At 40.0% G+C, this 60,319-nt stretch overlaps 1 protein-coding gene across 2 annotated transcripts; it reads right to left on the minus strand.

The window, feature by feature from the left end:
* Positions 1 to 2,507: 2,507 nt before the first annotated feature.
* Positions 2,508 to 58,741, minus strand: RHOBTB3 (Rho related BTB domain containing 3). Of its 2 annotated transcripts, XM_060009145.1 has the most exons (12): positions 58,321 to 58,741; positions 57,915 to 58,140; positions 49,797 to 49,983; positions 40,675 to 40,829; positions 37,516 to 37,627; positions 34,457 to 34,822; positions 26,667 to 26,779; positions 23,499 to 23,619; positions 18,076 to 18,249; positions 14,965 to 15,131; positions 10,544 to 10,640; positions 2,508 to 5,436 (listed from the first exon to the last, which is right to left on the minus strand). In XM_060009145.1, coding segments are annotated over exons 1-12 (1,836 nt in total). In that variant the 5' UTR covers positions 58,323 to 58,741; the 3' UTR covers positions 2,508 to 5,320. The 2 variants fall into 2 exon arrangements, with proteins under 2 accessions (XP_059865128.1, XP_059865129.1); XM_060009146.1 differs by lacking the exons at positions 2,508 to 5,436; positions 10,544 to 10,640; positions 14,965 to 15,131 and adding an exon at positions 16,372 to 17,977.
* Between the last annotated feature and the right edge of the window lie 1,578 nt (positions 58,742 to 60,319).

Raw genomic sequence — 60,319 nt, forward strand, 5'->3', positions numbered from 1 at the left:
AGTGGAGACTCCCAGGCAGAAGTGTCCCCAAGGATCATTTTGTACGTGTTCTGCATCCCCTCAATGACCTACCACTCTTCCAGTCTATCTGTTCATCAACTCCCCATTCAGCCAACCACCTGGGTCACAAAGATAAATCAAGACATGATACCTGCCCTCAAGTTATTACCATAGAGAGCCCAACAATACGTAAATACCTAAAACGCAATAACTGCCGTAAGAAAGGTATGAATAAAGAGCTAAGGAAAGACACAAGCAGAAGCAACTAATTCTTCCTGGGAGAGTCACGGAAAGCAAAAGAGATACGATAATATAAGTGTCACTCTACAGCATATGCTGGAGTTTGCAAAGTAGACAGGAAACGGCAACACAACCCAAGCCATGGGAAGAGCATGAAGTGTGCACGTACACAGACATCTGGATGGACAGTTCTACCTGTCAAGGCAGAAAAGATGGGGCTAGGTTAGGAAAGGCCTTGCTGGCAGTGAGGACTGTGGAGGTTCTCTAATAAGCAATGGGAGTTTTCTAGAAGGGTACGTTCCCAGGTCATATTTGTGTTAGGAACAGAATTCCAATGGAACTGTGGAGGCCTTTATGGGTTTAGGAGACTTAACTGACAATTCAGGAAACTTCTAGGGAGGAGTTGTTGTATTATATAGCACACATTCCATCCTCACGTTATGGCTGCCTGATCTCTCTCCCCCTCCTACCTGGGCTCCTCCACCCTGGAAAGGTCTAATTTTTTAAAATTGAGATATAATTGACATATAACATTATATTAGTTTCACGTGTACAACATAATGATATTTGCATATACTGCAAAATGATCACCACAAAAAGTCTAGTTAACATCCATTGCCGGACTTGAGGACACGGGGAGGGGGAAGGGTAAGCTGGGACAAAGTGGGAGAGAGGCATGGACATATATACACTACCAAATGTAAAAGAGATAGCTAGTGGGAAGCAGCCGCATAGCACAGGGAGATCAGCTCGGTGCTTTGTGACCACCTAGAGGGATGGGATAGGGAAGGTGGGAGGGAGATGCAAGAGGGAGGAGATATGGGGATATATGTATATGTATAGCTGATTCACTTTGTTATAAAGCAGAAACTAACACACCACTGTAAAGCAATTATACTCCAATAAAGATGTTAAAAAAAAAATCCATTGCCATACATAGTTACAATTTATTTTCCTTGTGATGAGAACTTTTAAACTCTATTCTCTTAGCTTCCAAATATACAGTATAGTAATATTAACTATAGTCACCATGCTGTACATTATATCCTCAGGACCAATTTTGTAAGTGGAAATTTGCATCTTTTGATCCCCTTCATCCATTTCACACTCCCCCCATCCCTTGCCTTAGAGAACCAATATGTTCTCTAAATCTATGAGCTTAGTTTTTTGGGGGGTTTTAGTTTGTTTAAGATTCCATATATATGTGAGATCATATGGTATGTGTCTTTTAGCAAGATTTTATACTTTATGGCCAAATAATATTCCGTTGTGTGTGTGTGTATATATATATATATATATACATATATATATATATATATATACACATATATATAGCATATTTTCTTTATCCGTTCATCCATTGATGGATACTTAGGTTGTTCCCGTATCTTGGCTATTGTAAATAATGCTGCAATGAACACAGGAGTACAGATATCTTTTTGAGTTAGTATTTTCATCTTCTTCAGATAAACACCCAGAAGTGGAAATGCTGGATCATATGGTAGTTCTATTTTTAAGTTTTTGAGAAACCTCCATAGTGGCTGCACCAATTTACCTTTCCACCTACAGTGCACAATGGTTCCCTTTTCTCCACATCCTCGCTAACACCTGTTATTTCTTGTCTTTTTGATGACAGCCATTCTGACAGGTGGGAAGTGATACCTCATTGTGATTTTGATTTTCATTTCTCTGAAAATTTATGGTCTTGAGAATCTCTTCATGTACCTCTTGGCCATCTGTATGTCTTCTTTGGAAAAATGTCTATTCAGAACCTCTGCATACTTTTATTTGGATTATTTGGGTTTTTTGCTATTGAGTTGTATGAGTTCTTTACATATTTTGGATCTAACACTTTACCAGACATATGACTTGGAAATACTTTCCCATTCAATAGGTTGCCTTTTCATTTTGTTGGAAAGATCCAAATTCTCAACCCTCTATTATGTGAAGTTGCTTCTCCATTTCTCAGAAGTCTTGCCCCCAGCCAACACTAAAGCCTATAAGGGCTCATTTCTAGGCTACATAATTATCAAAGTATTTTTCTAAATAATTGCAGTTATTTTTGTTAAGAGAAATTCTGCTATCAGCTGTTAAAGGTAATATAAATTTCTTTATCTCATCACACACATCTAGCATATCAACAACATTCTAAATATTTTACGCATAGTGGTTTTCATGAAGCACAATTACGCTTGAGAAATACAAGGCAGAATTCCCAAAGTTACTTCAGCAATTCAACAAGGTGAAAATAACTACATGACACTGTGTTGAACTTGTTTTAAAAAAAGGTTTATTTGTTACAAAAATGTTAAATACTAAAACTAAAAACATATAAATTCAGGTCAGGCTATATTAAAATACACACATACCCTTCTTTGCAAAATTATTAAAGATTGAATTAAACAGATGCCTTAAATTAAATAAAATACTCTTGAGGATGTTTTTGTCTAATTAGCTATATCAGTGTAGTGTAGTTTTTAAAACTACAGTTGAAAAGTTCAGCTGTCTTGGAAGTCAAATTTATCCAATTCTTCAGTTTTCTGCTTCTGCCCAATATGAAGCCACCATGCTGGCTTAGAAAGGGTGAATTTCAGCTATGTTACTGAACCTTCTATATTATAAGCCTACTCTCTACAATATGAACACAGAGTAGTCAGAATTATACAAGGGTTATATAAGGTGAAAACCTGGCCCAGAAAGAAAAAGCCTTAGTTCTACCATACAGTATCTTCTCTAATTAAAATGATTGGTAAATATATTGAAGCACAGATCAGCACAAAGCATACATTCATCTAGAAATAATCTTTCAATTAGAAAAACTCAAAAAGAGCACTCATTTCTCCAAGACAGTCTGTAAGGTTTTTTCTAAAAAAAAAATTCTTGTTATTTTAAATTGAGTTAATTCAAAGGTACTGAAGAGTCTAGTCTAATTTGACTACTGTTCTGACTAGCCCAGGAGAGCTGTGACATCGGGGTGTTTGAGTTACTCACAGGTGGCAAAGAACTTTCATAATAAAAACTACATGCACAGCACCAGCAGAGCACCAGCTCCCAAACCCAACTTCCACTTTTGTCCAACAACCTAGAAACTATCTATGGTCTACTGAAATGCTAAATAGTATTTTCAAGAAAATATTTTGCTTTAGAACTTATATTTTTTAATTTCCTAGATTAAAAGTTAAGATTGACTTAGAATTTTAAGTGTTGTAATTAATGCACGGGTAAGAAAATGCTTATGAAAAGCAAAAGGCTATCACTGTATTTTAAAAGGCCTTAAATGTGAATGAATTTCTAAAAATCTACTACAGTATCTACTCTTTCCAATGCTAATCTTTGTCAAGTGGAATTTGTCAATAGTTGATTAGCTCAAGTGAGTTAAATACAAAAAATAAATGCATTCCAGTAATATTTATCAACACAATCCAATTAAAATCAGGTTTCTTGTAAGATATTTGTAGGGGACTTTTACTGTTTTACTCTGACGGTGTTGGTATACATCCAAGGACTAACTGTATAGTATTGTGTCTATACTATGGTATAAAACTGTTTAATCAAACCTTTGAACAGCTGGAAAAACGATGTGTATTCTAAAGTCACTGGCAATTAAAAGAAAAATATATTCCAATACTGAATTACAGATGACAATGATGCTAACAACAAACAGTAATCTGGTTTTCCATCTCTCAGCTTGTGAGCTTCTGATGTAACTGTTTCTGTTGACATGTGATACAAGAGAAACTATAATTTTGTCCTGTGTCTTAGTACCATTTTCTCTACATGTAACAAGTCTTGATTTATATCCTTTCTCTGAACTTATTAGATAATCTTGAAGGACAAGGTTCATGCTATTCCTCATCAAATACCCTTTCAGTCCTCAGAAAGAATTCACAAAATTCAAGCCACTGACATCCTAATCTTAGTAAATACACTGAAAGAAGAAAAACTCTTGAGCCTTTGATTGCAAATTCTCTAGAAAGCGTCTTTTCCTATGAGCATTTTTAGAAGTGCATATTAAAGTCACACTGGTCAGTCACTTTTACCAACATCCTGGTCTTAAGAGAATGATCAAGAAAGTATTCCTCTGTGTAGTGCCAGAATTGTGAGTGTTACAAGGTGAAACCAACATGATGCATTTCTCACTTGCCAGCGGAGGTGGCAGAGGAGGGAGGCCATGGGTGGTACAGACTTTCCCATGGGGGGAACCCCATATGATCTCTTCCCTCAGCAAGCTTCCTTCTCTTTCCTTGATGTCAGTGCCTCTTTTCTGCTTTCAGAGATAATAACGTTTGAGCAAGAAAACATACCCTGCTAGGAGATATGCATAATCTGGGGGGCCCAGTACACAGTGAAAATGCAGGGCCCTTCTTCAAATTTTAAGATGGCGATCGCAGGGCACTGAACTGAGCATGGGGCCCTTCTAAGCAGGAGGCCTTGTGTAAGCACACGGGTTACATGGCCACAAAGCCAGTCCTCTATAGATTTCTTGCCTAATCAGAATACCAGGCGAGAGACAAGGTAGCTCATTGTTCAGATAAAAACCAGATTTTTTTTTCCATTATGGTTCAAACACTGTCATTGATTTGGAATGAAGTGGCAGTTCACTTTCAAAATCCTAGGCAAATTTCTATTCCTAAGACCTCAGCCTCATCAGTCTTCTAGATTTCTCACTATAGAAACAGTCATATTGGGTCTTTAAAAGGCCCTTATTTTAATAGAGCAATTAATCAGACATGATGAAATTTCTGTATTAATCCTACATAATTTTTAAAAAATTTAAACATTTCTTAAATGGAAGGGGTATTAATATCACTAAACCAATAGGGCATCTTAAAGGGAAAAATAGCTGTACACAGCCTTATATACTCGGGTGAAGTCTTAATTTTAGCCTATGGTATATTTTGTTCCCTTTTAAGATCATAATAGTAGTTTTTTTCAATAAGAACTAATAAGCATATTAAGCTGTGTGGTGATTTTTTTTTTTAACTCCCATACCGGTTGCAGTCACAAGAATTTTCCTAGAACCCAGAAGTACCCCATTCTTCATAACAAGAAAAAGTGTGTGTATATAAAAACTCCAGGGTTACATTACTAAGCAACGACATTTCCGCGAGTGAATATACTTCCTGTATTCCGCAAGCTGCTTCAAGTACATATTTGATGGCCATCTGTGCTTTTCAACAAAACTGCGTTCTTCCACTAAAAGTTTCAGAAAAAGAATATTAATTGAATATATTTTATTTGGGATCAAGTTTCGATATTAACTATTGGTTTCCTATGTAATAGGTGAGATCCAAGCTCTGCTGTATACTTCCTCCCCTCCCCTCAATCAGTCATCAGTATTTATGTTATTCTGTGATTCACAATTATATACTGTTTTAGTTTTTTTCCTTTAATTAGTTTTCTTTGTAGCTAACTCAACCTTCCAAACTCTTTGAAGTCCTCTCAATTCTGTTTTCCACGGGGCCACAGTTATCAGAGGATCTAGCCATTCCTATGGGGGTGGTGGCGGTGTTCCCCTGGAGACCCCTCTCTTCACAGCCCTGTACCCTCTTGCCTTCTATGCCTGCTTCATGCTTTTGCATTGGATCCCTCCACTCCTGGACTCCAGATTCTTCACTCTGTTTTCTCTAGTTTTGGTGAAGCACAACTTTTATTAGCTTCCTGAAGCAGAGTATGCATAAGAAGTATTTTTGAGACCTTGCTTGTGACGAAACGTCTTTAATCTGTCCTTACACCCAATAGATCATTTGGTTTGGTATGGAATTCTAGGTTGAAAATTTTCCCTCAGTATGTTGAAGACAGTACTCCACTGCTTTCTAGTTTCCAAGGCTGTTAAGAACTCTACTACCATTCAGATTCATGGTCGCTGATAAGTGATCTGTGGGTTTTTTTATTCTGTAAACGTTTAGATTTTTCTATTTATAGTCGGTGTTCCTGCACGTCCCAGTGATAGACCTTGTTATTCATTAAGCTGAGCACTTAGCAGAGCCTTTTAATCTGTTGACTCAGTTCCTCAGTACTGGGATAACTTCTTGTATTATTTCTTTGATAATTTCCTCCTCAGCATTGTTTTTCTTTTTTCTTCCTGTATTAACTTCTATTACTGAGATACTTCACCTCCTGCATTGAGCCTCCAACTTTTTAAAAAAACCTTTTTCTGTCTCTTCATCCTTTTTGTCCTACTTTCTAGATTTCCTTACCTTTATCTTTCTACTCTTTTATTTATTTAGTTGTTTGTTTTTTTTGTTATGGTTTCATTTTTGCTATCCTAATTTTCAAGAGCAACTTCTTGTTCTTTTATTGTTTTTTTAAAATTATGGTAAAATACACATAATATAAAATTTACCATCTTAACTATTTTTTTTTGTTTTTCCATCTTAACTATGTTTTTTTCCACTTAACTATTTTTTTTTTTTTGCGGTACGCGGGCCTCTCACTGTTGTGGCCTCTCCCGCTGCAGAGCACAGGCTCTGGACGCGCAGGCCCAGCGGTCATGGCTCACGGGCCCAGCCGCTCCGTGGCATGTGGGATCTTCCCGGACCGGGGCACAAACCCGTGTCCCCTGCATCAGCAGGCGGACTCTCAACCACTGCGCCACCAGGGAAGCCCCCATCTTAACTATTTTTAAGTGTATAGTTCAGTAGTGTTAAGTACATTCACACTGTTGTCAACCAATCTCCAGAACTCTTTTCATCCTGCAAAACTAAAACTCTATACCCATCAAACAACTCCGTTTCCCCTTTCCCCAAGTCCCAGCAACCACCATTCTATATACTCTGTCTCTATGAATATTGTTTCTTTTTTATAACATTCTATCCCTGTTTTATGAATGTATATCTCTTATTCTTTGAAGATATTAATTACAGGTTTTTTTAAAAGGTTTTCTTCTACTCTTTGTTCTTGTAAGTTCCTTCTCTTCTGTTTTTATTCATTTTGTTTTGCTTTTGGTATTCATCTTGCACATTGGACACTGCCTCAAATATCTGTTGACCCTCAGTTAGCCTCTTTATATTTAAGAGTGAGACGCTAGAAAGCTGTTTGGAAATCTTTTGGGGCATGGGCAGGACTTGCTGACTGGTGGAATACACTGTAGCACAACTGAACAGATATCCACTGGGTTAACTGAGAGAATTCTCAAATGACTGCACCTACAGTTTTTTATGTGAGGTCAGGGAAGGATGCTTCAATTTCATGCCCAGAGTATGAGTGTCAAAGTGGTAGCTGAGGTGGGAGTCAAATACCTGGCTGCCAGAATTCCGGAACCTGGATATGGGAAGAAGGCTGGAGGGTTACTATATAATGTGACACTTTCACATGATCTCTATGTTTTCAGTCCAGCTCCTTGCCCCAATCTCAGCTATACTCTGAGTTCATGATTCTATAACTTTTTTGGTTTAACTTACCCAGGAATAAACCTCTAAACTCCTGTGATGAGGAGGGAGAAGCACTTGCCTGCCTGGGTGGGATGGAGTGTAGCAAAAGCATTCAACTAATCCTATGGCTTTCAGTCCCAAGCCTCATCCTGCTTTCTGAAGTACCAGGTACCTCAAATTTCTAAGGCTTTACAGTATTCTGCTGGGTGAATCAGTTTGTCTCTCATCGGTATTCCCTTCTGTGGGCACTTAGGTTTGCTTCTGCTAAGTCAGTTTTCACTTCTCCATCTACTGTTTGACTCCGTCTATTATAATTTGTATTAACAAGGTCTTGATCCAGGCTGCAGGGCCTGGATCGGAAGAAACAACCTAGCTGCCCGGGGAAATTAGTTGTAGGTTTCATTAGGGAGCAAAGGTGACATAAGGCTGCTCCCTCAGTTAAGATTAAAAAAACAAAAGCAAAAAAACAGAGAAAACTTGTCAGAGATGAGCTCTGGTAGCCAGCAAAACTCAAAACGAGACAAAAAACTCCATAATAATATATAACATAATACTGAGATAAATGAAACTGTGAGAATAACGAATCCATAAATGCCAAGGGTAACATATTCCTGTGCATTGCTGTTTGTTTTCGTATGAGTCCAGTATATAAAGTATGCCTAGTATTTAATGAACTATTTCACTGAGTTCTGATGTATCGGTGCCAGCACTAACCTGAGAGCTTTTCCAGTCTCACTTTTAAATTTCTAAACACCCTCTAAAGAAGAAAACCCCCCAGTTAAAGGAAAACATGTCACAGAATTCCAATAATAATTTGATGATTTTTGAAGTTGAAAATGAGCAATTCTTTAAGGAAACTGTAAAGAGACTGTGACAAGAACCCTTTTCAATTTCAAGTGACCATGTGAGGTAGGCCAAGAGTCAGGCAACAGGGAGGAGAGGGGACTATGGCACCATGGAGAGGACACGTGCCTTTAAATGAGTAGCCACTGCTCAGTTCCAGGTTGTTGCCATGTGGGAAGATGGGCCCAGAGAAGCCAGATCTTCCAACTTTGTCAAAAGAAGCCAGAAATTTGGATTTTCAAATGTGACATGTTACAATTTTTAATACTGACACTAAAAAAATTATAATACCGTGTGGTCCAAATAAAATCCCTTAGCAAGTTACATTCAACCCATAGACTGACGACGGTTTATGACTGCTGATATAGACTATCAAATTCTCCCTTATCCACAGGGGCTTTCTTTTGCTCTGCCCAAAAGGACACATCACAGCAGGTCCTGGACATGAACAAGGACCGCTAAATCAGAGCACTCAGGATACTGTTTTAATTCCCATCAAAGGAACATAAGACCATCACTGACACAGCCTCATTTTCTTACCCTGCCTTCTCAACTTACACCCTGGAGTCCTGCTTCTCACTGTGCCAGGGGGTGGTCATAACATACTTTATAGGCAATTGTATAAGTATCAGAATAAAATAAAGATGAATAACTCATAGGATTTAGAGAGCATCCTTCCCCCAAGGCTGTAATAGTACTCTACGTATATCACACATCTACACAAAATAGTAAGTAGAAAATCATCTGACTAGTCTTTTACAAATGAAGGTGACCTCAGGTGGCATAATAAAGGGGGTCCTAAAATCACAATGTTCATTTATTTCATTTTTAATTGCCTCCTTAAAGAATAACTGTGGAAGAATGCCCCTACTAACTAACAGCAAGGGGAAGTATGCCTTATGTTTATGAATGAACTTTGTTTCCTGCACAAAGTAAATGGTTAGTAAATATCTATTGTCCTGCTATGATTTATTATGTTACTCTTCCACACTAATAGTTATGTAAACAGCCTCCCAATAGGCATACAATGTTTGTGGACTGGCTGAATACATCTGCCCAAAACTGACTGTCTGTTTCTTGGTTTCCTTAAATATGCAATGTACAGCTGAATGAAACCAGAGATGCTCACCTCTTCTAGCAGCAGATTCTCTTTTACAAGCAAAATTTTACATAGAATTCTAAGATCTCAGCAGGTCAAAGTGAAACCACTCTGGATGAAGGTGGGAGGGAGGAGTCCAAGAACAGCGAGTGCTAGCCTCTCCTCCCCTCTCCCTCTTCTGCGCCACCCACCTCGCTCTCTGCTCCCACCTCACAAGAACTGCGGGCATCATCGTCAAGGAGGTTTCTCCACTTAGAGTTTGAAACTACTTGACTAGGAGATCTTTCATTTCCTTCTCCCCTTACCTTGATTATTCCTTGGGTCTATTCTAGGCAATAACATGAGCAAACCATTGTATCTAAACTGTCTACTTCGATGACTATTCTATTTTCATTTTCTTTCATCTTATGCAGCACTCAGAAGCTCACCCTTTGATTGGTTTTAATCTTTATAATTTACCTTAAAAAATCACATTAAGTATACTCTGTGCTCAGTAAATTTTGCACCACTCTTTGATCAATAAAAAATTGTTATTGTCGAATGATATAATGGACTCCTGTAGAGACAGGAGATACCAGTACAACAGAACTATATACTAGGGATAATTTTTTCTTTTTAAAAAGAAAATTTAAAAAGCTGTACTATTTAAATTTTGCTTCTGACTTAGGTGGTTAAAACCAAATCCCATTTATCACAACCAAATGTCATGTGAGGCCCCCTTCTCTCTCTGCTTCAGAAGAAAAGGCACTTAAAAATGGATGGGAGCTATGAAACAATCATTAGGAAACTTCTTGTGTAACACAGGTCAAGCTTCTTATGAAACACCGGTTACTATAAGTGTCCTCAATTACAACACTGCATACTTAAAAGGAATGTCTTACACTGCCTTTTTATTTTTAAAAACTACTATGCCTACAAATTATGTCTCAAATCTAAGAACAAAGAACGTAAAGGTTTTTCATTCCAAAAACATTAATTAGCAATCTACCTGAAAGATCCTGAAATTCAGGCTTCTGACTGAAGATGAGGTAGTTAGTGGCAATGAAATGAAGCAGCCAGGTTGAGAGGCAATCAGAGTGGTGAAACTGCAAGAAAAATGGAAAGTGAAACAATATTGTACATAATGACCATCAACATGATGATTAGATCGAGAGAATGGTTCAGGAGAACTCACGGAGGGCCCAATTCCACGTTTAATGTGTCTGTATATGATTCAGCCTTCAGTCTACTCAGACAGCAGAAAGGAAAAGGGAGCATTATTAACAAGTAATAATAAAAGCACATCAATGAAGAAACCAAATCAAATGAAGAACAAGCTACGGCTGCTATAGTGGCTAAATGTCTTTAAGCAGATGCATGGTTGCATCTGTGGGTAACAAAGACTACTAGAGGTTCTTGAGGACTTTCATTTAAGCTTTTCATCTAAGGTCATGGCCTTCACTAACTGCACTTATATCTGTGTAGCAGAGAGAAGATTATGGTTAGCAAAGGTATACATCTGGCCATATCTCAACAAATTCACCTGCAGAGAAAACCAAAGAATATTTTGAGGAGGAAATGTCATCAATCTAAGGGTATGGGTTTCCACATGTAATTATTTCTATGAGAAGGTCATGTCTGAATAATTGCTTTTAACTGGGATGTACTGTTACACTGAGCAGGATTTCCAGCACATTTATCATCCATCCTGAATTCCAATAGCTCATGGAAGGGAAACTCAGAAACTGGGCCATGACATCATTACCTTGGTGCCAACCCAGTGACACTCACTAATCCACCTAACCACACAATTCAGATTACAGTAGCATGCTGTCAGGTAACTTAGGAACATGAGTATAGTTCTTTTATTATTACTGTGGTAAAATACACATAACATAAAACTTACCATTTTAACCATCTTTACGTGTACAGTTAAACAATAACTCCCCTTTCCTCCTACTCCCAGGTTCTGGTAACCACTATTCTATTTTCTATAAATCTGGCTATTCCAGGTACCTCGTATAAGTTATACAAGTTATACAAAATTATACAATGTTTGTCCTTTTTCTGACTGGTTTATTTTACTTAGCATAAGGTTCATTCATGCTGCACCATGCATTAAAATTCCATTCCTTTTTAAGGCCAAGTAATATTCCATCGTGTATATATACCACATTTTGTTTATTCATTCATCTGTTGATGGACATTTAGGTTGTTTCCACCTTTAGGCTAAATATAGCTCTTTTAAGGACACTCAAAAATAGTATGTAAGCAATAAGTAATGCTAAATTGAAGACAGATTTGTAATCTCAAATCTTAAGAATGAAACTCAAGCATCACTCTTTTTAAAAGTTATAATGTGTGAATATTTTACATATAAATTCACAGGTCCCTCTGATTTTAATTATATAGACACTCAATTTTTGAATTGTAAGAGACTTCATGGTTCATCTAATACCACATCACATATTAACAATCTTTCTTCACTTAATGTTTTAGCAGGTGAATATGAGTGATCTCAAGGGAATACAGCAAGAATGTGGAGCTATTTTAACAGAAGCCACCAGCACTACTAGATGGTTAACCCAGAGGAGAAAACCTACCAACAGACGTTCAGAACACTGCCTAAGGACTGTGACTTCGAAAGAGAGGGAGACCACAGAAATGAACAGCTGGCTATAAAAACATGGTTCAAATGCAGAATTTTATTTTTGAATAAGACTTAAGATTTCATAATTGTGGGCTCTTGGCAAGAGATGGAATGCATCCCACTGGAAAGACTACATTTTTGGAAGAATATCTGCTGACTTGAGAAGACAGTTTAAACTGAAATAAACAACAGAATTTTAAAAAGAAAATTTAAAATATACCATAAACCAAATGCTACAGCATTTAACAGCCCTGTGAAGAATAATAATGGTGGAAAAAGTACCCCAAAACTCACAAGGAAAAGGTCAGAAACAAAACTGGTGGCCTGAAGAAGCCAAATATTAAATGCACAGATTATAAGCAAGAATTTGAGTTTAAAACTTTAATATGAGAGTAAACAGGACTTCATAGGAATCACCAAAGTTTGCCAAGATAAGGTTTAAAGGGGAGGAGGAATAAGGAAATCTCTACCTCAATCCAAAGGAGCTGATCCGATTAAGGGAAAAAAGCCTCTGTTGCGTGTTAAGATTTCAACGTCATGGAAACATATGAACCTGAAGGTAGAATCATGGTAAAGAACTGAGAGAGGTTAAAGGAGAGTTCCAGCTCATCTGTATCAAAACTGCTTATTTGTATCAAAAGTATGAATGATGCTTTCCTGATACACAATACAAAACTGGCAGAGATGATAGAGGGATTGGAAATTTCAATTATTCAGAGAGCTACTGGAAAGCTAATTCTGCCAAAAGACAATTTCACCTCCTAGAAGTCAGAGAAGCAATGAGGGAAAGGTTAACTGAAGTCTGACCAACAGATGAACTGGTTGGCGAAGTTGAACCTCAACCTAAGAACTTCAAACAGGAAGAAAATTATCCTGTTTCTGTGATTCATAATTGGCAAATTAGGGACCACCAGGAATAGACTAAAGGAAAACCGGTAAAGGTAGGCTTAATCTTAGCAAACAGAAAAGTCTTCAGAAACAAACAGTAAAATTCAAGAAAAGTTGGTATCTTACACTTTTAAAATTCAAAGGGAAAAAGGATAATCACATAGTCAGAAACCACACATTCAGGGAACACGGGTCAGGAAGAATTTCTGACAATACAATCATAAATGATGCTAATGAGGAACTGTGTGTACGTGTGTGTGTGTGTATGTGTCTGTGTGTGTGTGTTTGGGGGGGGCACTTAAAGAAATCAGTGCAACCAAGTAGGAAGTTCTCTTATGCGTGAACTATATAAAAGGATATTACAAGATAAGGAAAAGAAAAGCTTGTGCCCATTTTTTAAAAGTATGACAGACTTGTTAGAACGTACGAAAACGATACATCAAAAATGCAGGAGGGACTTCCCTGGTGGTGCCGTGGTTAAGAAGCCACCTGCCAATGCAGGGGACACAGGTTCAATCCCTGGTCCAGGAAGATTCCACATGCCGTGGAGCAAGCCCGTGCACGACAACTACTGAGCCTGTGCTCTAGAGCCCACAAGCCACAACTACTGAAGCCCGCGTGCTGCAACTACTGAGCCCATGTGCTGCAACTACTGAAGCCCACGCACCTAGAGCCCATGCTCCACAAGAGAAGCCTGCGTACTGCAACAAAGACCCAACGCAGCCAAAAAAAAAAAAAAGGAGGTTGTAAAAATGCGAGAAACAATAAAAAGAATTTTTAAATCTAGAGAATAGCTATTAATCCCAAGCTCAATGTAGTTATATTACAAAGAGAGATGAAGGTTACTCATTTTTTGAAATTTTTTTTCCCTAATATTCAATATGTATGATCTGAAGACTTGATTATGAGAGAAATGAACTCCAAAATAGTTATGGAGATAATAAGAGAAGACCTAGGTGCTTTAAATGAATTCTCTTCCATTCTGAGCAATAGACATATTGATTAATAAATTCATCTCAGCGTGGAGGCAAGCTTTTAGCTGTCACAGAGTCAGTCCTTTGCCCCATTACGTGGCTCTATTTTAGAAACTTGGGTGAAGACAAATTTGTCATATTTTCCTAATTCTGGATGTCAGAGTTCATAGGGACAGTCAATATGTTGTACACCAGGTAATATTTTACAAAGTCCTGATCATCTGTAACAATGGATCAAATATATTCCTATGAAAAAGACTTAGAAGGTTCAGCTTAATGCAAGTTCAGTACCCATCACTGTGCCATGACTGCTGCAACCCTACAACTGTCTTAGGGCAGGCGATGGAATGGTAGGATAACTCCTCGAACAATGAGACATTTCAACAAAAGGTGTTTGAAAGAATTGATGAAGTACACCAATACCTCCTACAAACAACCAGAACTTTAAAACATGCTCGTGGAGTGAATGAATGAACGAATGAATGAACGAACGAACAAATAAATGAGTTCTGCGTAACCATCTCTATCAGTATGTACGGCCCAATCCTGTCATTTTCCATTCAGGAACCCTAAGATGTGATCATTTGAGGGAAATTCAATGTAAATTCTGTTTTCTATAATGCCTATACAAAATAATACAGCACCACACTCAACTGACACTAATAAGGGCCACCATTCAGTTGAAAAAATTCTGTATTGATAAATCCTACCTCCTTAGAAAGGGATTGCTCAAAAACACTATGCTTCAAAATTATCTAGCTGCAGAAATGGTTGTGAGGGCACATTTACTTCATTTAGCCAAATTTCCAAAGTACGACAAGCACTAATATATCTCTTAATGAACAGAAAAAATGAGTGAATAAAATTTTTGTAATATTTTTTAAAAAATCAAACCACCAGATACATAGGGCCAATTACCTTGGCTTTTTTGAGCAGGTCAACTATATCGAGGTTCATAGATGCCAGTTCCCGGCTTGGCATGCTTTGCAGCTGTGTAATGATGAACAGCTCACAGATGTGCTGCAGCCTGGACACTTGGTACATCTCTGCACAGATCAGGAGACACATAGCCTGGAAAATGCCAGCTGATGCAAGAAGGGAAATAAGAGAAAATGGACCATAAAACCATTTCTTTTATGACCTAAAAACAAAACAACAACAAAAAAACAAAAAATGCTGACTGTATCATCCAATGTAGAATAGAATGCCTAAAAAAGCCTTGAAGGGGTAAGTCAGCAATCTAAACTATTACTCCATTTTAAAAGGAATTCATTCAAGCCTTCACACACAGAAGTGAATCTGTTGCTATTGTTTTTAATTCTCCAGAGAAAGAGATTCTACAATTGCCCTTAATAATCAACTCCAGGGCTACCGGGTAATTCTGTCTGCTAGCTATACTAAATCCTTGCAATTTTTCTTCTTCTGGCTTTAGTCCCCAGGTTTGCTTGTTTTGTTTTTATTGTGGTAAAATAAACATAACATAAAATTTACCATTAATCGTTTTCTTGTCTTGTTTTTGTTTTTTAAATTTATTTTTTGGCTGCATCGGGTCTTTGTTGCAGCATGCAGGATCTTTTGCTGTGGTGTGCAGGCTTCTCTCTAGTGGTAGTGTGTGGGTTCTCTCTCTCTAGTTGTGGCGCACAGGCTCCAGGGCACGTGGGCCCTGTAGTTTGTGGCACGCAGGCTCTCTAGTTGAGGTGCGGGTTTAGTTGCCCCGCGGCATGTGGGATCTTAGTTCCCCGACCAGGGATCCAAGCTGCGTCCCCTGCATTGGAAGGTGGATTCTTTACCAGTGGACCACCAGGGAAGTCCCTAGCACTAATCAGTTTTAAGTGTAAAGTTTAGCGGCATTAAGTACATTCATGTTGTTGTATAACCATCACCACTACCTTCTCCAAAACGTTTTCCTTCTTTCCCCACTGAAACTCTGCACTCATTAAGCACTAACTCCCCACTTCCCCTTTCCCTCAACCCCTGGCAGTCACCAAGGTTTTTTTGTTTGTTTTTTTAACACTTCTCTGTAATTCTTTCTTGTCCCTCTTTAAACGCCTTATATTCTTTGTAGCTAGGAACCAAGAAGAGCGTGTATGATAACTAACTATTTATCATAATGAATAGATTATTTTTCTTTCTGCAATTTTCCCAATGCAAATTTTCCAGTATCCAGCTTAATTTTTTGATTATTCATTTTGACTCATTTCCCCACACACACACCTTCACCTTTTACCAATTTTTAAAGTGTTTTGTCTTATAGTTATTATTGCTTTTCTGAGCATTTTTTCTAATTAGTAAGATAAAACTTAAAATCCAAACCTTCAATTATTCTAGTGAGAGGATGATTAAGAAACCAAATTTCCTTATTATTTCAAAACTGGTCAAATTTTTAAATTTAATATATAAATTTGCCCATAGTGAAATAATAAAATACACAATAACACACGATCTGATGAGAATCAATGATGTCTTTTTTTTTTTGGCTGCATTGGGTCTTCGTCGCTGCGCGTGGGCTTTCTCTAGTTGCGGCAAGCGGGGGCTACCCTTCGCTGTGGTGCGCGGTCTTCTCATTGCGGCGGCTTCTCTTGTTGCTGAGCACAGGCTCTAGGCGCGTGGGCTTCAGCAGTTGCAGCATGCGGGCTCAGTAGTTGCGGCACGTGGGCCCTAGAGCACACAGACTTCAGTAGTTGTGGCGCACGGGCTCTAGGGTGCGTTGGCTCAGTAGCTGTGGCTCGCGGGCTCTTAGGCGCAGGCTCAGTAGTTGTGGTGCACAGGCTTAGCTGCTCTGCGGCATGTGGGATCTTCCCGGACCAGGGCTCGAATCTGTGTCCCCTACATTGGCAGGCGGATTCTTAACCACCACGCCACCAGGGGAGTCCAATGGTTTCATTTTTATTAAACAGAAATGATAAGCCAGTCTTTAACACTGATATTGTAACTGGCTCCAAAATACTCTACAGAAAGCTGCAAGACCATAATTAATTCAATTAAAAGAATGTTCTGTTCTGGAACTTCTAAAACTTTTCACTAGAAGGCTCATGACTTGTTTAAAACTTAGGAGATTTCAATAACGAACATTGGAAGTCTTCCAAATCTAAAATTAAAGCAGTAAACCTGAAGAGAGGTATGGTCTGAAATGTGTATTTTCTTGGCCAGGTTCTGTAACCAAGGTCTCAGGCTCCTGGACTAAGCTACCACGGGCTTATTCTAGTTGTGTTTGTGGTGGGAGCCATCTGTTGGCCAAAAGACAAAGACTAGTGAAAATGGGCTTCCATGCCTGCATCCCAGGGCTCCAGGCCTGTTGAAAGGATTCTGCAATTTCTCCAAAGTGCCTCCAGCTACAGGAAACCTGCAAGATCTGTTCCAACCTGAAGCTGCCATAGACAGTTCCTAGTTAATGGTGAGTAGGAAAATAAATCCCACAGTCCACTGGGCATTCTAAACCATTTAGGAAAAGTTTTTGGATAAGTCAGCTTTAGGACAGTCTGACTCTAGGAGAAGTCAGGAAAAGTCAGACTTTTTAGTTTTTAAATAAAAGTCAGAAAAAGGCCATCTTCTGGGCCAGAGAGATGACCAAAGGAGTCTCAGAATATTGAAATTCCTTGAAGTGCCTCAAACAGAAGTCAGAGCCATAACAGCAGCTGCCCAGCCCTTTTCTCCTCATGAAAGGGACAGTGTTCTAAGGAGCCCTTTGCTCCAGTGTGTAGAAGTGAAGTAGCCACTGGGTACCACGAGACACCTCCGTTTCCAGGGTGCCTACAGCGATCAGCATGCTGTTGGTGCTGGCTGGGACATGTGAGCTTATCCCAGGGTCTGAGCGCCCAGAAGAGGTACCCAGTCACTGCTCATCCACGTGAATTGACTGAAAGTTCATTGCTGTCCCCAAATCACCTCCACCTGCTTATTAGCACATTCCATGACGTCAACTCTCATACACCTTAAACAAAAAGAGATTTCATAGAAAGCAATTTCTCAAAATGGGTTATCAGGAAAGAAAGAGTTATGAGATTCTGTCTAACATTTATAATGGCTCACCTGGGCAACAGGAGTCTGTGTATAGGTATTCCAAGAATGACAAGAAAGTCTCTTTGGAAACACCATAAACTGGAATCAGAACACTCTTTGCTTCCATGTAATTCCCATTAAACATGGCCGCCATCACTTCACACCGGGCCACCAGGACGGCCCTGTGGGCTGGCACCGTCGTACCTGTAAGGTTCGACAGGGAAACAAAGCTAAGGGAGATAAACTTGCAGAGTTATTGTCCTAGCAATTTTCCTTCTAATTAGAATGGTATTGCATTAGGCACAGCTAAGCTGATATTCAGAAACCAGATGTGGGTGTGATAACCTGTATTAAACTTGGAGACTTCGTAGTTTTAAAATAAATTGAAAAATTAAGAGTTCAAAAGTTGACTCTGAAACCAACAATTTGCAAGTCAGGCAATTATTTGTTACTTAGTTTTTATTTCCTAAAGATAGAAACACTGAAATGCAATATTTTGCTTCATGTCTTTTTATCATGAAACATCTATTCTTTGCAATTGGCTTGAGACACCACCACCCTCCCCTGCCCATGTGTCTCACAAGAAAACACAACCATTACTCACAGTACAGTCCTGGCTGGGCTTCCCTGTATCAGAAACAGTAAACCATCCTTAGCCTAAGTAGTCCATAGATCACAGCAGGAATGGCAAGGGAATCTCTTCTGGGGCCAAGGGGAGCATTGCAGACTTTATGGGTGATGTGGATGGGGATGACCTAGTCCCCTGCTTCCTCCCTGTCATATTACCTCCACAGGGAAACTCTTTCCTAAATGAACAATGCCTGCCTGCTTGTGGGAGCGCCAGAGCGGCTTTCAATTTTTTTATTTTTATTTTTTGCGGTACGCGGGCCTCTCACTGTTGTGGCCTCTCCCATTGCAGAGCACAGGCTCCGGACGCGCAGGCTCAGCGGCCATGGCTCACGGGCCCAGCCGCTCCGCGGCATGTGGGATCTTCCCAGACGGGGGCACGAACCCGCGTCCCCTGCATCGGCAGGCAGACTCTTAACCACTGCGCCACCAGTGAAGCCCGGCTTTCAATTTTAAAGGCCCCTCAGCGCACACCCCTCACTGAAGCTCATTACACTAAAGTGACTCTCCAGTGAAAGCTTGCTAAGCTCTCCAGCTACTGCGCCACCGCACCAAGGCAATGCCAGATGGGACACATGTGGCCCAGGGCTCACAGGTGGAGAAGCAGTTCTTACCACTCCCACCACCTTAGGAAACCACGAACCCATAGTGAGCCCTCAGTTCAGTCTAGATCAGATCAACAGACCATCACCAAGCACCCACCATGTGCCAATCACCATGTTTGGTACAAAGATGAGAAACATGGAGCTACCCTGCTTTGGAGCAGCCAAGCTTTTAGTTTGGTGGAAGACACCACAGCCAGTGTAAGTGACAAAACTGTGGCTTTCCAGAAAGTAACACCATAAGCCAGACCACTCTGCTCTGCCCAAGGGTCTTCACCCGGCAGCCCCTAAATCTCATACTTCTCAGGGACATATATTCTTCTCCAAAATATTTACAATTACTGTTCTTCATCCTCTTGAAATCCACGCAAAACATCTTCTGGCTCAGAAAAAGAAGAAAAAAGTTCTACGTAAACCCAGTGACCTTCTCCAAAGCCAATAATCCCTCAGGATCCATACGCAATGCCTGACAGTGCCAGTTCTGAGCTCGCTCCTTGGCACTGTCACCCACACAGGCGCACCTCCCCCAGGAGGGCGCAGGGAGAAGCCACAGGAGCTCTCTTCCCAGGTCCTCACACCTATGAGCAGGCAGCCTCCCCTCTCAGCCCCTTCCCCTTCCTCTCTGCCTCTTTGCCTTTAGGTCACCTGCCCTCAAGGTTACAGTGTCCATCTCTGGGGGATAACCAGTTTCCATAACTAAAGCATGCTGGATATATTTGTACACAGTAATTAAAAAGGAATTCAGGGCTTCCCTGGTGGCGCAGTGGTTGAGAGTCCGCCTGCCAAGGCAGGGGACACGGGTTCGTGCCCCGGTCCAGGAGGATCCCACATGCCGCGGAGCGGCTGGGCCCGTGAGCCATGGCCGCTGAGCCTGCGCGTCCGGAGCCTGTGCTTCGCAACAGGAAAGGCCACAACAGTGAGAGGCCCAAGTACCGCAAAAAAAAAAAAAAAAAAAAAGGAATTCAAACAGGCAATGTTAATTGACTTGCAACTTTAGTCTTAAAATCTTAAATAGGGAACCATGAAAAAAAGAAAAAGAAAATTAGAAGTATGGCTTAAACAAACTAGATAACCTATCACTTGGATTAAGCAGAGGGATTTAAGATTGGCAAGAAAATACGTAGTAGATAGTAGCAGATGGGAACGAAGCTTGATGGGTAACCTTAAAATTTTAACAGAAATTTTCCGTTGATAATGTAGTTACAACAGAGTTACAAAACCAGCAACAAAACACTCAGTACCTTAAAGCATTTTCAAAGCCCATTTCAAGCTTCGAATTTAGTTTGAAAAAACATTATAACTCCAAGAAAACATCCATTTCTGCTTCTCACCTTTTCAAACTACTGTTTTGGTGTTATAAATTGTTCTATTTGAAACTGTAATACAATACCTCAGTATAGTCACATTTTTAAACATTGTATATAAACTGTATAAAGGTATAAGCACTGTATAAAACATGCTGAATGAAAATAATGCAATGATTATTTATGCAACAGCAACAGGATAGAGCTGCAGAATTACTGGGGGGAAAAGGACATCAATTTTCAAGCTAAGAGATAAACATGTCCTTTCAAAATGTCAAGGCCTAAAGTAACTTTCCTTTGGAGTACTTAATTGTTGTTATTGTTTTTTAAGAATTTTTTTTAAGGAAAAGAGTTTTAAGAGTGAAACAAAATTTAAAAGCCCAAGTTTCTAGTAACTTTGCACAGATTATCAAAGATCTTTGTTTTTATTATATACTAAAACAAAACACTTCATTTGTCATACCTTCTTCACACTACTTGCCAAGTTTCAAAAATGAAACTTTTAGAATCATTTTTTGTTTTATTCTGAAAACAGGAAACCTGCCTAGCTCAAGAGAGATTTAGAATATGTACTAAGTAAACAAGACAGAATATAACTCTGTAAAAGTATTTTTCACAAGGCACAGATTCAAATGTCAAAAGGAAACACATCTTTCTACATCAGATCCAAAAGTTTACCATGACTAGTTTTAGAGCTGCTTTTTTAAAAAGTATTTAATGGAAAAAGATACAAACTCAAACAATAAATTGTGGGTGGTACTTTTATATATATACATACATGTACACATATATTTGTGTACATATACATATATATATATTTGTATATGTATATATTTGATGACTATTTATTTCAGAGATAGTAAATAGGTTTTATATCCCATGTCAACTCCAGCCAGTTGTCAGTGATGCCTGGAACATTTTTTAAAAAGGATTTGCTGCAGCCCTCGGTTCAGAACACAAAAAAAGCAGTGATCCACCAGTGTTGGATGCCACTGTAGGGGAAGAGTCGTGGAGTCTGCCCATCAGGCCTCTAAACACACCTTTATATGCACCATCTCATCTCCATGACCACTCACCACTCTCCCAGGTAGAAACTAGTATCCCCATTTTATAGGTGAGGAAACAGAGGATCAGCAATGTAAAGTAACACAACAAAACCTATTATATATAGTATTATATATAAATAATTATATATTATATATATATTATATATATATAAACCTATTATATATAGGAAATATGCATCCAAGCAAGACCCTGACCTGGTCTGTTACTATCATCTCATCAAGCTTAACACTAAAAAGGACCTTTTAGACTCTACATGGTTCACTTTCTCCACTACAACTGAGAAGACTCAAGGCCAGACATATTAAGGACTTGCCCAAGGACACACACTGGTTGGAATGCAAAGCCAAGGCTAGAGCTAGGGCTCCAGACCCTCCTCCAGAGCAGACAACACTGCTGCTTCTACACACTGGAAGCTGCCCTCCCCACACTCCTCAGAGCGCAGTTTGCCTCTCCTCCAGCTTCTGGCAGAGAAGCTGTTGCTGGACCCTGCTTCCACCCATTCCTGCTTCACTCTGCTCCTGATTCCCTTGGAGGCCTTGGTTGTTGAGCTGAGGAGGCTACAAAGGGCACTAGAGCAGCTGCCGTTCAGCATCAGCACAGGCATTACAAGGACCCTTGCAGATCCAGCGTCTGCAAAGGTGGGGTGTGAGCAGGTGCCTGCAAAGGGTCGGTAGGTGGAATCATGGAAGAAAAGCAAAAGACTATGAGAAAGGATTCTCCACATCACTGCTGTTTCTTTTCTCTTAATACAACATATATTTTCATGCATTAAATATTCCCCATGAAAATCTTTTCAGTAGGTTACATTAACAATGTTTGGTGTCAGTGCGTCCTATGCAAATTATAAGCAAATTTAGTCCCTTGTTAGCTTTCTTTTTTCCAAATCATTTTTTATATAATTTCAAGGTCACTCACTGTCCCATTCTCAGTGGCCCACGCTAACACTGCAGCTACTAACAGTAGCTTAGCCAAAGGCACCTTGGAAAGTTTCCAATTCACTGTTTGTCTTGGCAAGTGACCAGAGTTACAAGTAAAACGATCTTTCTGGGGAAAATTTTTAAAAAGCAAATTACTGTTAGCTGCCATACATTTCTACCATAAAATTAAATTATATCTTCCTTTTGGTAATAGCCCACCTGAAGTGTTACCTAAGTCATCTGAAACAACTCCTTCTAGCCTTCTTGCATAACTGAAGGTATTTCACAATTCATTTTTAATACTATGCTTTCAATCTACTAAAGTGACCAAAGTATCCAAGCGAATAATCAATAATGGGCATTAACACAGTTCATGTTTATTAAAATTAGGTAGCATTACTTTCCTACAGAGATAAAAAGCAGCTCTCCGTTGCTCTGGTGATAATTCTGAGTGCCACAAGGAGAAAATGTAGCAATATCTAAGGATGCCTGATGTAAGCCAGGCATGACCCTCAACCAGAGTAGTTCCTTTTGCTCAATTAAGAGAGCTGAAAAAATAAACTACAGGTAATATAATGTTAAGGGGGCTGGTTTCAGATGATTCAAAAACTAGGACCTTAAAGAAACACACAAACAACAATATACAAGGGGGTGATATTACAGATCACCCCATCCCTTGCTGGTGCCTAAAAGTTAATGAAACATTGGGTAAGGAAATAAAAAGAAGGAAAAAATATATCCATTTCTTTTCTTATTTTAATAAAATATCTCATTTCCCTAGAAAATTTTTGGAGAAATTCAAGCCGTGTTAATCTACATCCTACAATAGAGGACAGTCATTCCTTCACCCAAAATATTCGAAGCTGAAATAGAAAGTCAGGTAAGAAAACAAGAAATAAAAATGAATAATGAACTTTGTAAAAATTGAACTATACCTTGTATTTCGAAGACGACATCAGCAAGCATTGGTTTATTAAGGAAAAACTTGAGGGAAGTGTTATAAAACCATAGAGGTTTTCTGGCTTGATAGGTTTTGCAGTTCCTCAGGCAATTAAACTATAAGGAAAAATAAAAATACAAGGGGAAATGTTATCCAATATGCTCTGGTAATTTGCCTAGAGAATTTGGAAAACTGTGCTAAATGTCTAAAGAAGTAATGATTATCTACTCTAGGGCATCTCTGATCACAGCTTTCACGGAAACTTACCCTCAAGAACTACATCTGCTATCTGTCAATGAGCAACACTGCCCTATGCAGCACTCACGGCGGTGAAGGAATTGGCTAAGTGAAAACTCGACTCTACAGCTGAGAAGCTGTGGGGTCCTGGACCCCCACGGGCTTTTGTTAGTTGGGAAACAGACAACAGTAGTGCAATCTCACATGAACACCTAGTAAAATATGTTTGCATATACAACCTGCTTGTTTATTCACTAATTAAGAAAATATATACACAAAACTTAATTTGTAATTAAGAAAACATATGTTTCACCTATCACACCATGTCCCACTGCTCACTAGATCCAACATTAGAACACCTGAGAGTGATGGATTAATTCGTCTCCGTCTTAATCTGCAAACTTATAATCCTAAATATCTTTCCTGCCCACAGTCGTCATTGCTGGAATCTTGATTATCAAAGGTTGCCTGCATCTATAACCTGGAGCTCTAAAGAACCTGTCCCATGACCACACCTATCTGTCCTCTCACGACTGCTAACTGGCAGGCTCCCCGAACACCATGTCTGACCTTGGGGTTTCCAGCCTTCCTCTGCTCCCCACTCAGGATTTGATGCTTTGTGTATCCTTTTGTGTGATCCTTCAGACAATCCTTTCTGCCAACCCCAGAAACTGAGGGCCAGCTGCTCTTCCCTCCCCCATCACCCATTTCCCTGACTGACGCTCAGAACCTCAGCCTGGGTCAGACTCTGACCCTCTGCTTGGCTAGGTAGGGAATTCAGAAAGCTTTATCCCTAAGAAATAACCAAGCACACAACTTTAGCAATAAGAATAAACGGCACCTACTCCCCACTCTGGGTTAATCTACTATGGTGGGAAGTTAAAATGTCTGGAGAGAAGGAAAAAATGTTATCCTTCCTCTCAGAGAAGAACATACACTCCAGAATGACATCCATGAGCTAAACAGACAACCAGAACAGGATCATACAAATCCTGCTCTTACAGTCTCAGGTCCTACACACAATATACTTTAATACACATTGAAGGAACTCGTGGAGAGGGTCTGGGTGATTGCCACACATAAAGGAGAGGAACAGTGAAAAGGCACCACCAGAACCTGAGAGCTAGCAGGGGCTTTAGAAATCAGCCAGCTTACCCCTCATTTTATAAAAAGCCCTGAGAAGACTTACTCAAAGCCACAGGTTATTTGTGGCAGACTCACAGGTTAAATGTTTACTTCCTGATTCCCAATACTCAATGAAGGAGAGAGTCCCTTACCCCAAGAAAGCCCAGGAAGAAACCACAGAAGAACTCTTCTGTCCTCCTCTGCAAAGGAGGGAATTTAGTTCAATTTCATGGAATAATATAGTCCCCAGCTTTCCCTTCCCCCAGAAGAATTTGTTTTATTCTTGGTACCCAAAGGAATGACTGTGTTCAGAATCCAACCCAAGGAAAGGCTCAGGTTTAGAACAAAAGGCAACACTTCCATCCTAACCATTTATATAAAGCTTATGAATTTGTACATCATGAGTATGTGTAGATTTATTTCAGGTATGGATATATACAGATTCTGAATCTGTATAACAGATTTCCTTGTCACCTATGCCTTGAATTTTTTTTTTTTTTTTTTTTTGGCTGCATCACGTGGCTTGTTGGATCTCAGTTCCCCGACCAGGGATTGAACCCAGGCCATGGCAGTGAAAGCCCAAACCCTAACCACTGGGCCACCAGGGAACTCTCACCTACGTCTTGAATTTGAAAAAAATGGGAGGGCAGAAGTCTGCAGAGAATACAGATGTACATTTTCACTGGTCCATGAACAAGTTAATCTAGGGAACTTATGAAAAGCAGAATGCAAGTTTATGTGCACGTTTCTACAAAAGAATTATTTAGTTGAATTAAATTGTAAGAGAGCTACCACCCAGCCATACACCTGTACAACTGGACAGCTTCTGTGTACCTACTTCAATGTGTTAGTAAAACAAGAAAAGAAAGGTCTTGCCCTTTAATTCCATGTTACTTTGTTTAAAAAAAAAAAAGAAAGATCATTTTCTCAATTAAAAAATAGTTGGGAGTCTTTATAAAAGTTGATGCAGTTTTAAAATATTACCTTAAATTGTTAATAAACTTAGGTTGTAGAATTGACAGTCATCTGTATAAAAATTAAATAATCTTTTTTTTTACAGTTAATATAAACCTATATTCTGCTAAGCATTGTACACAACTTACCTTTTTTATCTACTGTAGCCAATTTGTTTATCACAGAATCTGAAATAAGAATACACTGGCTAAACTGTATAATGCAGTCATCTTAAAATTTAACAAACCTCCTTTTAAGGCCCTTATAGACTGCACAATCTCAGTTACCAGAGCTTTCATGTGTACAAGTTTATGACCATATACGAAGTCTACATTTTTATCTTTGAACCTAATGTATAATTTTAAATCTATACTAGGTGAGAAACAAATCCTTAACTGTCTACCTAGTCAAACACATTTCTCAGAACTCTTGAAAAAGACACACACAGAAACTGGCTTGCCCCTGAAAGCTGTTTGGAGTGAAATCATGAGCGGTGAGAAGGCATCCCCCCACAGCAAGCTTAACTGTAACTGGACAAATTCAACAGCCCTTCATTCTTGACATAGATTGCATATTCCCAGAGCCCCAGGGGAATGTCTCAGAGAATGGAATTCACAAACCAACATTTTAAAGACATGACTCACACATATTTGAATTCTTACATGAATTAAAATCACAGATAGCAAGAAATCATGTTTATATTTAAAATATTTAAATGGAAAAAAATACACTTAAAGGAAAACTATATATTATTGACACTCCTCACGACTCAGTATATTCATCCATAGTATATCAGTTATAATTCAGAGAAAGTCAAAGTAATCTAACTTACAATAAACTAATTTACCTTTCCTGGTGTTTTTAAAATACATTTAACTTTCTCAATTACATTTGAAACATCCCCAGAATCTTTCAACTTCTTCCTGATATCTTCTTCCAATTCTTCCCACTGGAAGGCGCCTGTGAACAAATTAATATACATTGGATTTTCTGTTAGAGCAGGAATAAAAATAAATCTTTTATTAGGTATCAATGTTCCTTTTTTTTTAGTATTTTCTTTTAATTTTTATTTATAAAATATATATCCATGTAATTACACTAAAACATTTAAACAGCTCTCACATTAAAAAAAAAAAGTTTGGGGCTTCCCTGGTGGCGCAGTGGTTGAGAGTCCGCCTGCCGATGCAGGGGACACGGGTTCGTGCCCCGGTCTGGGAAGATCCCACATGCCGCGGAGCGGCTGGGCCCGTGAGCCATGGCCGCTGAGCCTGAGCGTCCGGAGCCTGTGCTCCGCAACGGGAGAGGCCACAGCAGTGAGAGGCCCACGTACCGCAAAAAAAAAAAAAAAAAGTTTGCCTTCACCTAAATTATTTCTCAAAACCTGGAGTCCTTCTTCCTGAACAGCATCTCTTTATAGTAGGTGATCAGCTAGTGATAACAGCAGTGGCTAGTATATGAGTTCCCGTCACAAGTGGTCCAAACCCAAATTATTTACTTGCCCTGAGTAAGAGGTAGTTGTGGTCCTTTCTAAGGTTGAGTTAAATCATACTCATCATGGAGAGTAGTGACTGCCATCAGGCAAAGGAGCAGAATGTATTCAGAAGGTCTCATGCATTGTCAGGGTCAGAGTAGGATGTTCCATAGCCAAGTCTACAGAACCAACCTGAAGAAGGGAGCTCGATAATTTTCTGATGAGCTACACAACCATGACATTAGAAAAAAATCACCCCACCTGGTCCCTTCCTCCCTTGTTTTCACCCCAACCCACTTTCAAGCCATCTCTTTCTAGGCTCACTTCAATTCTGTCAGCCCCTTTTCCTCCGTGTCTGACAAAACACAGGGTCAACAAAAGCTCCCCTTTTCCCCAAACACTCCTCTCACTTGGCCTACAGCAGCCTCCTACCCAGCCTCCCTGCTCCTGGGTGGCCTTTTCCCCATCAAATGTATCTTGTTATCAATGCTGATAAATTTCCAAAAGTGTATTTTGAGATTACCCCTATCCATCCCATGGCTTATAGAAAGTCCTAACTCCTAAAAATATAACTCAAAAAGGTGTAGACACAACTGGGAGACCCAGTTTCTAGTTTTATCTCTGCCAGTAATGACTGGTGTTAATTTAGGCAAGTCGCTTCACCTCTCTGGGTAACTCGAGATCCTTTCCTATCTACTCTCAATCTAGCTCTTCTGATGTTTCCCTTCATGTACCCAGAACTTTGCCAGATGCCTTCATGAATACTGGGGAGTGGAGAGGGCACAGAATAAACATTTATTGAACCAATGAGATCAGGCAATTGCAGTTAGGCTGTACCAAGGAGATCCAAAGCTCATCGGAAGAGTCAAATTGACAGTCCAGTTGCTCTCAGGCCTCATTACAGCTGAGCCCTGCAGTACTTAGCATGTTTGCCTAACTTCTCCTTACCTGCCCTTGACAAGAATGCTGACAGAAGCGAAGTGTAGTAGTTTTCCTCTTCCTCGACTAATAATTTTCAACTTAAAGTCACATACTCTTTTCACAATCTGATAAATTTTTGGCTCACCACTCCCGAAAATTTCCAACGCACATACAGACATTGCAGTCTGTATAAAAATGTTAGGAGTATAGGTGATTCACTTTGTGACAAAGCAGAAACTAACACACCATTGTAAAGCAATTATACTCCAAAAAAGATGTTAAAAAATAATAAAAAAGGTAATTAAAAATATTTTTTTAAAATGTTAGTAGAAGAACCCCTTAGAAGCCAAGGGACCCCAAATCAAGAAAATTCACTCTATGTCAGTGATTCTCACCTCTAGCTGTGCATTACATTTACCTGGAGATCTTTTATAAAATACCATTGGAGGAGGTTTTATCCCCAGACCAGTTAGGTTAGAATTTCTCAGGCTGAGGCCCAGACATCAATTTTAAAAGCCTCCCAGGTGATTCTAATGTGTATTGAGAGCTGACACCTATTGCTCTTCCTTTAGACATTTCATCCACTATCAAAACCCAGGGTCAGGGCTTCCCTGGTAGCGCAGTGGTTGAGAGTCCGCCTGCCGACGCAGGGGACGCGGGTTCGTGCCCCGGTCCGGGAAAATCCTACGTGCCGCGGAGCGGCTGGGCCCATGAGCCATGGCCACTGAGCCTGCGCGTCTGGAGCCTGTGCTCCGCAACGGGAGAGGCCACAACAGTGAGAGGCCCACGTACCGCAAAAAAAAAAAAAAAACAAAAAAAAAAACAGGGTCAGTGGCATGCAACAGTGTATGTATGTAGTTTTGACTGTCTACACTCATGCATGTTAAAGGACAGCACAGATATTGTTTCTTAAAAGTAAAATTATATTAACTAAAGAACATCTACACAATATATCTCCATTCAGAAGAGTATCTGAAAGAAAGTAAGCATCAAATCTAAATATATGGGATTAGTAGCAGGTAAATCTCTACAGTCCACCAATCTGTTTGAGAACAGACACAGAAAGATCCAATAACTGAAAAGGAAAGTAAGACTAGTTCATAAGGGCACTCTAATGATTGGGCTGTTTTCATAATTAGAAATGCTAATCAAACCATCTTTGACACTTAGGTCCTAATAAAGCAATAGTCAGACTAAGATTTTCTTTTCTTTTTTGTGTGTGTGTGTGGTAATAACATTTAACATGAGATCTATCCTCCTAACATCATTTTAAGTACACAATACATTATGTTAACAATAGGCATAATGTTGTATGTACAGCAGAGCTCTAGAACTTGTCCTGCATAACTGACTGTGATTTTCTTTAGTTAACTTCTCAGAGCACCTATTTACTTAGACCCTTAGAGAGCATGGTCTACCCGTGTGCATTCAGCTGTGTTTTCATGCAGTGCAGAAAAATTTCAGGAGCTGGAGAATACTATGCTCATTTCCACAGATTCATTTACTCTGGCAGCATTTCATTAAGTGATGTGAAATTCTAAGGGCCATCTGTGGCAGGAAGAGCTCAAAGCTAAATTCTTGAGGCTCTTACAAAGGCTTCAATTCCTCACCATCTGAGATCGCGTGATTCAGGAATTTGCCAGCATAAAGACTGGGTAGTATATTATAAGAATGTTACAATTGTACACCATTTAAGGATTACTCCTCAAGACCAGGAAACCACTGGCCTCACTTTTCAGATTATTCTTCCCTCAGTGTTAGTCATTAAGTACTCAGACATTATGCAGTGTTAGCAGTTTCCAAGAGGAAATTAACATATGCAAAACATACACACTTTCACTGTATCTGTTTGCTCAGAAATTTGAATAGGAAAATAAACAGCAGCCTTTATTATATGGGTAAAGTGTTAACCAGAGGATTAAACAGGCCCTTCCTAAATACAGGACCCAAACGTCCATGGTGACACAGTACCTCCAAAATTTCAAATTCCTAAAGGTTAAAAAAAAAAGAAACATGTTATTTAAAAAGAATTAAGACAGGCTTTGTAATTTGGTTCATTTTTTTAAATATAAAGCAGGAGATAGGTTTAATAGGGTTTTCCAGCCCATGTTTTTGCTCAGGGCAAATATTCCCAAGCACGCCCTGTCATGGAGTTCTGCCTGTGTATCCCAGCCCAACTGACGTGAGTACAACTGGCTCCTGTCCTCCGCGGTTCCCTACATAACCCGCGGGCAGGCCTGGGCTGCTGTGAGGAAACCAGTGTGTAATTGGGTCTGAAAACTTGTGCTCTGTTCAAAAGTTTTTAAATGTTCAACAACAATAAGACAAACAAACAAACAAAACACACAAACCTGGCCTCTTTATTGAAGTCTCTAAGAAAAAAAAAATTAGGTTTAATATTTTAGTTTGCTTTGATTAAAAAAAATTTTTTTTTTTTTTTTAAAGTAACCTATTCAGGGCTTCCCTGGTGGCGCAGTGGTTGAGAGTCAGTCCGCCTGCCGATGCAGGGGACACAGGTTCGTGCCCTGGTCTGGGAGGATCCCACATGCCGCGGAGCAACTGCGCCTGTGAGCCATGGCTGCTGAGCCTGCGCGTCCGGAGCCTGTGCTCCGCAACGGGAGAGGCCACAACAGTGAGAGGCCCGCGTACCGCAAAAAAATAAAAAAATAAAAAATAAATAAATAAAGTAACCTATTCAGAAAGACTAAAAGGGTAAAATAAAACATCAATAAACGCTTAGACATTTGAGAATGGGAATCTGGTTGATTTTTCTTCTCTTAACAAATTTTCTGCATTTTTCAAAATCGTCTTTACTGTGCAAATATAGCTTTAATGTCTTTTAAACACAGCAAACAATATCATTTTTGCTTGAGTCTAAGGTTATACTTTGTAAATAATTAAAGAATAATTAACAGGTACCTGCTGAAGCATTTATTTTCCCGTTTCCTCAACCCACATCCGGGTCTCCCTGTAGCCCCAGGTCAATGGCCTGTGGCCCTGGTCATACCTGACACCACCTCTTGACTGGGTCACGAACAAGCAGAGTTCAAAGCAGAAACGTTAATAGCTCAGTATCAGACTACAAAGCCTGAGCTCTGAACTGGTCAAGGGCTTGTAGCTCAGCAACTTCTCCCTGCCATCATGCCCCTCTGCCCTCTAATCACTATTCCCAGGCTCACTTAGTTTCCACCCAACTGCTAAGCATTCACTTTCCCCAACTTCAGGCAGGGGCTACAAGAAGGCCCAGGCAGCCCCAGTTCCAGAGAGCTCCGCATCAGTCAGCCTTGCAGCTGACTCCATTCTGACCCTGTGCCCTGAGACTAATAACTGGGTTCCTCTCCTGGGCCTCTGGGCTGAATTCCAGGCCCTTATCCGCTGTGGCTGGTCCCAGTTCTTCCAAGAGCAGGTGCTGCAGCTACTTGTGATCCATGGTATCAGCACTGCCTGGAGACTGTTGGAAATGCAGAACCTCATGCCCCACCCCAGTCCCACTGAATCAGGACCTGTACATTAACAAGATCGCCAGGTGACTTGTATGCACTTTAAGGTTTGAAAAGCACCGGTCCAGATGATGGACAAGCCGCAAGACCAACCAACTACCTATTGTCAGAATGTTGGCCTTCCTAAGGCTGAGCTCCAGAATAACAGGGCCTTCTGACTGGACTCCTGTCTTCCCACTATCACCAGAGATGATCTTTCTAAAGCCCAGTCTGATCATGCATAAAATTCTAGATCAGCTTCTAAGGACAGCAGGAAGAGCTCCCACTGGCCTTGCCAGCCTCAGCTCCTTCCAGCCATCACCTCCCACTCTGTGCTCCAGCCATGGAAACTACCTGTGGTTCCCAGAAAACAGCACTCACCAAAAATTACATTTTCATTAATGCAAGTTTCTCAATATATTAATTTCTTTCAAAATGCATCAGAGTGAACACATGAAAAAGTTATAATGGGCTCTGGGGAAGGGGATTGGGGGATGAGGATAACTTTTTCTTTTCTTTCCCTCTTTTTTCCATCTGCAAGTATTAATTTTACAATTAAAAAAAAAATTACCCCCTAGGAGAAAGACAAGCAGGTTCTGTCACTGGAAAGACATCTAGCTATTTTATTGCTACCATATTAAAGAGGATAAAACTGACCTCAAAGTGTTTGTGTGCCTTTGAAAGTATTTAATGGATACTGTGGTAAACTTGCTAAATAATTTATAATTTCAACAGCAAACTCATTGAAAAGAAAAGCCAAACACTTCCTTCATGGTTCTCTGACATATCATTAAAGACTTTTTTTTCTTTAACATGTAAACATTTTGGTTTTTCAAAATTAGTCTTAAATTCTGAACTGTGAGATTCTAAGTTTAAACAAAAATCCATAGTACTAAATGAAGTCTCTAACTTATCTGGTTTATTCATATGATTCACTGCTACTAGAGTCTACTCACTAGTTCAACCAGCACTTACAGAGAAGCCTCCATGCTGAAGGCACTGTGCTGGTATGCTCTCTAGGAGTGGTTATTTATGCCTTTTCCAAGCCAATATTCACTGAACAATGGATTTAATACCTACCATCACATTCTACTCCAATATGTATATTTTTAATCCACTTAAATCTGCATGCTGCAACTGTATTTTTCACAACCATTAATTTTTATTTTAACTTTTAAAACTAAAAACAACCCAAATGAAAAAAAGGGAAATCTTAACATCAATCATTTCAACTGAAGGCTACCCAAATCTTTGATGCTAAATAATACTTTTTTCTTTATTTGCAAACTTTTATAAACTTGTCATCAATCTCCAATTCTGAAGTCTAAAAACAGATCATAAATGTTTCTCCCGACACATTGCAGAGAAGGATCTACCTCAACCTAATAATTCATCAGCACATGATTCCAAGTAGAAAAAGAAAATTAAAGAAGAGAGAAATCTGGGACTTCCCTGGTGGCGCCATGGTTAAGAATCCACCTGCCAATGCAGGGAACACAGGTTCAAGCCCTGATCCGGGAAGATCCCACATGCCGCAGAGCAACTAAGCCCGTGCACCACAACTACTGAGCCTGTGCTCTGGAGCCCGTGAGCCACAACTACTGAGCCCACGTGCCACAACTACTGAAGCCTGCGCGCCTAGAGCCCGTGCTCCGCGACAAGTGAAGCCCACGCACCGCAACGAAGAGTAGCCCCCGCTCACCGCAACTAGAGAAAGCCCGTACGCAGCAACGAAGACCCAATGCAGCCATAAATAAATAAATAATATTTTTTTTAAAAGAGAGGGATTCCCTGGTGGCGCAGTGGTTGAGAGTCCACCTGCCGATGCAGGGGATGCGGGTTCGTACCCCGGTCTGGGAGGATCCCACATGCCGCGGAGCGGCTGGGCCTGTGAGCCATGGCCGCTGAGCCTGCGCGTCTGGAGCCTGTGCTCCACAGCGGCAGAGGCCACAGCAGTGAGAGGCCCACATATTGCAAAAAAAAAGAAAAAAAAAAAAAGAGAGAAATCTTCAGAAAATGTATATTTAGATGCTTACTTTAAAAATCACTTTACATCCATGCTTTTCCATTCCTATATAGGACACTTAGATGTGAGACCTTTAGTTCATTTGCTAAAATAACTCATAAAGAGTCTAATTTTTAGAATATACATGCTACTCAGTTTTTTAAAGGACAAGAAGAAAAACAATTGATAAGCTGAATATTACAAAGAGCACAGTAAATAAAAGAAGTAAAGTCTAAAATAATCATAGTCAAAGTTGATCAGATCTCAGCTTGAACTAACTTTAGACTAACTTTAGCAACTGTTTCTAGTTGCTAAACTGAATGCAACGACCATGCTAACTTCTCTCCTCAATTCCCTCCAAAATCTGGGTCAAACAAACAAAACAAATGAATAAGTAGCTAAAGACACTTATTTTCATATATACTTGAAGTATTTTATTTCTTTAAAGTTAAACTGGACAATAAATTCTTGTATTTTCACATTTTGGAGTTTTTAAAAAATAAAGTACTAACATAGCTGTTCAATAGGAAAAGAGATTATTGTTTTTACAAGTAGATTTAAAACCAAGGCAAGGAAACTTGTAAAGAGACAGAAAGCTTGGACCAATTCCTATCGATAAAGCAAATACTACTTCATGTATAATCGTCACCTCAGATGGTAGGAAGAAAAGAAACGTGAAACCAACCAGTATACCTGAGACCACAGGCCATACTTCATTTCAAAAGCTTATGAGAATGTGCCAGAACCATTTGACAAGATACCTGAATAAATGAAGCGCAGAATGTCCGATAAACAAGAACAGAAGAGGGCATCTTTAACAATGACTCGTAAGGGTGGGTTGCCTGGAGACTCCTGGCTAGCACCTGGAAACGCAGGATCTCTGTTTATAGCAAAGAGATCCTGGGTAGTTCGGATGATACTGGAATCCTGAATGTCAGCAGGACTCTTCACATTGAAAAGCAGCATGAAAACATGGCTGACGGCACAGAGAACGATCTTGTGGGCCTCAGCCACTTCCTTTAAATCTGGGTTGTAAAATACCACGTCCACGCACTGGCAGCAGAACAGCAAGTTATTTAGGTCAGCATTATAATGTGATGCTTCAGCCTTCAAGACAGGCATTTTTTCTGTTTCAAAGAAGAAAAAAAATAATAAATTATTCTTTAGGTCTATGGGTCCCCATCATTTCCGGTTTATTTTAAACACAACAAAACAATATTTTTTAGTGTTATTAGGTTGAACTATATGAAGTTGCCAATATTTGGCCATTTTTGACCTATAAAACAGCACTTTCTGTATAGCTTACTCTAATTATGAACACATATAAACTAACTATCCAGGGATTAAAACAGACACACAGAAATACTGTATTTACTCTGTGTAGTGCAAATGAAAAAGGTACTAATGCCATAAAGAGCATTTCTCACTATGTGTGTCCCAAAATAAAATTTTTCTCCAAATACTGAATTTTAGTATGTTGGTTGCCATCATCCATTACTTTCACCTGATGAAAAAACTCAAAAGAAATTATTGAATAAATTCTGAAGAACCCAACCTCACATCTGAAGTTGTTTTCTTTCTGGGAGTAGAAATGGAGGTGGAGGGATAAATTGTTAAAACTGCAGCCGTTCAAAGCTAGGGCTCAGAGTCTTAGACTCTACTGTTTGAAACCATCGTGAACATTTTATTCTGATGCTAAATTTTTTTTTTCCTCCTAGTAAAACACTATACTTCCCGAGAACCAGCTCCTTCCCCTCAGCACACCTCAGGGAGATTGCTGTTAGGATCCCTGAGTTCCAAGAGGGGATGTTACCTTCCATTTCCTAGCGTGATTGCTAACAAAATTAGATTAGCCTCCATCAATGCAGGACCTCCACACAGAGGACCACACTCTAGGCCCTCATCATAGGTCCTAATTGTGAACTCTCTGCAACAGCTGCACTGAGGACAGTGTGATCCGTGAAGGGTTGCTTGAAGGTTATGCAACCATCTAAACAAATGCAATTCAAACTTCTTCAGGAATAAAAATTCTTTATTCTAAAGCAAAACTCCTGTCTACAAAATGGACAACAACAAGGTAGGTTGGGAGGCAGACTCTTTCTGCACTGTACCCTACCCAGCCTCCTCTCCACTGCCAGAGGCACCTTACAAACCCTTAAAGTCTGAGAACAGTTTGAAAACCATGTGCCCCAGAGCCCAGGATCTGTCCTTAGAACAAGTCAGCACCAGAACAAATGTGTACCCAGACTGGGTTATGTTCAGTGTGAACCCAGACTGGACCCTGGGTTACAATCAGTGCAATTCCACATCTCTCCCATTGGAAGGGGTACAAGAGACAGCCTTGTGGAAGCTGAGGCTGTACTGCTGACAGGACACTCCTGAAGGCCCTGCCCACTATCCCACCTAGCATTCCCAAATGAAGACCCACAGGAGAAACTCCTTTTAGTGCTAAATGACATGAAATGCTTTGCTTTCTCTGAGGAACTGGTATGTTTTCTCTTCTTGATTAATAAGAACTAAGAAATTATCTGTCAATATTATTTATTTGGCTATTCCCCACTCCTCTTCTCATCCAGAAGGTACTTAACGCTCCAGTGTTTGCTACATAACAGACCATGTGGCCCTTTCACTGTGCACACCACAAAGTGCAAAGTCAATTTAACGGTCTATGTGTTCACATTTTTTAAAACTTGGAATTGACTTCCTGTACAAATCTATACTTTCCTGGTTTGTTAACTTACATTCATTCATTCAACAAATATTGATCAAGTACCTTTTAAAAATAATATCCATAATTAATTGACCTGAATAGAGTACTAGTCTACCATTGCTATCACAAAATTATGCAATAAGTTCTGATAACAGGGCTTCCCTGGTGGCGCAGTGGTTGAGAGTCCACCTGCTAATGCAGGGGATTCGGGTTCGAGCCCCAGTCTGGGAGGATCCCACATGCCACGGAGCGGCTGGGCCCGTGAGCCATGGCCGCTGAGCCTGCGCCGTCCGGCGCCTGTGCTCCGCAGCGGGAGAGGCCACAGCAGTGAGAGGCCCACGTACCGCAAAAAAAAAAAAAAATTCTGCTAACAGTTGATGTAATTTTATTTATTTTTAACTATTGTCTTCTAACCTTGTATTATGAACATTTTCAAACACACAAAAAAGTTGAAAGAATGATACAATGAGCACACATATATCTTGCCCTTAAATTCTATAATTATTAATATTTTGTCATTTTTGGCTTTATCTCTAGATTTTCTCCCTCCCTCTCTCACTCACGAACCAGTTAAAAGTAAGTTGTAATCATCAGGATAGTTCAGTTCTAAATACTTTCACATTTATCTCCTAAAAATAAGGACATTCTTCTATTAACCACAATACTATTATCGTACATAAGAAAATTAACAGTAATTCCATAATATCATCTAATTTCCTGTCCATATTGAAATTTTACCCAACTGTCCCAAGAACATCTTTTAGATGTTTTTATTGAACCAGGATCCACTCAAGTTTCATGCATTACATTTGGTTATTTCTCATTAGACTATAATCTAGAACAGCTCTCTACCATACACACTATTTTTAAGAATACATAGGCTCAAGTTTTCAAGACAACAGTCCTCAAAATGTGGTCCAGGTACCACCTGCTTCTGAATCATCTGGGAAGCTTATTTAAAAATCAGATTCAGGCTCCATCCCAGATTTACTGAATCAAAATGCCAAACGAGTCCCGAACACACTCAAAATTGAGAACAACTGCTATGACTTGTGAAATGATCTACAATAAATATCAACCGAATGTCTAGACATTGGCTAATAAATGCACCTGGTTGTTCAAGCTGAGGTGGTCTAATTCCGTGAAACGAGTTGCTCATTTTCCTTTTCTTCATTTTTTCACTTGTCTTCTGATTTAAAGCTTGAATCATAAAATACTCCAACTAAAACATGAATCAAATTTTAATTAAAGCTCCAACAAAATGATGTATCTGACATGATTATTTGTACCCCAAACCACATCTGCCGTGTTTTTAATGCCAGTACCGACTACATGTATGCTTTAGCAAACACTTTTAAACAATTTGTTTTATTAAAAAAAGACAAAAATCTTTCAAGTAGAACAGATTGTGCCTTGTCTAAACATAAATAAACTATCAATCAAGCAGGAACTGTATTTTCTCTTGAATAATCAAGAAAGCCAAGCAGTACAACTGTGTGACTGCCAATCACCATCTTGTGGGCAACCACAGCAACTAATACTAGAGAAATTCAAGGCAAGAACAGATCTGGCTCTATGCTACATACACCCATATCAACCAGGAAAGTTCACACGCACTCTGCTTTTTTTCCTGAGTAAGTTACTTTGAAATACATCATTTATTTTATAAATTAAAGATCTTAACCACAGGCACTTACATAGCTCTAGGCGTAGGAGGCCTGGGGCAAAAGTACAAATGGAGGTCCACATACCACATACCTAAATATTTAAGCATTGTAAATCAAGAAAATAAACTGTTACGTAAAATATATTCTATCCTCCTGCTTTGACCAGTATGTCATCATTAAAGCCTGGAAAGCCAGGCTCAGATTTAAATTCTTAGAGTCCTCGGAGTTTCATGCAGCATAGGGAGAGCTGGCCCCTAACTCCTGGGACCGAAAACCACCCCTCCTCTCTCTCCCCATCCTCCAACACACACCTGCTCACCTGAGGAGGCTGGTGCATACAGGTGGACATCCACACCTATACAAGCAAGCTCCATCCACTGTCCCCTCCCCAACTCCTCATATGCAGTCACCCCTCAGCCACCACTCAGGACTAGGGGTGCAAACACCAGCCATGCAGTCCACCTTCAAGAGGACAGACCCAGGAAAGAGGCTTGTACAGATCTGGGAAATAGATTCAGAGCCAGCTGGTCAGAGAATTCTGGGGTCCCGGGTTTGGGAGCATGGTTACAGCACTGTTCCACAGAACTCTCTGCTTTGTTTTGATGGAAATGTCCTATAACATTGGTGCTAATCATCGGAACAGTAGCCACTAGCTACATGTAGCTATAGAGTACCTGAAATGTAGATAGTTCACCTGAGGAACTGAATTATTTTTTAATTAATTTAAATATGAACAGCCACGTGTGGCTAGTGGCTACCACATGGATGATGCAGGTCAGGAAGGGAGCTACTAGCTGTAGTGGGCACATCCCCATGGCTCCATCAACTCGTGCCCTATGGGAAGGAGTGCAACTGGAGGAGGACCAGATAAGGCTTTCTAGAGCTCCACGGCACATGCCACCCTTGCCCAGGTCTGAGGGTAACATTGCACAGCTCTTCCTCCCTGACTCTTAAACACAAGATAGTAAAATGCTCCTTTCACTCTGACATTATCACTCCATCCATATTCCTGCAAACACCATTGTTTCTTACACTCAAGATCCCAGCTGCACTTTACTATTCAAGAGTCTAAAACGAGACCTTTCTCATCTTATTTTCATATTCTCATTAAGTCTCGAGTTAGCGAAAAAAGAAACCGCCAAGTTTTTCTCCTGACTTCGACCACATCTTCAATTCTCATCATGCCTCCAACACTAGGTGTTAGGAACAAAGAGAAACAATGAGAGAAAAGAAGAGAAAGTGAGAGTTGGGAAATGGGAAGAGCGATCCTGAGAAGTTCAGGGTCAGGAACCTGGAAAGGGGAACCAGGAGACCAAAGGCCCCCAAGAGCTCCATCTTCTCCAACAAATGAAACCAGACTATCTTCCCCGACACACCCACAACTCCCTAGGAATTTCAGGAAAATGTAAAATTCTTAGAACTAGGATTTTTTTAAGCCACTACAATATAATCAGCTTGACAGAAAAATTATATTTCACCCCTCTTTACCTTTCTACCCACTGCTCATCACTAAACAAATAAGACAGAAGATTCTCACAGGCATTGATAACATCAATTGTGAGTGTATCTTCCTTAATGCTGTATTATTGTTTCTTTACATTACTGAATGAATAATAGCCATTTATATTTGACAGAAATCAGAACTATTATATTGGGTTCTTATTTTATCTCTGGTTCTTATTTGGAGTTGAGTAACTCTAGAACAAATGAAATTTCTCTGGTCATCTGTAGAAATTTCGACATGAATATATACAATGAATAGTCTGGCATACTGGATAAAGTACTTGATGAAGAGCTAGGGAACTGATGGAGAATCCAAAGTGCTCCCGCTTAATGTAGGGTTTACTTTGGTTTAAGTCTCTTGTCAATGTTTACTAGATTTGTCTGTTGAAAGGAGTCACTCCTTAGAGGGTTGGAAAGAGAGTTCCAAAGTCAGTAGTGCTTAAACGATACAACTCCACAGGTATTCTCCAAGGGCCACGCAGTCCTAGTGTCGTAGGGTAGGCGCTGTGGGCTAAGGTGGCCCTCAAAATGCCTGCAGGACCCAATGGATGCCTCTGCAACACAGCAACAGACGCTGGCTCCCCACTACCTGTCTAACGAGAAGCCATTTGTACAAGTAGTTCTTCTGGATATTTTTTGAGCTACAGCAAAATCAGGAGTATATGAAACCTTGCCGAAGCACACATAGTGAAGAAAAATCATTCTTCTCAAGTAGCAGACAGAAATGAAGGAGAACTTTCAGGCCCTGCTGGTTCAGGTCGCCAGGCTCATCAAGCTGTGTAAAGATTACTAAATCTTTTCACTAAAAGTGACAAAATGTCAGTTGCTAAACAGACATCACGGGTTTGTGTAAAGTGTCATCAAATGGAAAATTCAAATTATCATGTTAGACAACAGAAAATGTTTCATTTGGAGAGAGAAGCAAACTTAGAGAGCTTTACTCTGACAAAACCTTTTTTGTATTTGCTCCCGTTTTATTTCACAAGGTTAAACACTAATCCTGCTTTTAAAACTAAAGTTCTAATTGATGCTATGGAAAACAGCTAAAGAGCCAATCTGACAAATGACTCTAATTTATGTGACTGGAATTTCCACTTACCACTCCTCCAAAATATTTTCCTATGTAGAAGTCATCAAGGCTGTGTAGTTCCAGATAGGTGGCTCCTAGTTCTTTAGCAAGTTGGATCCCTTCCGTCGTACTGACACAGCTCCCTCTGTCTGAGGTACACAGTGGGCATGTGCAAGGTAACTCTTCTGAGAAAATGAATATGAGGAACAAAGACTTTTGAAATTAAACATGAAAAGATGTACCTAGACAACCTGGACATTAAACAGCAAATTAAGAGCTCATGCCAGAATCACACTTCAGGGCCATTTAATATATCCACTATTCACTAGACTCTGAATAAGAAGTGTCAGTGATAACAGCAAGGTCCCTAAAATAAACAAGCTTTAAATGCAAGAAGAATGAATAGGACCTTAGAAAACAGAAGAATTTTTAAATAGGTGAATGAATATTACCAAGGCTATTATAGTAATTAGACCAATCAGACGGTAATGCCAGGTCTGCTTCCTTTTATACAACCTTGACATCCGGAATATCAATACAAAATCAACAACCTGACTGCCCACAGAAACCATGGATTGGAGCTTTTTTTTTTTTTTTGTAATAAACTTTAAATATATTCACTAAGTTTGAATAGATCTTATACTTTTGTTTTAATAGAATCCTCAACTTGACCTCAACCTCTAAGGCTGCAAAATTGCCAGTCTTTGTAAATTGCATATGAAGTACGTTCTTATTCATCCACACATTTCAATTATTGAACTCTAAAGCATTCGACTGCAGAGATCAAATCCAGTCACTTTTTATCTTCTGCTTCAAAATTAAAAAATTAAAAACTGAAGGAATAAAAAGTAATTACTCAAAATGTGAACTGTCCCAAGAGTCATGGCTGTACCGCGTACAGATCTATGGCTGGGAAGGTTGTACATCAACCCATCTCTAAGGACACACCTTCATAACGCTAAAAATGTATGTTCAACTCCATATCCGTCAGCCAGCTTTGTTTTGTTTCATGCTACATTATCAGATATGTCATTGGTCAAAAGGCAGCCAAGTCAAAAGGGGGTAAATCCGTTTCTAAAAGAGCATGTTGTTGTAGGCTGGCTTCCCTGAGAAGCAGACTCTGAGATGGAGACTGATGTGCTGGAGGTTTACTGGGGGGTAATCTTGAGAACGTCTCTTCTCAAGGGTGTAGGAAGCAGGTCTGGGCAGAGGAAGAATTTGAACTGCAATGCTGTCGCAACAGAGACCTGAGCCATTTGACAGGGGCCTCTGGAGCTTTGATGGCCCTTTAGAGTGGTTCTCCATACAAAGCTGGGCCTTTGTATCCCTACATCAGCCAGTAATTAAAGGAGGGCTGCCCTGTGGAGGGAGCAAAACCTTGGGCAAGCGGCTTCTATCAGCACAGGGATAATGCCTGGAAAGGGACTCAGCTGTTCACCATCAGCGGCCTAAAGACCAGGTAACTGAGGGAGTAAGTACAGTGGTCCTGAAAGGGCATTTAGGCTACTCCCCACCACAGCATACACAACAAATGTCCTAGCAATGAACTGCATAGAGATGGAGCAAATGTATGTACACATGGCGTGCACGCTAAGGATATTCAGTGCACGTGCATACTATACCTGTAACATGCACGTGTGCACATACACATACGACTTAGATAATTTAGCTTCACTGAAAGCATTTTGAGCTCAGAAACCATGTATTCACATCCTCATTTTGCAGAGGAGGAAGCTGAAGCTCAGAGAGGTTAACTGACTTGTCCAACTCTCCTTGTGTATTAGAGATGGAGAAGCAATACAACTGTTACTTGCTCTACCTGATAAGGAGCCATCAAAAGGTAAGATAAAAATTTAGTTTGAGTAAAAAATTATTAATTCCAAAGATGTGGTGATTTAAAAATGAAGCCTTGGTTTCTCTAAATTATACAACAAATCCTAATCTGAGTTCTTGCATTTACTTTTTCTAAGATCATTTCTGGTTCGGAACAAATAAAGTTACCAACACAATTTAGTCTATCTTGAAAAATAACACATTGGTATTTCACATTCTTTACAAAGCCTTCATAAACAGCGCCTTTGATTTTCTGAAGACAGAGATCTTCTTATGACTACAAAGCTCTCCTTATGCTGATGGAATGGGGTGGGTAGGCAGATCATCTTATTAAACTTTATTTCTGGACAAAAATAAAGTCAGCAGTGTGTTGAGTGAAAAATTAAGAGAGCATAATGTAAAATAATGGCTAGGAAATAAACTTGGTTTCAGGGAAAATCCCGCTAGTGTCAGGTTTAACCCAGCTGAGCGGGGTTTTCCATTGTGGGTAGCCACAAGCATCTTACCAACCTAGAAAGTGCCTCCTTATATCCAATCATTATGTCTCCTCTATGTCACAGAAGACATTTTTTGTTGTTGTTCACTTGCACCCAAAAGGAAAAATGCCTAGTCATTACATATTAGGTAGGAGAATCAATAAAACATTATGGATTAAATAAACCTACATTTAGCATTTCATCAGGAACAATGAGAAGACCCAATATAATCTTAAATTGTGGTGCCTTCTTCAGGACTCGCTCCTATGAGCCTACCTCAGAGTCCTGGAACTTCAGAATCAGTGTTATTCTTCTAGTTAACACTGTAGTCTTTTATTTTTTTTTCTTATATATTATCTTTCAAGGTGTTATCACAAAACGTCTATTATTTTTAAAAGCAAACACAATGTAACTCTTGAATTAAAATGAATGGCATCTCTTTCAAAGCAATGGACTTGAGAACATACAGGGTGATTCTTACAATCTTGCCAGTGCTTGAGATTCTTAGAAATCCTTTGAGGAATTCCAGCCTTGCAATGTACTAGGCACTGTCAGAGCTCCAAAAAGAAAAGATAGGATGCCCGCTTTCAGGAACTTAAGGCTATGAATACACCTTTGTCAAGTCTGGAGAAAAATTTCTACTCTAAAGATAGATTCAATATTTAGTAAAAGCCAAAAATTTATTCAGAGCCAAGTATTATGAAGACACACACACAGTCAAGCTTGTCAAAACATGTATAACAAAGGAAAGAGATGAGACTGATTGTGTTTGCTGAAGTTGTTCTTAAAGGAGCTGGAGAGAGGAGTTACCAGAACACCTAGCACAGTTCCACAGACTGCAAGGGATTGGAGGAGGGAGGAGCGATACGTGTCCTTGAGTTGAAGAGACAGATTTAGCTTTGTAATCACATCTTACAAGGTCAATTAATTTCATCCTGTTAGTGAAAATGATCTTTTCACTTCTGTATATCATTCATAAAGCCATTCATTCACTCACTGAACAAACTGAGCACCTACCACACCTCAAACAGCAGGGATATAAAGATACACAGATAAATGAAACTCATGGTCAACTGAGCCAAGACAGATACGACTGCAGATAATTATAAGTACTGGGGCTTGCTTGGTGGTGCAGTGGTTAAGAATCTGCCTGCCAATGCAGGGGACATGGGGTCGAGCCCTGGTCCGGGAAGACCCTACAAGCCGCGGAGCAACTAAGCCCGTGCGCCACAACTACTGAGCCTGCCCTCTAGAGCCCACGAGCCGCAACTACTGAGCCCACGTGCCACAACTACTGAAGCCCACGCACCTAGAGCCTGAGCTCCGCAACAAGAGAAGGCACCGAATGCAAAGTCTGAGCACCACAACGAAGAGTAGCCCCCGCTCGCCACAACTAGAGCCCATGTGAAGCAACGAAGACCCAACGCAGCCAAAAAAAAAAAAAAAAAAAAAAAAAAACTAAAATAAAGGTGTACAAAATCACCATAGGAACAGAGGAGAAGAAATTAACTCTGCCTGGGGGATTGTGAAAGGCTTCACAGAAGAGGCAACGATTTAAAGGGTAAGGATGAATTCGCTATGCAGATATGACAGGGGTTGTGCAGAGGGCCAGTCCACTCAGAGCATGACACAGTATAGCACATGCTGAGGCCTGAAGGTGAGAAAAAAGGGAAGACATCGCTTCCACTTTCAAGAGAGCAAGCTAAGCCCACACTGCAATCTCCTCTCCCTGCCAAATCACAGAAATCATGAAATAATGAGGGGGAGGGGGAAGAGGTGGGAAGGAGAAGGAAGGAAGGAAGCAAGGGATGGGGGAGGGAGAAAGAGAGAGGAGGAAGGGAGGTGTGCACATGCAGCAACATTCAAACATTAGGAGAGACTCTCATCAGCCCAGAAACTAGGAACACCTGAGGGGCTGCAGGCAGTACGCACAGGACGACCAAAGAGGGATGCTGAGGCTTGGAGGACAGGTGGGACCTCATGCACTGCAGCAACATGTAAGTGCTCACTGCCTCATGAAGGGGGTCGAGGAGGAGACCAAGGGCAAATGAGGGGAGGTTAGCTGGAGGACCCCACCAGAAGTAGAGAGGCCCATGGGTCCTAGAGCAGCCCAAGCCTAAGATGAGCCTGGAACATCTGTGCCAGAAAGCAAGGAAGGACTCAAATTAATTGGAGAGAGCATGAAGAGGCTCCCTCTAGGCAAATTTGGGGTAACTGGAGTATCAGAAAGAATAATGAGAAGAATAGATTATAAAATACTGAATTTAAAAAACAAACCCATGGGGGCTTCCCTGGTGGTGCAGTGGTTGAGAGTCCGCCTGCCGATGCAGGGGACACGGGTTTGTGCCCCGGTCTGGGAAGATCCCACATGCCGCGGAGCGGCTGGGCCCGTGAGCCATGGCCACTGAGCCTGCACCTCCGGAGCCTGTGCTCCGCAACCGGAGAGGCCACAACAGTGAGAGGCCCGCGTACCGCAAAAAAAAAACACAAACAAACCATGAATCATAATGACTCAAAGAAAGATGTGGGAGCAGAGAAAAGGGAAAGCCCTATTTACAGAAGAATGCCAACTAATAAGTGTAGAAGGAATGATAAGAAATCACTATTTTGTAACCACAGTTATCACAACTGAAGGAATCATGCAAAATAATGGGCTTGGATTCTTTAAAAATGTCATGAAAGATACCCCACCCCCCAAAAAAAGGCTGGGTGATTGGGAACTGTTCTGAATTAAAAGAGACCAGGGAGACTTGACAACTAAATGCAATGCATAGTTCTTAATTTCATCCTGGATTAAAAGAACAAAAAACAATAAAACCAGCTTTGGAATACGTGGAAAAATGTGAATATGGGTTATATTTTAAATAATAGTATAACAGGTAATAGTATATTTCTTGAGTGATGATTGCATTACGGTTAATAGGAAAATGGCTCTGTTCTTAGATGAGACATGCTTAATTAATCAGGATTGAAGAAATCCCATAATGTTTACAATTTACTCTTAAATGGTCCAAACAAAACAAAGTGTGTGTATATGTGTGTGTGTGTGTGTGTGTGTGTGTTTGTATTTGTAATTTCTGGAGTTCACTGTCCTATTCTTATCAAGTTTCTTGGATTTGAAATTTTGCAAATAAAAGTTAGAAAAAAAAAAAGAAGAAAGTTTCTCAAGATTTTAAAGAATTGAGTACCATGATCTGACATATTCTAGAATGACTATTCTGAGAGGATTCATTTCAGAAAGAAGCCAAGCAGGAAAAGGAGGCCAGAGGCTGATTTACCAGGAAGCCTAAGTTTCAAGGCCCTTCCTTGTGGGCTGTTTCCTAGCCTTGGGAGAAACCTAGGCATTAGATTCTTTCACATGACGTATGCTTTTGTAAAATCTGCAAAATAAGATATTCTGACTATGTCTGGTTAAGACGTAAGTCTCTCTCCAGTCCAGCTCACTTCACCTTGCATCAGGCAGCTCTGGAGTAGCCACGGACATTTTTAGGATCCTGCTAAGGGGAATTTAAATTTAGGTTTAGCGAGATATTATTTGTGGTTTGTAGTCACTTCCTTGTAAGTGTTTGCGAGCTGTCTTGGTACATGAATGGCCTTCAGGAATGCTTCTTCCACCCACTGTGCAGACTAATTTGGCGTCACGACACAAAGAGGCAGAGCTGAAAAACAAACACAACAAAAACCAAAGTGCCCAGCATCACAAAGATGTGGAGAGTGAAGAAATACCCTGGAAGAAAAACTATCATTCTCTTCTCCCTATAGAAAATCTCAAAAAGTGGTTATCATGTGAAGAAATGCAAAGACTGTGAGCGCAAAAAACATAAGAAAAGTTAAAGAAGTGTCAGGGTTTTTTTGTTCTTTTAATTATTTTATTTATTTATTTATTTTTGGCTGCATTGGGTCTTAGTTGCTGCGTGTGGGCTTTCTCTAGTTGTGGCAAGCGGGGGCTACTCTTCATTGCGGTGCACGGGCTTCTCATTGCCGTGGCTTCTCTTGTTGCAGAGCACGGGCTCTAGGTGCGCAGGCTTCAGTAGTTGTGGTTTGTGGCCTCAGTAGCTGTGGCTCATGGGCTCTAGAGCGCAGGCTCAGTAGTTGTGGCCCACGGGCTTAGTTGCTCCATGGTATGTGGGATCTTCCCAGACCAGGGCTCAAATCCGTGTCCCCTGCATTGGCAGGTGGATGCTTAACCACTGTGCCACCAGGGAGGCCCAGGTTTTTAAACAATAGAAACTTTTTTTAATGTCTGTGGTATTTGACAGCTTTTTCGGAGTTGTAATTTCTTGTGCTTTCTTTTCACATTCTAAATAAATATTCATTTGTATACATATATGTATCTGTAATTTTGTAGTTTTTTTTCTTACAAAGGACCTCTAAAATTGTGTAAGTTTCAGATCCTGCAAATCTGGAACTGCCTCTTTAGACCAAAATGAAGGTCATTATGAGAGATAATTAAATGACTAGGAACTGAAATCCAGTGAAGATGATGAGAAAGCAATGAATTTTTTTTTTGAATTTTTGAATTTTATTTATTTTTTATACAGCAGGCTCTTATTAGTTATCTATTTTATACATATTACTGTTTATATGTCTAGGGGTATGATTCTTGGTTTGGGTCCAAGAAAGCAATGAATTTGAGGTTAATTTAAAATATAAAATCAAAAGAGCATCTTAGTCAACTGGATATGGGGAATAGGAACGGAAGTTGGGTTGGATGATTCTAGTTTGGGTGAATGGATAGGTTTGGCATCATTCACCAAGACAGGGAACTCAGCAGAAAGAGGAAGATGTCTGTGGAGACATGGGTCAGGAGAGAGACTGGAGCCAGAAAAACAGTCTGGGTAATCACCAGTGTCTATACAGGGGAAGCTAGGGCAACAGATTAGCAGGTCCATGGTCACAGTAAATAGCAAGAGGTGAAGCTGAAGGATGGGACCCTGGGCAACAACTACTGGATGTATTGATTTGGTATATGTGTGTAAGGGACGATGAGGGTGCCAGGAAAGAAGAAAGAGAATTAGAACAAACAGGAAAGAAAGAGTAGCTTTATTAAGTGGAGGGAGAGGTGTATTTGAATAATTTCAAAGAGAGGATTGTTACTAAAATGTAAATTAAATTTGGCAATAGGCATATAACTGGCAGCCCTGAGTGAAAACCAACCCAGTGTAATTGTGAAAGTCAGTCAGACTGTAGTGGACTAAAGAATGAATGGGAAGTCAAGAAGTGCACTCAGGAAGTGTGGATGACTTGTTCAAGAATCATGACCAGCAATAAAAAGAAAGTTAGGGAAGTAGAGGGGACATACGGTCAAAGAAGGGTCAGGCCTGCTTTATTCATATCTACTAACACTAGACACATACCTACCACATGACCCAACAATCCTACTCCTAGGAAACTACCTAAGCATCACTAAAAGGAGAATACAGAAATAAATCATGGGGGACTTCCCTGGTGGCACAGTAATTAAGAATCTGCCTGCCAATGCAGGGGACACGGGTTTGAGCCCTGGTCCAGAAATATCCCACATGCCATGGAGCAACTAAGCCCACGCACCACAACTACTGAGCCTGTGCTCTAGAGCTCACGAGCCACAAACTACTGAAGCCCTCATGTCACAACTACTGAAGCCCATGCACCTAGAGCCTGTGCTCCACAACAAGAGAAGCCACCGTAAGGAGAAGCCCACACACCGCAATGAAGAGTGGCCCCCACTCTCCACAACTAGAGAAAGCCCACGCACAGCAACAAAGACCCAATGCAGCCAAAAATAAAAATAAATAAATAAATAAAAGGAAAGAAAGAAAGAAAGAAATCATGGCGTATTCATACAATGGAATAATACACAGCAATAAAAAGAATGTATTACAGATAAGTTCAGCATGGATGAATCTCAAAAGTATCACGCTAACTGAAATTAGGCCAACACAAGACACTACATACTGTATAATTCCATCCGTATGAAGGTCAAGAATAGATAAAACTAATCTATGTTGTCAGAATCTAATCTATGAAGTCAGAATAGCAATTATCTCTGCAGAGGGGTGTTATCAACTGGGAAGAGGCATGAGAAGCTTCTGGAGTGAGGCAAATGTTCTAGATCTTGAGATATGTGATGGTTGCATAGCTGTATATATGTGCAAAAATGCATTAAACTGTGCTCTAAAATTAGTGAAGTCTAATGTCCTTTATTTTGCTATACTTCAATAAAAATGAAAAAATGAGTAAAAATGACATTTTAAGACACATTTACTGAGGAAATAACCACTAAGAACTATAAAATACCACCAATTCAAAGTGGATTCTGAGTTGACCCTGAGATATCTGCCAACAGTATGCACAGAAGCAACTACTGAAATTGACTGAACCAAATTAACCCATCAGCTACGGAGTCAACAATCCTCTCTCTTAGGTGGTGTTGTCAGTGTATTCAGCTCACTCATTGCTACCTACCTAAAAACGCTGCTCCCAATCCCACATCCTTATGGGAACAATCTGTCCTTCCCAACTGAATAGTCCCTTAGATTGTCAAAAAGAGTTTTCCAGGGCTCAGGGTCAGCCTAATACCTCTCCTATATCAAAAAGAACACAATTACTGACTTCCTTCACTTCTACAGAACAGCAGTTTAAAAGACAAACTTGTACCCATCAGAATCACAGCAGTAGTTTGTGATACTTTCCTTTGAGTCCCATTATCATATCCAATGATGAAGAGATAACAGATGGCATTTAAACCCAGTCATTTTGCTTTCAAAAAAAAAAAACTGTACTAATCATTAATAAGCTTAATGCTATTCAAAATTAATATGGTACCTGCACTCTCATATAAAAGAAAAATTAAATACTTACCATTTTGTCTTGTACCAACAGCAGCAATGATTACTGGAACTGAATTTAATGCTCTTTTTATCACTGGAATATAATTATCCTTCACTTCGTGAAATGAAAACTTGTCATTTACGTTGTATTTGATCACAATGATGTCAGCACCTCCAATTAGATTTCGAGAGGTGTACCAATCACTGTCAAAAATGTCCTAAACCAAAATGTAAAGAGCAATCTTTAGTCTGCTTATCTTCAAATCCATCATGAAATAAACTGTAACATATTAGATTAACTTCTTTACTATATTTTAATTTTTGGAATTCATTTTTAAAATTTATTTTTAAAAAAGTAACTACGTAAAATTTAAAACGTTTGAAGTCTATCAAGTCTTTAAATTTTTTAATTTATTCATTTAGCCTGGACAACTATGTGGTGATAAAATAGAATCTAGAGAATTCCTGAGACTCTGATGGAATAAGCAACCTCTTTAAACACCTGTACTTAAAAATGAACACTTTGTTTTAAAATTATGCCACAAAACATTAGCCAGACTCATCAAGAAAAAATGGGAGAAGACTCAAATCAATACAATTAGAAATGAAAAAGTAACAACTGACACTGCAGAAAAACAAAGGATCATGAAAGATTACTACAAGCAGCTATATGCCAATATAATGGACACCCTGTAAGAAACGGACAGGGGCTTCCCTGGTGGCGCAGTGGTTGAGAGTCCGCCTGCCGATGCAGGGGACTGGGAGGATCTCACATGCCGTGGAGCGGCTGGGCCCATGAGCCATGGCCACTGAGTCTGCGCGTCCGGAGCCTATGCTCCGCAACGGGAGAGGCCACAACAGTGAGAGGCCCACATATTGAAAAAACAAAAAAAAAAGAAATGGACAAATTCTTAGAAAAGCACAACCTTCCAAGACTGAACCAAGAAGAAATAGAAAATATAAACAGGTCAATCACAAGCACTGAAATTGAGACTGTGATTAAAAATCTTCCAACAAACAAAAGCCCAGGACCAGATGGCTTCACAGGTGAATTCTATCAAACATTTAGAGAAGAGCTATCACCTATCCTTCTCAAACTCTTCCAAAATATAGCAGAGGGAGGAACACTCCCAAACTCATTCTATGAGGCCACCATCACCCTGATACCAAAACCAGACAAAGATGTCACAAAAAAAGAAAACTACAGGCCAATATCACTGATAAACATACATACAAAAATACTAGCCAACAGAATCCAACAGCACATTAAAAGGATCATACACCATGATCAAGTGGGGTTTTTATCCCAGGAATGCAAGGATTATTCAATATATGCAAATCAATCAATGTGATAAACCATATTAACAAATTAAAGGATAAAAACCATATGATCATCTCAATAGATGCAGAAAAAGCTTTCAACAAAATTCAACACCATTTATGATAAAAACCCTCCAGAAAGTAGGCATAGAGGGAACTTTCCTCAACATAATACAGGCCATATGTGACAAATCCACAGCCAACATTGTTCTCAGAGGTGAAAAACTGAAACCATTTCCTCTAAGATCAGGAACAAGACAAGGTTGTCCACTCTCACCACTATTATTCAACACAGTTTTGGAAGTTTTAGCCACAGCAATCAGAGAAGAAAATAAATAAAAGGAATCCATATTGGAAAAGAAGAAGGAAAGCTGTCACTGTCTGCAGATGACATGATACTATATGTAAAGAATCCCAAAGACGCTACCAGAGAACTATTAGAGCTAATCAATGAATTTTGTAAAGTAGCAGGACACAAAACTAATGCACAGAATTCTCTTGCATTCCTATACACTAAGGATGAAAAATCTAGAAAGAGAAATTAAGGAAACACTCCCATTTACCACTGCAACAAAAAGAATAAAATACCTAGGAATAAACCTACCTAAGGAGACAAAAGACCTGTATGCAGAAAATTATAAGACACTGATGAAGGAAATTAAAGATGATACAAACAGATCAAGAGATATACCATGTTCTTGGATTGGAAGAATCAACAGTGTGAAAATGACTATACTACCCAAAGCAATCTACAGATTCAATGCAATCCCTATCAAACTACCAAAGGCATTTTTCACAGAACTAGAACAAAAAATTACACAATTGTATGGAAACACAAAAGACCCCAAATAGCCAAAGCAATCTTGAGAAAGAAAACTGGAGCTGGAGGAATCAGGCTCCTGGGCTTCAGACTATGCTACAAAGCTACAGTAATCAAGACAGTGTGGTACTGGCATAAAAACAGAAATATAGATCAATGGAACAGGATAGAAAGCCCAGAGATAAACCCACACACATATGGTCACCTTATCTTTGATAAAGGAGGCAAGAATATACAATGGAGAAAAGACAGTCTCTTCAATAAGTGGTGCTGGAAAAACTGGACAGCTACGTGTAAAAGAATGAAATTAGAATACTCCCTAACATCATACACAAAAATAAACTTAAAATGGATTAAAGACCTAAATGTAAGGTCAGACACTATAAAACTCTTAGAGGAAAACATAGGCAGAACACTTTATGACATAAATCACAACCAGATCCTTTTTGACCCACCTCCTAGAGAAATGGAAATAAAAACAAAAATAAACAAATGGGACCTAATGAAACTTCAAAGCTTTTGCACAGTAAAGAAAAACATAAACAAGATGAAAAGACAACCCTCAGAATGGGAGAAAATATTTGCAAATGAAGCAACTGACAAAGGATAAAAAATTCTCCAAAATTTACAAGCAGCTCATGCAGCTCAATATCAAAAAAACAAACAACCCAATCCAAAAATGGGTAGAAGACCTAAATAGACATTTCTCCAAAGAAGATATACAGATTGCCAACAAACACATGAAAGAATGCTCAACATCACTAATCATTAGAGAAATGCAAATCAAAAATACAATGAGGTATCACCTCGCACCAGTCAGAATGGCCATTGTCAAAAACTCTACAAACAGTAAATGCTGGAGAGGGTGTGAAGAAAAGGGAACCCTCTTGCACTGTTGGTGGAAATGTAAATTGATACAGCCATTATGGAGAACAGTATGAAGGTTCCTTAAAAAACTAAAAACAGAACTACAATATGACCCAGCAATCCCACTACTGGGCATTTTTTTACTGAGAAAACCATAATTCAAAAAGAGTCATGTATCACAATGTTCACTGCAGAGCTATTTACAACAGCCAGGACGTGGAAGCAACCTAAGTGTTCATGGACAGATGAATGAATAAAGATGTGGCACAGATATACAATGGAATATTACTCAGCCATAAAAGGAAACGAAATTGAGCTATCTGTAATGAGGTGGATGGACCTAGAGTCTGTCATACAGAGTGAAGTAAGTCAGAAAGAGAAAAACAAGTACTGTATGCTAACACATATATATGGAATCTAAAAAAAAAAAGAAGAACTTAGGGGCAGGACAAAAATAAAGACACAGATGTAGAGAATGGACTTGACATGGGGAGGGGGATGGGTAAGCTGGGACGAAGTGAGAGAGTGGCATGGACTTATATATACTACCAAATGTAAAACAGATAGCTAATGGGAAGCAGCCCCATAGCACAGGGAGATCAGCTCGGTGCTTTGTGACCACCTAGAGGGGTGGGATAGGGAGGGTGGGAGGGAGACGCGAGAGGGAGGAGATACGGGGATATATGTGTATGTATAGCTGATTCACTTTGTTATAAAGCAGAAACTAACACACCATTGTTAAGCAATTATACTCCAATAAAGACATTTAAAAAAAATAACAATCCACTAGGACTAAGTACAAAAAATCAGAATGCTAGATTTATGCACATGAAGTAAAACATAAATAAAATACCATATACAATAAAATAAAATAAAATTATGCCATAGCTTTAACACCTAATAGTTTCAAAAATTAACACTATGCATTAGATGCAAGAGCATCAGTGTGAGTAAGGAAGCTTCAGAGGATTTTCTGTGACCCAGTTAGATAATGCAGGATTGTTCAGTCATTTAGATTGTATTGCTAATACCCTGTGAATTCTGTGGAGTTCCATATATTTTATCCATATCTCAAAATTCATATATATTTTTCAACTTTATCCATTCTTTGGACAGTACTGCATATATGTAGTGTGCATGTGAGGGGAACAAGGGGCGCGGAGGGGTATGCCTCCACAAAAAGATAGTGTGTATTATAAGATGATGTTAACATGGTAAGGAGTATATGTGCAATTCATGTATTTTGTTCGTATCAATTAAAAATTCAGGATAAACCTTTCCAATTTTGAAATGTTTACTTTTGGACTACAGCTAATAATATTCATATTTAGAATTAGGGCCAAAAGTAATTTATTATGGACGCTACTCCTTAAAACTTTGCACCTTGGTATTTTAAAAATAATTTTTCAAAGTTACTGTGTGAATAGTGGTATAAGAAAAATATCGTTATGTACCTTAATACCATTGCTAAATATGCATAAGTGGCTTCCTTCTCACATTCTGGTTAACTATTAATCATTATTTGTCCTTTCATGTGGCCTTTGGTATGTATTCCTAGGATGTAATAAAGCTAGATTAAGAAAATAGACAGCTAGATATGGCTAACAAGTCCAAAACTGTTGGGCTATGAAAGTCTGCACTTTGAAATATGAGTCCAAACCAGGGTTTGAATCAATCAGTTGTGACAGAGCTTTTATCCTGTTAGAAAATTCTGGAGAAGTGTCACAGCAATGCCCTTTTGCAGAGAGCTTCTTCTCACCAGTACACCGCCATGCCCCAGCAAAGCCTCTCCCAATTCCCTACACCCTCACAACCTGCCCATTTCCTACAAGTATATTCTGCATAACAAGAATTGCAGAATTTTTAGATATGAATACTTTACTGAGAGTGGGATGGACAGAGCCTTTTTAGAGGAAGACTTAAAAACCAAAAAAAAACAAAAAACAAAAAAACGCAAACTATGGGGATATAAACAGCAAAGGCAAAATTCTTGAACTTAGTGGAGGATGTAAGAGGAGGGAGAAGTGAATTGGGACACAGATCAAGAAAATGTGAAAGCTTCCCAGCAGAGCTCTATGCTAATTTCCAAATCCCAAACCACAAAACCCATTCAGTTCCAGCTGTATCTGTTACAGTATTCAAGCTCAAAGTATATACGTACAACAGGGTATATAAATACAATAAAGAAAGAGGACAAAGTTAGATGAATGGGATCAACAAACTAAACTTAAGTGGGACCAATATCAAGCAGCCATTTAACTCTGAGAGAACAAATCAAAAGTAACTGCTCTCTGCATTCCAAATAGTTCAAAATTCCAGAGTTACTGGAGACGTGTAGAAAGAAAAAGGAGACATTTAAGGGAAAATGTCACGAGGAAATGGGTTTTGGCTTCATTAACTCTGTGGTACTGAGGATATAAATCTATAAATAATTTTATTTTTAAAACAAATCAGAGCTTCAAACCCTGCCCAAGAAAAGTGTGCATATATTATCTCATTGCTTTTTATGGAATATTTTTGGTAAACAGGAAAAGATCTAGAAATGAAATAATAATATAACAAAAAAGGGTGGGTTTCAGAGACATACTAAACAATAAGCTACATGTAATGAATTTGAAGCACATTTATTTAAAAAGTGCCAAGTATACATGGCAAAGATCCAGAGTGAGGCTGCGGATATACAGAAGAAAACTAGGGAAGAGAAGCACAACTATCTCACTCTAACTCCAAGAAAACAATGGCACATTTCTTCTCAAACTGTCTCAAAGAGAAAATGCTCCACTGGTTTCTAGAAATATGAAGGAAATCAAATTCTCCCACCCCTTGTAAATCAGTTCCAGGATTTCCTCTAGGCAGTTATGCAACACGAGGCTTGGAGCCACATTTGAGGAATGGAACTCATCTGTTGAAAAATAATCTTAATTTTTACAGCAAAACAACAATTTTATTCTACTTGGTTGTGAGGCTGCAATACAGCATCTACTAAGTACTAACACGGCTGCCTCTATGTACTTTATTTGTGTGGAGATCTTGAATGATGTGTGGGAAAACTTTACTTTTGCTTCATTTAAGCAATACACGGATATACTAAAGTTGTGATAAACACTTTATTATTATCGTAGGTACCGCTTATTGATTACTTACTACATGCCCGTCTAGATGTTAAGAACTTTACACATACTAACTCATTTATTCTTCAGCACAGCTCTGGGAGGCAGGGATTATTATGTTTATTTTACACACAGAGTAAATAAAGCTAGGAGAGGATGAGTGACTTTACCCAGGAACACAGCCACTAACTCGCAAGGTGAGGATCTGAAATCAGGTCCTTTTGATATCAAAACCTGTGCTCTATCTGCTCTGCTATGTTTCATATTCTGATTCAGTACATGGCAAATACCAGCTGATGAATACAATCAACTTTCATATCTCTGACGGGCTTTTACTTACCACCAAGAGAAGAAAAGCACCTCATAAAGAGTAGCTCTACAAATGTATTCTACTATGTCTGAAGACCACTATAACCCAGAAAACTGTGCCTGTACAAACTCAATGTCTTAAAAAAGGCCAGAGTCTAACCAAACAAAAGGTGATTAACATAATAAAACATAACAATAAACTTAAGACCAAAAAAATCCAGACTGTGAAGGCTTATTTCAATCGATTTGGAAGATTTCATTTACTACAATCCATGGGATCACAAGTATTTGCTTTTGCTAAACTAACAACATAAAAAGGAAAGAGTTCACTGCTCAAAGAAAAAGCAGGAAAGGTTAACCTAACATCCTAATTCAGCTTATTTTATTTTCCTTACATTTATTTACTCTATTCACTCAACATTTGTTCAACTGACTGTAGAACCAATTAGTTTTTAGACTGTAAGATTTTTCACAATGAAATGACCGAAGTAAAAGAAGGGTTTCCTTTGCTTGCATGGACTCCAGCCAGTTAAGTCCTCTACCAATGCTTCCTACGATCAGCATCACCACTGTCATAATTAGGAATTTAATAGCATCCCTGTTATTGAAAAAGCCCATTTTTCATTTATTTTAGCCTATTAAATTTACTTTAGCTGAAAATTTATTTGGGCAAGTGATCTTTTCTTTCAGTAATATGGAAATTTGCATAAGAAATGTTTTTATGTACATTTCTTTGGAAAGGTGTATTAGTTCCCGATAGTCCCTAATTCGGTTTTCTTAAAGTGCAGTTTAAATGTAAATCTCACATAATGATATCTGTATTTTTTTAGACATTAAACTTTCTTCTGTTATAAAATATAATACTTAGCTGCAACATAAGTTTTATACTAATAAAGAATCAGAAACTTTCGAGTAAGATTACATGAAAACATTCAAAACATGATGCTATTGTGTACTGAAAACATTTATACATGTCAGAGAGTAGATTTCTTCTTTTATCACTCAAGAATTAGACTAGCATTTATCAACTTCATTATGATTTCTTTTAATTATAGCAAATTTTAAAGCTTTTTCAAGTCCCAAAACAGTATTAGCAATATTTCTGATTTACAGGTCACTAAAAAGAAATGGCTAAATATATCCAGAATATCTGCATTATTAAAATTAAAAACACTAATTAAATTTTTTCAAAGGTGGATAGTGCTATAAAAGAATCGTTTAAAATTAATTCTCAGTCCCTGTCTTTCCCGCCCCCTTTCCAGGGGTCCTATTTCTGAGCCGCCCCAGTGAAATGTATTTTTGCTGTGTTGAGCTTTCAGAGATCTTTATTTTTAGAACACTAATATTTTATATCACCCACAGGGTAGGCATGAAAAAACATTGCTGTCTGCTGGTGAAACTTAGTGACCTCGTCCCTTGGGGTTGGGACATTCAGTCAGCTGTCTACCAGGGGACAACCCAGAGTCGTGAAGTGTACGCGTTAAGTGCTTCACATTCCCACTGGGGCTTTTTCCCTTCTAAGAGTGTTCTCTGACTAGGCTGGCCCCTGCCCAATGAAACGAAGGACCAAAGATTTTCCCCAAAATGTTTAAAAACTCTCCCCAGGTGACCCAGACGTCCACATTCATGAAAGGGGAAAAAGGGGGAGGAGAAAAAAAAAAGAGAGAAAGAAAGAAAAGGAAAGCTCCATCAGCCTCTGCACAGAGCAGCTGCGGGCCCTTACCCAGACGGGACAGTCGTGGACCACTAGCTTGACATTCCCAAACGCGCTGGCCTGATACTCCGTGAACACGGGACGCGCGACCGTACTGGTCGCGTTCAGCAACAAGCTGCTTTCGTCCCCTGAGACCAGCGGGCTTCTCCCCAGGTAAGTGCGGATGAGCCCCGACGGCCGATTGTCCTGGTGAAACGCGTCCCCCTCGTTCCCCAGCGCCACGATGTGAATGGACCTACACGGCAGAGACGGGGGCGAGGGGGAGAAAAGGCGCGTGGTCAGCGCGAGGCTCCCTTTCGTCCCAACAGGAAGTGCGGGGGGCAGCGCGCAGCGGGGGTGGGCACGAGCCCCTCGCCCAGGGGCGCACGGCACGCGCTGGGGTAGAGACAATGGCAGGACCGCGACGCGTACATACATGATCTCAAATCCAAGGGCAGGGCGGCGACTCGGAGAAAAGAGGCTCCTCACGGCTTCTAGGAGCCCGTCCGCGGCGTATCCACCCGCAATCAGCTCATGCCGGGCCGCGTCCCCCCTAGCGCACCTCCCCCGCTGCGCGGCCGACGCAGAGCGGGCCCGCGCGAGCCAGCGAGCGAGCGAGCCACGGGGGCCGAGGGCGTGCGAGTCTGGCCGTGTGCGCGCGGCCAGCCAGTCAGGAAGTGCCAGGGAACATCCCGGCCGGCTGCGCCGCTCCCGCCTCCCCGGCGGCCGCCGAGCGTTGCCGGACGCCGTAACCCCGCTCCGCCGCGCTCCCTCGGCCGGGCAGTAGTCGCCTCCTCCGGCTGCTGCTGCTGCCGCCGCCGCTCCTCCTCCTTCTGGCCCAGACAGGGTAGGAGAAAAGCCGGGCCTCCGCCCCCTTGGCGGGCCGGGCGGGCCGGGTGGGCGGGCGGGCGGGAGCAGCACGTGCCGGCCTTGGGGGTCGGGAGGACGAGGGGGCCGCGCTCCTCGCTGAGGCCCCGGAGCCCGGGCGGCGGCGGCCGGGTACAAAAGAGCGGCCCGCGCGCGGGGCGCCGCGGAATATAAATTAATAAATACGACGCCCCAGCCCGAGAGCTCCCGATCGCCAATCCGCCTGCAGCAAGTTTGTTCAACTCGACAGGCTGTAACCAGAGCCGGGGAAAGGGGAGGGTGGGTCGGTGAGGCCCCTGCTCCCTAAAGACTGGAAAAAAAAAAGAGGTGAGGGAAGCCAGCTTCCCTGGGAGTCCAGCTCGCTGGCCGCTCCAGCAGCCCCAATTTTTTTTTTTTTTCCCCTCTTGGCCTTGACCAAAAAGTGTTTTAGCAAGTCTGCCGCTTTGTCATTTGTCAACATGTAGTACAGCTGTTTTCTAGAATCATACTTGTGAGGAAAAAAATAAAGGCAACATTCATCCTGGTGCAGAAAGGGTTCTTTGTTCACGCAGCAACTAATTCGCTAATATCGCTGCAGAAGGATTATTTACTACTTCAAGCTATATTCGGCATCTTTTACCAAAAACTTAAGGGTTTTTTGCTTTTTTTTTTTAAGTGTTGAGGTTCTTATTATGATAGTTTTAGAAACCAGTTACGAGTGAGGTGTTTGTGTTTACATGCTAAATGCTAGTTTACGTGGAGATTTTTCTGTACACATTATGGCCACATGTTTAATAATACCTCCTCAGACCAGCTGAAAAAATAACGATCATGCTAATGCAAGGATACTTTAGATTCTTTCATGATAACGCCCTGAAGTAAAGGCTGTGAATGTCCCCAAAGAGCCTCAAACTGCCTCAATGCAAATGAAGACTGGAATCCACTAATTCCAAGAAGGGCCAGAGTTTACTCTGGGGCTCTGCTTCTCCATAAACATGAACATTCTTACAAGTGCTCTGTGTTGAAAGAGTTCTTGTTTATCCTTTTATTTATTTATGTATTTAGCCCGACTTTAAAATGTTGCTGTTTCTTTTCTCAACTGAGCTATTTTGAGGGTATGAAACAGGAGATGCTGAGTAGGACAGTGAAAAGCCTAGGGTAAGAGCCCTTTGGAATGTGAACAACTTTTTATTATGGGCCCTTGGTTGCTCAACTGAAAGTAGTTTAATAGTTTCTCATGCTCAAATAGGGTATAATGGGGGGCATTCTTTATGTTGTCACTGATTTTTTAAAAATCTAATTTCCTTTGCACTCAGTATAGTTTCTCTTTTAGTCTCTAGAACCTAAAACATCCTGAAATCTTTGAGAGTACAGGATCACCTTTTCTCTGGGGTCATCAATCCCTTCCAGTAACCACAAGTCAAAAACAAAGACACTAGAATGGGTGAATGAATAAAGAAAAATGTAGTATATACATACAATGAAATATTATTCAGCCTTAAAAAAGGGGGAAATCTTGTCATATGTTACAACATGAATGACTCTCCAGGGCAATAAGCTAGTCATAGAAAGACAAAGACTGCTTATTC

Source organism: Delphinus delphis, chromosome 3 (genome assembly GCF_949987515.2).
Source record: "Delphinus delphis chromosome 3, mDelDel1.2, whole genome shotgun sequence".
NCBI classification, from domain to species: domain Eukaryota; kingdom Metazoa; phylum Chordata; class Mammalia; order Artiodactyla; family Delphinidae; genus Delphinus; species Delphinus delphis.

Excerpts from the sequence above, each read along its gene's own strand:
- RHOBTB3 (XM_060009145.1), bottom strand. Across the intron at positions 34,823-37,515 it reads ACCTCAGCTTGAACAACCAG|AAAAAATGCCTGTCTTGAAG; the intron begins GTGCATTTATTA and ends TCTTTGAAACAG. Across the intron at positions 26,780-34,456 it reads TCTGCGCTTCATTTATTCAG|GCGCCTTCCAGTGGGAAGAA; the intron begins GTATCTTGTCAA and ends ATTTGTTCACAG.